The sequence below is a fragment of the Arachis ipaensis genome, chromosome B7 (genome assembly GCF_059453495.1).
Source record: "Arachis ipaensis isolate K30076 ecotype BB chromosome B7, ASM5945349v1, whole genome shotgun sequence".
NCBI classification, from domain to species: domain Eukaryota; kingdom Viridiplantae; phylum Streptophyta; class Magnoliopsida; order Fabales; family Fabaceae; genus Arachis; species Arachis ipaensis.
The window spans coordinates 9,133,891-9,194,838 of record NC_142442.1 but is presented as its reverse complement, the minus strand read 5'-3'; the positions used below and the strand labels follow the sequence as shown (position 1 = coordinate 9,194,838).

At 33.3% G+C, this 60,948-nt stretch overlaps 2 protein-coding genes and 1 pseudogene across 5 annotated transcripts; 1 reads left to right on the top strand and 2 right to left on the bottom strand.

Annotated features, from left to right (window-relative positions):
* Positions 1-1,982: 1,982 nt before the first annotated feature.
* Positions 1,983-6,747, top strand: LOC148550296 (uncharacterized). 4 transcript variants are annotated; one of them, XM_088494123.1, is made up of 9 exons: positions 2,008-2,907; positions 3,214-3,395; positions 3,485-3,594; positions 3,772-3,839; positions 3,932-3,968; positions 4,721-4,810; positions 4,903-4,980; positions 6,187-6,392; positions 6,462-6,747. In XM_088494123.1, exons 5-9 carry the CDS (start codon positions 3,962-3,964, stop codon positions 6,483-6,485), a joined length of 405 nt encoding a protein of 134 aa, XP_088350249.1. In that variant the 5' UTR covers positions 2,008-2,907; positions 3,214-3,395; positions 3,485-3,594; positions 3,772-3,839; positions 3,932-3,961; the 3' UTR covers positions 6,486-6,747. The 4 variants fall into 4 exon arrangements, with proteins under 4 accessions (XP_088350250.1, XP_088350249.1, XP_088350251.1 ...); XM_088494124.1 differs by having other exon boundaries at positions 1,983-2,907; positions 3,489-3,594; positions 3,772-3,968; XM_088494125.1 differs by having other exon boundaries at positions 2,029-2,907; positions 3,767-3,968.
* Positions 6,748-28,862: 22,115 nt separating this feature from the next.
* Positions 28,863-30,375, bottom strand: LOC107609548 (abscisic acid receptor PYL4). Its single transcript, XM_016311549.3, has one exon. It carries the CDS (start codon positions 30,137-30,139, stop codon positions 29,465-29,467), a length of 675 nt encoding a protein of 224 aa, XP_016167035.1. The 5' UTR covers positions 30,140-30,375; the 3' UTR covers positions 28,863-29,464.
* Positions 30,376-36,604: 6,229 nt separating this feature from the next.
* Positions 36,605-40,576, bottom strand: LOC148550295 (uncharacterized; annotated as a pseudogene).
* Between the last annotated feature and the right edge of the window lie 20,372 nt (positions 40,577-60,948).

The window sequence follows — 60,948 nt, the reverse complement described above, 5'->3', positions numbered from 1 at the left end:
TCTAGAAGAAGTCTTCGTTGCTATCACTTTCCTCCTCATGGTGTCTGTCTGCTTGGATGATGGTGAGGGAGAGGATGTGGAGGTGGAATGAATATATATGTAGGTGTGGGTTTGAGGAGTGGTAGGTTTTTGGGAGAGAATGACTCGTTCACTTTTCCTTGGGGCAGTTTTCTTTTTCATGATAATGAAAATGGAGAAGTGGGAGGGGGAAGATGAAGAGAGAACCGAATTGAGTGGAGAGAAGAGGGAGGTTAGGGACGCATTAAATGTTGAGTGGATAGAGAATTGGAGGGAGTTAATACTCATTAATGGGCGGTTATTAACCAAGGTGAGTTTCCTTTTATTTGAAATGAAAACTGAAAAGTGGTTTTCTAGAATCAAGGGATGAGAAGAGGAAAAAGATTTGATTTGACAATAATCTCTTCCAACAAGATTTGATGAGACAACAAAAGGAATTGTGATTTACACAAAGAGGAACTAACAAAACGGTCAGAGTGGGGTCAAAGAAGTTTGGTGGGGCCTAAAAGAATTAATGTCTGCGCAGTCTCCCCCTTGATCATAGCCCTTTCAACACATCCTGATTTTTATCTCCTGCTTTCCTACGAGACAAAACTGAACAGAATCAAAAATTTCACAAGTTATCAATAGAGCTTAAATCTATCATTCCAAAACTTTTTCTCAAAGTGCAGAATCTGTCTTCACAGAGGGATTTTGTAAAAATGTCAGCGAGTTGGTCTTCAGATTTTACAAATTGAATATCAATAGTATCCTTTTGTACATGTTCTCTAATAAAATGATATTTGATTTCAATGTACTTGGTTCTTGAGTGCAGAACATGATTTTTTGAAATGTTTATAGCACTCATATTATCACAAAATAAGGGTATACTATTGATCTTTAATTTGTAATCTTCCAACTGCATTTTTAACCAAATTAGTTGTGAACAATATGCAGATGCAGAAATATATTCAGCTTCAGCTGTGGATAGAGCCACTGTGGCTTATTTTTTGCTTGACCACATGTTGAGTGAGCTTCCAAGGAAGCAACACATGCCAGATGTACTCCTTCTATCCACCCTATCTCCCGCATAATCTGCATCACAAAACTCTACTGCACAAAAATCATCAGATTTTGGATACCACAAGCCATAATCACTAGTTCCCTTAATGTATCTAATGATGCGCTTAACAGCTGAAAGATGGGTTTCTTTTGGGTGAGATTGAAATCTTGAGCATACACTCACACTTTGAACAATATTCGGTCTAGAGGAGGTAAGGTACATGAGAGATCCTATATATCAAACCTCTATACCGTGTTTCATCAACATCTTTCCCATTATCATCCTTTTCAAGTTTAGTGTTTGGATGCATTGGTGTTCCCATTGGTTTAGAATTTTCTAGGCCAAATTTCTTTATTAGTTCTTGTGCATACTTTCCTTGGTGAATAAAGGTACCACTAGGAGTTTGTTTAATTTGGAGGCCAAAAAAGAAGGTTAGCTCTCCCATTAAACTCATCTCAAACTCACTAGTCATGAGTTTTCCAAACTCTTCACACAAGAACTCATTGGCCGATCTAAACACAATGTCATCCACATAAACTTGAACTAGGAGAATATCATCATTAGAACACTACAAGAAAAAAGGCCTATAGCCACGCTTTTATGAGGGTGACGATAGATTAGAGATTTGGCCACTTTTTTTTTGCCACGCTTCAAAAGCGTGGTGAAAAGGATCAACGGCCACGCTTTTGTAAGGGTGGCAATTGATTAGAGAAACGGCCACATTTTTTTCTGCCACGCTTCAAAAGCGTGGCCATAGAGAGAAACAAAGACGTTTTAAAAGCGTGGCGGCAGGGTTTCATTACGGCCACGCTTACAAAACGTGGCCATATCCTGGTACTCTTTTGGCACGCTTTAAAAGCGTGGCCAAAAGGTTTTTTATTTAAAAAAAAACTAATAACCCCAAACCCAATAACCCTGAATCCTACTAACCCTGAAACTTCAAAAGCTTCGAGACTCTCTCAGTCTCCGTCACTCACAACCCTAACCCTAATAACCCCTCACGCTCCACCTTCAACATCCCTATCTCAATCTTCAGCTCCCGCAAACCTTAATCCCAATCCGACTCTGCTCTCCGCGCCACCGCCCCCGCCGCCGTTGCAGTAGCATCATCCCACCTTCTCCTACATGCCGCCTCAGGTCTCCACTGGACCTCCCTTCGCGCCTCTCGCCGCCCCCTCCTTCCGGCCGCTGTCTCCTCAAGCACCGCACTTCTCCCCGCTGCCAAATCCATCCGGAGGCGCCGCTCCGCCCAGTCTTGCCTACCAGAATCCGTCGATTCCACCTCCTGATGTTAGCTCTGCGGCTGCAATAGCTCCCAGCGTCGCCTCTGCTGCCGGTGGCGTTGCGGTTCCGGTATCTGTGCCGCACATGTAGCCAATGATGTCGTATCAAGCTCCCCCGACGTCTTCTCCTCCCTCGCTGCCCTCCGCTCCGGCCAGTATCGCACCAGATTCGGCGCCATCCTCTCCGCCGGTACCTTCGTCTCCGCCCTCGTTGTCGGATTCGTCGCCATCTACGCCGCTCCGTTCTCCCTCGACCCCGCACCATTTGTCAGAGACGTGCTCTTCTACTTGGCGGCAGCGATGTTCCTCTTCTACGTGTATCTTAGCGCGGAGATCTTTTTGTGGCAGGCGATTGGATTCGTAAAGTTTTATGCATTCTTAGTTGGTCTCGTGTTCTATATGGACTTGGGAGTAGTTGATGGCAGAGGCAAGAGTGGGAATTCTTCCCCAGATCTTGAGGAGCAGAAGGAATTAGTTGCGGTGCACGTTGACTCCGACGCCAAGGTTTCGGGATCTATGAACGATAAGAAGCGCAGTTCTGGATTTCCGAGAGCTTATGGATTGGTATGTTTCAATTTCAATTAAACTGATAATTTTTCTGATTTAGAGTTTGATATAAAAGGATTTGGTTTTTTATGGCAATTGGATCTGGTAACTTGGCTTTCTTGGTTTGTTACTTTGTTGGCTAGAACCTGAATGAAAGAAATAGTAGTAGGAATAAGGAACCTGATCTATGTTCTTACCAACTTATTTGAATTTAGGCGTTGGATTCGTTTGATTCTTTTTTGCAGTGTACATGGTACTGTGCACATTTTCTGATTAAACTCATTGCATTGATGTAACCATGATCATTTTTATTGTATAATTAAGAACAAACTAGCGAATCGCCTTGCGAAACTGAGTCGCAACGCGGCGTGATGAAGAGTTCAGATAAACCTCCGAAGGGGTCGAATTCAGGAACCCTAGCTGCTGAATCACCTGTTGTGAACAATCTTCTCCTTCCCTATCTAGGGTTTTTGAAACCAATGGCTTCCTCTCCTCATTTTGATGATGTAAGACACTCCTTCTTTTTGAATTTTATTTTTTCTTTCCCCTTTCTATCTATGAATCTCGGCCCTCACTACAATTTTGTCAAACGAAGCAAGACTTCGATTTTGAAGGTGGATTTTCCGGAACGTGTTCTGGTGAGAAGAGGCCCTCTCCCAATTATGACGCGAATATTACGATAATGACCCTTTCGCACCCAAGAAGGTAATCAAATATAATCCACTATAGTTTAGTTTATTTTATGTGATTCTGCGTTACATGTTCTCTAATTAGAATGTTCTATGTGGAAAATGGAATACGTTCATCAATTGTACATGACTCGTTTAAGGTTGGATATTTGTTTTCTAAAATTGTACTCTATTCTATTTGTTATTAGTTCAGGCAAAATCAAAGGCTGAAGAAGCTGCTTCTGGTGTAACCACTGGAATGATATTGTCTCTTCGTGAGAGGTATAACAAAATCTTAGCTGTACTGCGTTCAGGTTGCTGTGAGGATATAATTTGAGCCTAAACTTCTTTCTGTGGCTCTTTCTTTCTGGCAGTCTTCAAAACTGTAAGAATACCCTTGCCACATGCCAAGTACGTCTTACTTTTATGAATTCAATTACTCAAAGTTGATATTCTCTTCTTGATCGAAGTGGACTGTAGTTTATAATAATGTTGGATTCATTAATGCTTCAGGAAAATGTAGCATAGATATGGGTACATAGTATGGTCATTTTGCACAAGGTAGGGTATGTATGTGTGTGTATATTATATAAAATGTAAAACAGTAAACAATAAAGTAATTGAAGCATATTATATGCAATTTTTATGATGTTGTAACTTCAAGTTTTTATCAAAATATTAGGAAAGAAAGCAACATCTTAAGAGGAATAAGACTTGAAGAAATGAAGTAGTGTTTTATTTCATTTAAAAGTAAACCAAATAGTGTACTTGTCAAATTTTATGATTTGTAAGTACTAACTTAGATTTAGCCCTTTGGGTACATATGCTTGTTGTGATGTTTGACCAAATATTATCAATTATTCGTGTGTACCTAGCAGACTAGCAGAAAGCCCTGGCCATAATGTTTGATTTGTAAATTCTCATAGCAGACTAGCAGAGAGCCCTGGTCATAATCTGTTCAAATTTTATTCTTTTACTATTTTTTTTAATTGTCATATCTTAGATTGAATTCTACCTTTTCCTTTTCTTAGAAACTTGATTAGATAATTCCATATTTAATTTATTTTTCATTATTCTTGTTTAATTTGATTACTAACTTACTATTATTATTATTATTATTACTATTATTATTATTATTCTTGTTTAATTGGCCACAACTTAAGCATATCAAGCATATTTCTGTCACTGCTACCTCTCAAGCTTACGAGTAATGATATTAACGAAGCCAAACTGGTTCATCTCAGCCCCCATATGTAAGCAAGCCATCAACTCATTCACACTTCAAGCTATTGCTTTCACTAGGCAAATCTTTTAGTAGTATTATTTCTTTCATTGTGACTTTTAGGTTATTTGAACAAAGAACAAGATGGAGACTTGGCATTACAGATGAAGATCAATGTATGTTACTCTTGGATTTTCCAATGTGAGTTGATTAAAATTTATAAAAACTGAATGTGACTATAATTTATACTTTTTCAATTTGCTGAAGTTATTTTCTATTAAGCTTTTCGTTTGTGCTTGATATATGTTGGATGAAACTTTGTTTTTATAATCAAGAACCAAGCTGTATAAATCATAGTTGTAGCCTACAATTCAAATAAAGCATCTAGATGAATGTAAGAATATAAAAATAAAATTGAAAACAAATCATTTCCAAAATACATAGAAAAATAAAAGAAAAGATTACTTGAGAAAATTACAATTTAAAATTAGTTGTATTCATCATATATAGCAAATGTATAAATTCATTCAGATGTCATTTTTAGAATTAAAAAATATCTCATTAATGGAAAAAGGAAAAAAGAAAATTCAAATGCATCTCATTACTTGAACATAGAACTGCTTCAAGAAATTTTATAACTTTCATTCAAACATGTCAATATTAGCAGCAAACTAAATCTCACTTGATTTTTTCTTACCTAATACTCTGCATTTTCCATGTAAAAAATAGAACTTAATCATAAACTGCATTTTTCATATAAAAAAGAACTAGTGAGAACAACGTCCTTACTACTACCAGCTGACCTTATATAATATGTGCATGGTGCAATTTGCCATTAATATGAAAAGTTTGCCCCATTGATCTGTGTCAATAAGAACTACCAGCCATTAAGAAAGAAGCCTGTGGAATGTAACAGCCGACGCAGTAAGTGGCGCTGATCGGTTTCTGTCCAACCGCATTTACCCTTTTCCCACCAGTAAAATAAATTACTACCACTATAACCGATTTATTACAACTCCACCACACTCTTCTAGTAGTGGGTGTGTCTTCTGTGAACGTCACAAAACCATAGCTTCCAACCTTTCCCCATGGTCATGCTCTCTATTCTCTATAATATTTACTACTCTTTTTGCTTATTTTATTTTTTACATTTTTTACATGTGTGTTATAAAAGAAAGAAAGAAGAAAATAAATCTTCCAAAGATTGTGAGGGACATTATTCTATTTTGTTTCCTTTCATATACTCCTGAGATTTTGCCTATTTGTATGTGAAATGAATCTTCCCTTATTGTTGTATTTTGGGTTGGTGAAATGAGAATGTCCCGTTAGCTTTCTTCATTAGCTCAGCTGTTGTTTCTGCTGGTTGGATTCTGATTCTGATACTTTTTCTTTGGGGTGACAAAACAGGTTTGTCTCAACTGAAGAAACTTTTTCTCCTCAACATAAGAAAGAAAGAAGAAGCAGCAAGAATGTATGAGGATTGCCAAGTAATGTCTACAATGGGAGGCAACGTAGTTATAAACTCATCCGAAACACTTTTCTCTTCTCCGATCCAAAACAACAGCTTCACCTTCATGCCTACCATGCATTTTCATCACTCTTTTCCCACCATGGTACACAAAACAAGCCTTTCTCTTCACCTTAATTATTGCTTCTTGTTTAATCAGTTTGTGTGGTTTTAGAAGGAAGAAGACGGAATCTTGTGAGGGAAGGAAGAGATCATGGAGAGCGGTTCAGGGAGTGAACAAGTTGAACAATTATGTATGATCTAACGGAATGAAGTTTAAGAGGGCTAGAAGAAGGAGGAACAGCAAAGGACTTAGGATTTAAGTTGTATTGTTTTTATATTTTTCTTTAGTTTTTAGTTTTGGAATTTGAACTCGAGATTTATTTTGTATTTGAGTATTAGTTTTTTAATGTATAAAACAATTATAGCAAAAATTATATATGTCACTAATTATTATTTAATTTGTCTTATAATAAAAATTGTATACTATATTTATAAGTTTGGTAATAAAAAAGAACTGAAAAATATATATTTTGTATCGATGAAGGTAAAAATTAGAAAAAGGATTTTTTTTTTTTAAATTTTATAAGGCTATTGCCACGCTTCAAAAGCGTGGCCATATCTTGCTATCGCCACCCTTCAAAAGCGTGGCCATATCTCTCTCTATCGCCACGCTTCAAAAGCGTGGCCAAATCTCTCTCTATCGCCACGCTTCAAAAGCGTGGCCATATCTTTCATATGGCCACGCTTTTAAAGCATGACCATATCTCCCACATACGGCCACGCTTTAACGGGTGGCCATTTATAAAAAGCGTGGCAAAAGAAAAAGTGTAGCGATAGGTCACCAAAAGCATGGCGATAGAGCAACCGCCACGCTTGTAGAGGCCACCCTTTCAAAAGCGTGGCGGTAGCTCAAAAAGCGTGGCGAAAAGCTATCGCCACGCTTTTTTCAGCTTTTTGCCACGCTTTAAAAGCGTGGCAATAGAGCTGTTTTCTTGTAATGGATGCTTTAATAAATAAAGTAGTGTCGGTGGTTCCCCTTTGAAATTGATTTTCCAACAAGAAGGCACTAAGTCTTTCATACCAAGTTCTTGGAGCTTGTCTAAGGCCATAAAGAGCCTTAGAGAGTTTAAAAACATGGTTTGAAAATTCTTTATCTTCAAAACCGGGGGGTTGTTCCACAAACACTTCTCTATCAATAAAGCCATTAAGAAAAACACATTTTACATCCATTTGAAATATTTTAAAATCCTTATGGGCAGCATAGGCAAAAAGCAACCTAATTGCTTCCATTCTAGCTACCGGAGCAAAAGACTCATCAAAATTTATACCCTCTTCTTGATCGTAACCTTGGGCCACTAATCTAGCCTTGTTACGAACAACTTTTCCATCCTCACCTAATTTATTTTTGAAAACCCACTTAGTACCCGTAACCTTCTTACCATCCGGATAGGGTACTAGTGTCCAAACCTCATTCTTGTCGAATTGAGCAAGTTCTTCTTCCATGGCTTTGACCCATGATGGATCTTCAAGAGCTTGCTTTACATTGTTGGGCTTCATTTGTGACAAGAGGGCAAAATTGCTTGGTTCGGTTTGCCTTTTGGATGAGGATCTTGTTGTTATACCTTGTGAGGGATCACTAATGATAAAGTCATGAGGATAACCCCTCATGGATTTCCATTCTCTAGGCTTTCGGAGTGGTGTTGAGCTTTGATGAGCTTCTGTGGTTTGTTCTGTTCCAGTTTCTCTTGCTGGCTCAGGAGACAAAATGGAAATATCTCCTCCATTCTGATGAGACAAAACTAGACTGACAGATTCTTCATTTTGAGCAGACTTGGGATTTTCTTCACTGGTTTCCTTGTTGACAATATCTTCACAATATGTATCATCTTCAATCACAGCACTGGGAATTGAATTAGAATCACAAAAAGAGACATGTATGAATTCCTCTATGGTCCTATGTTCCTTGAGGTAAATTCTATAGGCCTTGCTAGTGGTGGAGTATCCAACAAACATCCCTTCATAGGATTTTTGATCAAATTTACCAAGGTTTTCTTTATTATTGAGTACAAAGCATTTGCATCCAAAAACATGGAAATACTTAATATTTGGAGGAGTTCCTTTCCATAGCTCATACGGAGTTTTCTTCAACCTTTTTCTAATAATGGTCCTATTCAAAATATAACAAGATGTATTTACAGCTTCTGCCCATAGAAATTTTGGAATCTCATTCTCACATAACATGGCCCTAGTCATCTCTTGAAGGCTTCTATTCCTTTTCTCAACCACCCCATTTTGTTGAGGGGTTCTAGGAGATGAAAAGTTATGAGCAATTCCAAAATCATCACAGAATTTTTTGAAGTCTTGGTTTTCAAATTCTTTTCCGTGATCACTTCTCAAATGGGCAACTTTTAAATCCTTTTCATTTTGAATTCTTTTGCAAAAGGTTGAGAAAGCATGAAAAGCATCATTTTTATGAGCAAGAAAAAAGTACCCAACCAAATCTAGAGTAGTCATCTACCACCACTAGACCATAGTGTTTACCTCATAAACTTTGAGTTCTTGTTGGACCAAAAAGATCAATGTGTAACATCTCTAATGGCCTTTTGGTTGAGATTCCATCTTTTGGTTTAAAAGAAGATTTTACTTGTTTGCCTAATTGGCAAGCATCACAAGCAAGATCCTTATCAAATTTGATATTTGGAATTTCTCTAACCAAATTTTTCTTGACTAGCTTAGAAATTTGGTACATGCTAGCATGACCCAACTTTCTATGCCATAGCCATTTTTTAGATTCAAGAGAAGTGAAACATGTTACATTTTGTTCTTTCAAGTCTTCAAGAGTCAATCCATACACATTATTGCACCTTTTAGCCTCAAACAAAATATCCCCAGTTTTTCACACACAACTAAGCACATAAACTTTCTAAAAATAACTTCATATCCTAAATCACACAACTGGCTTACACTAAGTAAATTATGTTTCAAACCATTTACAAGAAGAACATCATTTATACAAGATGAAAAGCTTTTACCAACTTTTCCAATAGCCACTATCTTTCCTTTACCATCATCATCGAAAGTGACAAATCCTCAATCATACTCATCAATCTTTATGAAGAAGGTTGTCTTTCCGGTCATATGCCTAGAGCATCCGCTGTCCATGTACCACATGTTGTCCTTTCTTTTGGATGCTAGGCATACCTACAAAACAAGCTCAAGTGACCTTAGGTATCCAAATCTTCTTGGATCCTTTCATGTTAAACCATCTCTTGTGTCCTAATCCATTATAATAAAAAACAACTTTGTAAACTTTATCACCAATCATCCTCTCACCAAAAAAGCATTGAATGGGAAAGTGTCTATTTCGGTTACATAGTCTACAAAACCTTGGAGTTGCTATTTTGTTAAAGCGTGTTGGGTTTTGAAACCTTGTGTCATTAGAAGATGAGGCAATATTTTCAAAATAAGGTTTCTCAACAGGTTTATAGAAGCCCAAACCAGCTCTATCATAAAGAGATTTTTGACTAGTCAAGATTTGATTCAGATTTTCAGAACTTTGAGTGAACTTGGCTAAGTCTTCTTTTAGCCTTTTGACCTCTTTAAGCAACTCTTCATTTTCCTTAAAACAATTTACATATGCAACAACAGAATGATCACTTTCATAGCTCCTAAGTTGGGCTTTCAACTGCTTGTTTTCTTCAACAAGATCAACATCAGTTTTGGCTTCCCTTAGTTTTTCTTTGAGAAAACCATTTTCTGCTTTAAGAATGGTGATTTGTTGTTCAAGATCTTGATTATCCAGCAAGAAGTATCTAATTTTTTCAGAAAGGTAGTCTATCATAAGATGAAGAGATTCAGTGTCAGGGTTGTGAATAACTACCTGTTCAACGTGGTCTGCCATAAGACATTGTTGAGACTTGGTTTTGGATTCTTCATCATCTTTAGAATCATTTTCCAAGTCCTCCCAAGAAGCCATCAGCCCTTTCTTCTTTCTCTTCTTTGGCTTCTCTTCTTTCTTCAACTTAGGGCAATCTGACTTGAAGTGCCCAGTTTCTTTGCAGTTGTAACATGTCACCTTGCTGACATCTTTCCTTTGTTTCCTAGAGCTGCTTCCCTTGCTTCTCTCCTTGAGTTTCACCATTTTCCTGAATTTTTTTGCAAACAACACACATTCATTTTCAGAGGAATTATCACTGGATTCATCATCCAGGGGGTTAGTAACAGATGTAAAAGCAATTCCTTTCTTTTTTGAATCTTTTTTCAAATAAGTGTTTTCAAAAGCAAGTAGGTTTCCTCTCAAGTCATCATATGTCATGGAATCTAGACCACTACTCTCATATATGATTAAAGCTTTTGTTTCCCAATCTTTAGTAAGACATCTTAGAACTCTCCTCATTAGCACAGAATCAGGATACGTAATTCCCATAGCATCTAAGTCAACAATGATGATGTTGAATCTTTCAAACATTTCATCTATTGGTTCTCCTTCCTTCATTGAGAACATTTCATATTCTCTGTTCAACATATCTATCCTTGTCTTCTTTACTATGGTGGTTCCTTCATGAGTGATTTGAAGTTTGTCCCAGATTTTCTTTACCGTTGTGCATCGTGATACCCATCGGTACTCCTCAAAGCTGATAGCACAGTTGAGCAAGTTGATAGCTTTGGCATTGAGCTCCACCTTCTTTCTGTCTTCTTCGGTCCAGCTGGCTTCTGGTTTGAGTGAGATCACTCCTTCAGCACTTGTAGTGGTTGGAAACTGAGGACCCTCCAAGATAATTTTTCAGAGTCTGTAATCCACTACTTGCACAAAGATCTTTATTCTCTCCTTCCAATAGGTGTAGTTTTTCCCATTGAAAAGAGGAGGTCTGTTGCTTGACTGTCCTTCTGTCAGATTGTAGGACACCAGAGTTGAGCCACTGTTTTCTGCCATCTGGATCTTTTCTCCAAGCTGCAAAGCTTGATCTCTTTGAGACCAAGCTCTTATACCAATTGATGGTTTTCAGTGGCTAAGATAAGGGGGGTTGAATCTTAGCCCCCTTTTCACTTAATAATACTTGCTGGTCTTTGAAACAACTTCTGGAGACTTTTTTGATTTTGTCTCGTACCCAGCCACGAGATATTTTCTTTTTGTCTCGTCACTCGGCACGAGATATTTTTCAGTTTTATCTCCTGAGCAGCAGAAACAGAAATGGAGTAGAAGAGAGAGAAAATTACACCAAGATATATCATGGTTCAGCTACAAAGTGCAAGGCAGCCTACATCCAGTCTCTATCACAACAATGATGGAATTTCACTATAATCATTCTTGATTACAAACACCAATTCTCCCTAGGAATAACCTTTCCTATCCGGGACAAGTCCAGAATCTGAACCCCAATCCTTAATTTGACTTGGTCACAGCCAAGCTTTCAACTGCAAAGTGCTAACCCAACTTGCAAGGGGATTCTCACAGAATCATGAAACACAACACAGATGTATAAAGGACCTCTAAGGATATATATGGCTTTTTCTTTTTAATTTTGCACTCTCTGCCTTTTTCCATTCTATGGCTTTTTCTTACAAACCTCACTATTTGCCTTTTTTCATGAGATTCAAGACAGACAAAATTAAACAGAAAAATTACAAAATAAAGAACATTGAAGGAGAAGAACTTCTGTTAGCTTAGGTAGCTATGAGAACTCTGTGCTTTGCACTCTCACTCCTTGCCTCAAGCCTTGGCTGTTCTCCCTTATTTATACGGGGAAGCCTCCACGGTTGAAACCAAACAAACCAAGCTAAACTTCTTCTTCTTCATGCAAAACCGGTTCGGCCAGTGAGAGAGAAGAGATAACCAAATGCAAAATCCAACATGCAATTACCTCTAGTCCTTCCTTGGTTATCAATCTTCATCAATCCGAGCCCTCCATCTTGCCTTGCTCTCCAAGACGGATTCCTAGTCCTTGATGAGTTATGACGATGACAGCTTCATCTGCTCTAACTTCTGCCTCCTCCATCACGTAGCCACTGTAGCTACCTCCTGTGGTGGTTGAGCAAACTCAGAGACAAGCCATCTTTCCAAGGATCTTTCTCTACTGACCAAAATCTTCTTCATCTATTTTTGGTATGGAGAAGCTGAGATCTCTTCACCAAATCTTACCATAAGTGATGAAAACCTCAACTACAACATACTTTTTGTTTTCTTTTTCTTGCCATCATTGCGATGGTCTTGTAGCTTACTTCTCCTTCTTTTCGGTGGCTAGGATTAGCTTCCATTCTTTCTCTATGAGGTGACCGAAAGAGAAGAAGAGAGAGTAGAGAGAGAAGAAAGAGAAAAAAGGCAAAGCTATGAGTGTTATCACAAATAAATTAATTAGGTGCAACTCTCCATGCTTTGTGTAGTAGCGTGTAAGCTACACTTAATTTCCATCAAATCACTTTGACATTTTCTCTTTCATGTTTCCAAGGTAATTAACTCAAGTAAAGAAAATTTTAAAATCCATCACATGACAGAAATGGAATCCGTTGGAAGCATGAAGCAAAAACATTTGCTTTCTCTCTCAATTGGTTTCGGACCAAGCAAGCAAAATAATTTGGGCTCATAGTGATAATTGAATTCTGGCCCAAATATCATAACAATCAATTCAGCCATAATGATCAAGGGAATTTTGTATCAATGCTGAATGTTAATTTTAATTTTGGGCTTGCTTAAATCAATCTGACCCAATGATCAAAAATTGCTTCAGCCACATCATTTAACAATTTTTATAACCAAGGCTGATTTACTTCCAACATCTTGGGCTTGCTAATTTTTCGGCCCAATAACAAAATTTACACCAACAAAATTATTAATTAAACAAGTATGAATTAAGATCAAATTAATAATTTTGTAAATAATTATATTAATAATGTTTAGTCATCACTGATATTAATTTAGAGTTTTCTAAATTCATCACGACTTAATCCTTTTTTTGAGTTAATCGAACTCAATTTATTTAGCTCAAAATTTTAATAGACTTAATTTTAGAAATAAAAATCCGTTAGTTTAATCGAATAAAACGAATTGACTCGAGTGGTTTATTCCATTTTAACAGTCTAGGCAAATATAAGAAAATAGAAAAAAGATGTTTGGGCTGAATTCAAAAAATGAGATTGTGGACAAAATTCGAAAGTATTTTAGACATAGTTTTGTTTTGGGTATAATTTTAGACACAGTTAACACTTAGTGGGGCGGCATGTCAGCCATGTTGAGCCTACTTTTAGGGATAAATATCATTTTTATAAATAGCTTATGCTGCTGAATCTATTGTAAAAATAATGGACCTCAAGCCCAGTTATGGAATGGGCAGTTGGGGGTGGATACATTCATATATGCACTTGTTTCTTATAAATGCTAAAATATATAGTGTGCGAGTGTGTATGACAAAAAAAAAATGCTAAAATATATAGATGATTTCATAGGAATCTATTTCCAGCTGAAGTTTTAGTTGAGTGGCAAAATATAATGTCTTTTAATATATTGGATTCTGATGTTTAGGATTGAGAATTGTCAATCCATTTGAAAAAAAAAAAAAGGGTAAAGTACGTTTTTATCTTTAATAATAGTGATTTTTTAAAAAATATATATATAACGTATAATTTAATTCAATTTAATTTCTAATATTTTTTATTTGTGTCAAAATTATCTCTAAATGTCAATTTTATGTAAAATGTTAGCACAAAATTAAAAATATTAACGACAAAAAATATACTTTATCCCAAAAAAAAACACATATCACCTATTAATGCTTCTATGCAATGAAAATAACGATCATGACTTTATGAAAATTATTGGAGGAAAATCATGTGATTTTGGCCTTATTGGCTTTTTTTCGAAATAACTATCACTTTAAATAAAGCAATACATTGAAAAATCTAATGTAGAATTTGGTATGTTAGTTGTAACCTTTTTTTTTCCGGTATTGTGTTAGTTGTAAGTTGTTACCTTTTGTGGGTGTATAACTGTATATAGAACACTTAGTGTTTGTTTTGAGGTATTGAGACAGAGATTAGGAGATTGAGACTTAATATCATGTTTGTTGGTTTAGAAATTGGTACTAAAATTTTTGTCTCTGTCTTTAAAATTTTAATATTTCAGTATCTCCAAAAAATGAGGATACATGGGACTAAAATTTTTAGAGATGGAGACTGAAACTTTAATAACATTTTATATCTAAAATACCTTCATTTCAATTAATTAATTCCAATTTTATCCTTTGTACAAATTAAATTAGAATTTCATTTTTCTTTCAATTTCTGTCTCCCACTTTACACCAAATAAAATACTGAAATTTATTTCAATTTCTATCTCTTAATCTCTGTCTTTCAGTCTCAGTATTTCCGTCTCTTTCTCTTCACCAAACGCTATCTTATGTCTTATAAGATGTCTTAAAATCTTAGAATTACTATGTTAATGGTTTAAGTTAAAAATTATTATTCCTTCCAACACGTGCATTAAATATTGATATGTATCATTAACAAGGAATTTAATTGATTCGTTAAAGATTGATGTAGACAACGGATTGAAAATGAAACACGGACCAATTAATTAGTTTAACTGTTTAGAGTTATATTTATAGTTGGTGAATTATATGGTAAAAATGTAAGTTTAAGGATCTTTCTTTTTAAGGGATGAAAGAGAGACTAAAAAAATTAAAATCTATAATTTAAATAACAATAAAAATATAAAATAATAAAAAATAACTATAAAAAAATATATTCTTTCTATACAATTTTAATTTGTATAATAGAATGTCCCTATATAGTTTATGCATCCAATTCAAAATACTATCATGAGTTTAACCCTAAAGAGTGATTGCTGGAGATTCGCAATTCTCCTCAATTTAGTTTACTTGGCTGAGGAAAATCTTTTATTTTTTTAAAAACATTTATTTTAATTTTCCCCATTTAATGGGAGTGGGAGATGGTTTCCACTTACATGCTCATGTGAATCATTTTATAATCATAGTGCCTCCAGAGTGCTGAGTCTTCACTCAGCTTGAAAAGTTGAAAATAAGAATTTCTAATAAAATAAGTAAATAATAATCTCTTATAAACATAAAACTATATGTAATACTCATTAATAACTTAATATATATTTTTTTTAAATAAAAGCACTCAACACATCAAGAGTGGAGCAGCAGTTTAGTAGCAAAACAATTCAAAGTACACACTAATATTAAACAACTCAAAAAATAAAAGACCCTTAGTCATCTTCGATATTGCCATCAACAACCAAAAAGTTTACCACCATGAAAACTCATCCTCAGCAGATCTCACTTTTGCATACATAATTTTTAAACCTTTAAAAGATGATTTGTACAAATTAAATATACCTCGACTCGGCACACTAGCCAAGTTTATCCACACTCCCCTCTTACCACCTGTGACCTGAAACAAAGGCTGAAAAGTCTCTTCATCAGGAGCATTCGTTTACTTTATTGGAGTGAATGGTTGTGTTTGTGAGATAATAAAATTAATATTTTTTCTCTTTCTTTGTCGTCTCGGGATGTAATACAGTTTTCAAAGAGAAGAAACGAAGGATGAGTAGAAAAGATTAGTAGCATTGTGCCTTGATACTTATTTTTTTTCTTTTACTTGTGTGGTTTAGTCAATTGTTGTGCTGTTGTTTGAAAGTAAATGGGTAGAAAGAAAAGGGATATAAAAAGTGGGAAGACGAAGAGGGAAAAAAAGAAAACAGTGGAAGGGAAGGAAAAAGATGAAAAAGAAAGGATGATAGATGAAGAATTTATTCCAAATAAAAATGATCCCTATTCATGGGTTGACGCTGTTATTAAGAGTTATGTTTCGTGGTTTTGTGATGAACATAGCATGTCATGATTGGGTATTGCTGGGTTGGTTAGAGAAGGTAGTAGTGTGAAGTTGGAGTTTGTTCCCTGTAGTTCGTTAGATAGGGTTTGCCATAGAAAAAAAGGATATGAGTTTTTTTATATGTATTCGTGTGTGTTTGTGGAGTTGGGAATGAAGTTTCTGGTTATTAAATTTGAGTTTGGTATTTTGAATCAAATGAGGTGTGCCTTCACAATTACATCCAAAGCAGCATTTGTTAGAGTTTTTCAGGTTCTGATGGAGTATTTGGAGTTGGAACCTTCATTAAAGGCATTTTTTTTTGCCTTGTTTCAGGCCACAGGTGGTAAGAGGAGAGTGTGGATAAACTTGGCTAGTGTGCTGAGTCGAGGTATATTTAATTTATACAAATCATCTTTTAAAGGTTTAAAAGTTATGTATGCAAAGGTGAGATCTGCTGAGGATGAGTTTTCATGTATTTGGATGAGTATTTGTTGGAAAGGTTCCCATTGTATTAGTGTCCTCGGTCTCGACAAATATTAGGTATGGAGATGATGGAGTACAAGCATGAAATGGCGGGGGAAGTTTTTAGTGAACAATATATCGTCATCTAGACTGTTGTCTGTGTCCGAGTTGCTCAAGTGGGAAGCAAATAGGAATGGCGTTGCTGAGTATATAGGTAATGAAAGTTTTTGTATTGAATAGCTGTGTAAGTGTAATTTATTATGGTTGTTACTTTGTGGTGTGCATGTGAAATGGCTCCGAAGGTCACAACAAGCAGTTTGTGCACCTTCTTCAAAGCGAAACATGTGAAAAAATAGGGATCGACCAATAATGTGAAGGCGGAAGGTGGGGCCAAGGTAAATTAGCCATCTCCACAGAAAAGGGTGAAGAAAAAGAAAATAGAGGCTGGGATTGAAAAAGGTAGTGTGGTGGATTTGACTGGTTCAAAAGTGACTGAGAGGCATGTTGACCTGGCTGAAGTGGAGAAGTTTACCAAAAATAAAAAAAATACATGGCTATTAGGGGAATGACGATCTTACTTTGCTTTGGAGTGAGCATCTCCCTTTCTTGCTTATGTCTGATGACTGTCAGTGTCCGACAGATGTGAAGTTGATTGAGAGTGTTGGAGGTGCTAGGGTGGCGCAATATTTACAGGTAATTTGAAAGGCTGTTTTGATCTATTTTTGTTGATGCAAATTGGTTGCGTGTTTTATAGCGTCTTGTGTGCATAACTCGAACTCAAGAGATAGCTCATGTCAAATATTCTTATGAGAAGAATATGTATGAAAAGCTATCTCAAAAAATACTGAGAATAAAAAATAGTTGCAAGAAACGCTTGAGCAATTGAAGTTGAAAAAAGAAGAGAGGAAAGGGTTGAGCGAAAAACTGGCTCATGTTGAAGAGAAAGAAAATAAGTTGGATAAGGATAAAGCTAATTTGGAAGCCAGGATTGTGGAGCTGGGTATAGAGAAAAAGAACGTGGAGAGTAATAGGGATCATCATGGGCTGGAGATGTTCACAAGTGGGTTTGAAAGAGCGTTTTAGCAAGCTAAACTCTTTGCTCCTGGTGTTGATTTTTCTGGTATGGACCCATGTAAGATTGTGGCTAATGGGGATTTGGTTGATGATGAATCTGAGTAGGAAGAAGAAGATGAGAATGTCAATGCACCTTTAAATGAACTTGTGTTATATTTTGAAAAAGTTTGTAACTAATTAGATAGTAGTAGGTGTTAATGAACTGATGAGCAGGATACATCTCGGTTAAACTTGGCATTTTGGATTAGACAATACTTATGTTTTGATGGTATTTTAGTGTTAACAGAGTTTAATATTTGAATTTGCAATAGGTATTACGTTGCTTTTGATGTGTATGCATGTAGTTTGTTTGGTTGATGTTGAAAATATTTTGCAACACCATGTTTCATTTGATATAATTTAAATATCATAGTTGTATGTTTGTATAAATTGGTATGGAGTTGGGTTGATTTTGAGAAAAAAATAAGGATAGTACGTGTGAAAATGGCAAGTACTGTGTTTGATTGTGCTGTAATGTATGAAAAAGTAATAACGTATAGTTCGGTTAAGCCAAGGACAGTAAGTAGTGTAAACAATGAGGTATAGGATAGTATGTCATTGGTTGAGGATCTTACAGAGTTGGCAAGTGCGGAGGGTGTACCTCGTTAAAACTTCTCTAGCAAAATCCCACTTAGAGATAAAATCTGGCAGTAGAAAAAAGAGTACAGCTCCTTGTCCCAATGTACAGACTTAACAATAATAAAGTTTTAGAGACGAGATATTCCAAGTACTTGAAAGGTCATTGCCTGCTAAGGAAGCTTGCTCCTCGTTCTAGGACTTTCGATACTCAGAAAGGGCCTTCCCAACTGACACTTAGTTTTCCATGTCTCAGTGGTTTGTGTGCTTCTTTTGTTTTCCTTAGGACAATGTCTCCTTCATGTAATAACCTCAGTTTGATTCTTTTATTATAATTTCGAGCTATAACAAGTTGAGTTACGTGTTGTTGGATTAATGCTTTGTCATGGTTTTCTTCTACTAAGTCGAGTTCAGTTACTCTTAGCTCGGTGTTTACGTCGTCGGTGATACTTTATGTTCGGCTAGATTGATGTGATACTTCAACTGATATCATGGCATCACAACTATATACTAGTCTGAAAAGAGTCTCTTTAGTTGATGATTGTTCTAATGTGTTATAGTTCCACAGAATTTCTGGAATGAGCTCGGCCTATTATCCTTTAGAATCGTCCAATTTTTTCCTAAATACCTGCAATATGACTTTATTAGCAGCCTCAGCTAGACCATTAGTTTGAGGGTGTTCTACAGATGCAAATTGATGAGTGATTCTAAAATTTTGTAAAATATTTGTGAATTTTTGGTCCATAAATTGTCTGTTATTATCAGTTATAATGGAATGAGGTATGCCAAATCTACATATGATGTTTTTTCAAACAAAAGATATCATTTTTTTAGAATTGATTTTTGTCAAAGGTATAGCTTCTATCCATTTTGTGAAGTAATTTATAGCAACAATTAAGAATTTAACCCGACCTGGTGCTTGTGGAAAAGGGCTGAGGATATCTAGCTCCCACTTACTGAAGGGCCAGCTTACCTCTAATGCATATAATTGCTCGGCTGGATTGTGAATGATGGGTGCGTGACGTTGGCAATGGTCGCAATATTTGACTTTATTCATGCAATCTTGTTGTAGTGTAGGCCAATAGTATCCTACTCTTAGTATTTTGGATGCCAAGCTTCTTCCTCCTATGTGCGTGCCACATAAGCCTTTGTGGACTTTGTCCATGGCAAGGTTGGCATCTTTTTTGTAGGCATTTTAATAGAGGTATTGTGAAACCTCGTTTGTATAACTCAGCTCCCACAATGGTAAAGAAGTTGGATCTCCTTTTGAATTGTCTTTTGTTTTGGATATTCTCATGTATTATTCCTATTTTGTAAATATTGTATAAATGGTATTTTCCAGTATTCTTCCTGTGAAATACTCAAAACATTTGTTAATGTAACATTGGGTTCATCTAGTGTTAGTTGTGATAAACGCGTTTGATGGGCTAGATGTCTGGTGATTGCAAGTTTTGATAAAATATCAGCTCGGCAATTTTGTTTCTGAGGTATATGAGTGATTTCAAATTTCAAGAAACAAGAGATAAGATTGTTAATAATAGAATTGTATTTTTCTAGTAGTATGTATTTTACCTAAAAGTTACCTGTTACTTGTTGCACGACTAGTAGGGAGTCGCACTTGACATGGAGGTGTGTTATTCCAGGGGTATGAGCTAATTTCAGGCTAGCTATGAGTGCTTTATATTCTGCTTGGTTATTACTAGCATGAAAATTGAATTGCAGATATTGTTCTATAGCCATTCCTTTGCTATTTTCGAGTAATATGCCAGCTCCAAAACCTTGCATGTTTGAAGCTTTGTCCACATATTCGTTACATGAAGAAATCTCATCGGGTGTGAGTTTTGCTATGAAGTCGGCTATTGCCTGTGACTTAATTTCTCCCCGTGCTTGGTATTGGATGTCATATTCTGAGAATTCTATAGACCATTTAATTAACCTTCCAGCAAGTTCAGGGAGTATTAACATTTGTCTAAGAGGGTATTCTGTCCGTACTATGATAGTATGCCTTTGAAAATAGTGCCTCAAACGTCTTGTTGTCATAACAAGAGACAATGCTAGTTTCTCTAGCTTTGAGTATCTCAATTCAGCATTCTGAAGAGATTTGCTGGCGAAGTATACTGGTTATTGCTGCTTACCTATTTCTATTACCAAAATAGAGCCAATAGCATGATTAGTGGCTGATAAATATAAGTAGAGTGGTATACCATATTCTGGTTTCTGAAGTATTGGTGATGAGGATAATATGGCTTTTAGATCGGTGAATGCCTGCTCGCATTCTTCCGACCAGATGAATTACTTTTGCTTTCTTAATCTTTTGAAAAAATTGTGTGAATGGTATGCAATCTGAGGTAAGAAACGCGACAGTGCTGCTAACGGCCGGTGAGTTGTTGGACTTCTTTGATGGATTTAGGGCTCCTCATTTCCAGTATAGCTTAGTATTTTTCTAGATTTGCTTCTATTCCTCGACAAGTTAACATGAAACCTAAAATTTTTTTGCCGTGTACTCCGAAAGCACATTTTTCTAGGTTCAGATTCATGTTGTATAGTTTCAATTGTTGGAATATCTCTTCGAGATCATTTGTGTGATTGCTTCTGGATGTGGTTTTTGCTACCATATCGTCTACATATACCTCTTTATTTCGTCCGATTTGGTTAGCAAAAATTCTATCCATTAGCCTTTGGTAAGTTGCACCTGCATTTTTCATTCTAAATGGCATAACTTTATAACAAAGTTACCATGGTCAGTAATAAAGGTTGTCTTATCCTAATCAGCTGAATACATAAGTATTTTGGTTATAGCCGAAATAAGCATCCATAAAACTTAAACATTGAAAACCAGATGAACTATCAACTAATTTTTCAATACAAGGTAGAGGATATGCGTCCTTTGGCATGTCTTGTTGAGATCAGTGTAGTCTATGCATATCCTCTACTTACCGTTATGCTTTTTGACCATGACTATGTTTGCTAATCAGGTTGTGAATTGGAGTTGCTTTATAAATCCAGCGTTTAGTAGTTTCTAGGTTTCTTCTAAGGATGCTTTCCTTTTATCTGTACTGAGGTGGCGTTTCTTCTGGACTATAGGTCGGATTGTGGGGTTGATTGCAAGTCTGTGGCAGATGACATTTCAATGCCTAGCATGTCTGTTAGGGTCCAGCAAATAGGTCGATATTTTGTTGTAGTGGTGTGATAAGTTGTTCCTTCTCCTATTCTTGTAAAGCATCTCTGATGTAGGTATGCTTGTCTTCATTGGTTGCCAATTTTATTTTTGTTAAGGTGTCTGTAGGCATAGGTTGGTCTTGCTGATTTGTCTGAGGGTCTAGGTCTGCTAAAGCAGGTAGACTCTCTAAGTTATAGACTACTTGGACGTACTGTTGGTTAGCTTGTCTTAAGGGATTCGGCTTGAGGCTTGCATTATAGCATTGTCTGGCTTCTCTCTTATCAATGTGAATGGTGATAAATTTATTATTTTGCGATGAAAACTTGACACACAGGTGTATAGTAGAAACAATAGCACAAAAAGTATTTAAAGAAAGTCTGTCTAGAATGATGTTATATGGGCTTTTACAGTCCACAAACAAGTATTGAATGTATAGGGTCTTACAATCAAGATAATGGCTTAGTGTTGTTTGTAACCATATATAACCTCGGATTGGAACGCGCTCACCTGAAAAACCTATCAATTTCCCTGTAGATGGTTGTAAAGCTTTGTCACTTAGCTTCAATTTTGGTATGTGGAATAAAATAGTACATCGACGCTGCTCCTAAGTCCATAAGGACTTTTTTCACCAAGGGCTTGCCAACTTGAAGTGATATAACTACAGGGTCGTCATGGTTTTTATCTATTGCTGTGTAATCTAAGGAACTGAATGAAACATCTAGGACATTCATGTTGGTGGTATAGAGCGGCTTAGAGCCGGTGGCTAACATCATGGTCTTTTAGGACCTCTTTCTAGCTGAGTTGCTGCATCCTCCACCTACGAAACCACCAGAAATATAGTTAATAACTCTGTGAGATTGGTTAGGGTTTTAGTCTACCTTCTTTCATTTGTCTTTGTAATTGTCATTTGATTTGGAGTGTTGGCCGAGGTATTCTGTGTTACGTCGGTCCTTGGCTGTCAATGTATTTGTTAAGCAGGCCTTGGCGAGCCAACTTCTCAAGGAGGTCTTTTGCTATAACGTAATCATCTATAGTGTGTCCATATTTTTTATGAAAAGTGCAATACTTGGATCTGTCCACATATTGCTGGTCCTGATATGTCCCTACCTTATTTGGTGGTTTGATTAATTTAGAGTGCAAGAAGTCTTTAATGATGTATTCTCTTTTAATGTTGAAAGGGGTGTATATGTCGAATTTTGGTGTAAGCTTGAATAGTTTTTGGTCCGTCCTATTGCTCTGGTATTTGTTTTGTTTGTCTTCTTTTTTGCTAGGGTTAGGCTTTTCCGCCTTTCGAATTTGTTGGAGCTCTTCTATTTCGATCTGGCTTATGGCCTTTTCTTAGAACTCGGCTAATGTCTTTGGTTTTGTTACGACTATAGTCTCTTGGAACTTTTCAAGGAAGAATCCGCTCTTTAATGCATGTAGATGGACCTCTGGGTTGAGGTTAGCTATCTCCATGGTTGCCTTGGCAAACCTCATCATGTAGTCTTTAATACTTTCATGCTTTCCTTGATTTATGGTGCTGAGGTAGTCTGAGCCATGCACATAGATCTTTGATGCAGCAAAATTGTTGACGAAGAGATTGGCTAGCTTGTCAAAACTTGATATAGAACCTGCAGGCAAATTAGAAAATCAAATCAAGGCAGTGTCATCTAAAAAGGTAAGAAATGTACGACAGAGTATTGGATCGGATGCACCGTTCATGAACATCATTGTGTAAAATGTGGTGACATGTATGTTGGGATCGCCAATTCCTTCATAAGGTTTCAGTGTCATTGGTAAGGTGAAGTTTTTAGGCATTTGAAAGTTCATAATGTCTTTTGAAAATGAGTTAGTCCTCTTCACTGTTGACTTTGTGAAGGTTATTAATATAGGCTTTGCTTCTGACGAGTGATCGTCTTGATCATCTTTGTTCTTAATGTTCTTGTGCTCCCCTCCCTTACTTTAGTTGTTTTGCTTCTGACGTAACAAGTAGACCATTCTTCAGTTTTCCACTCGTAGGGATTCGTTGATGGTCAATAGCTCAGCTTGAGTGGGGGGAGGAAGGGGGTTTCTTGGATCATCCGCCATAGGTTGTGACCTGCAAAAAAGTGGCAACAATAGGGTAGGAGAGATGAAAGTGGGGTTAGTTTAAATCTTCGACTCCACGGTGGGCGCCAAATGTTCCTGCGTAGATAACCGGCTTCAACATATAGGCAAGGATGGCAATGGGTCCTCATAGGGGCAGGGACATACCCCCGGCCCCCGCCATCCATAATCCATCTCCGTCCCCGCCCTATCCCTGCAAAGGGTAATGGGGACCTTGTATCCGCCAGGGATTGGAGTCTCTGCGGATTTTTAAAAAATATTCAAAAACATTTAAAAAACAAAAAAATTAAAAAATAAAAGATAATTAACATTTAACATAGTCCAAACCCTAAACTCAGCATTATAATCCAATGTCTCAATTTTTCAGTAAGAATTTAAACCCCAAACCCTAAATCCAATTTCACACCAACAAAATCTATCTCTAAATCCAAATTTATCAATTAACAGAATTCAAACCCTAAACCTAAATCCAATTTCACATTAATATAATTCAAACCGTAGCAATTTCATCAATTAAAAATCAAAACATATATTAAAATCAGTGAGCAACGGTAGAGCAGAGGCGGACCAGGTGGTGAAGCTTTGAGCAGGAAGCAGTGAGCGACGCAGTGGTAGTAAAATAGTAAAACTGTTTAGCATAGTGCCTTATACAATTATATAAACCTACATCAACCATCAAAAAGCACAAAATCTTTCTATAAACCACCTAAACCTTCATAAAAAATAGAAGCAAATTAAAAAAATTAGAACTGTATTTGTTTAGAGAAAATAAATCAATTCTAAAAAGAAGAAAAATAAAATAAAAAATTTATTTTGAGGAAATAAAGAAATACCTTTACCAAAGACAGAGGTGGCGATGCGACGAAGATGACTGCCTTGCCAAAGACGAAGACGGCGACGCTTCTGGCTCTCTCTCGAAGAAGACGGCGACACGAGGCCGACGACAACGACGCTTCAAGTAACGATTCTGCCTCTGGCAACGACGGTTCTCTTCAGGGTAGGTCGTTGTCAGGCGCGCGACGTCGATTCTACCTTTTGATGGACATTAAGTGTGAGAGGTAGAAGCTGTAAGAGGAGATGAGGGTGGCGGTCTGGCAGACTGCGGTAAGAGCAGAAGAGGGTGGCAGAGAGAATGAGAGTGAGAAGGAAAGGCAGAGAGTCTGAGAGAAGGAATGACGGCCGAGAAGAACTGAAGAAGGGTTAGGAGAGATAGGGTTTGTCAATAACGTATATATATATATAGGAATATTTTTGACATTTCCTATATACGGGTATTATACGAGTCTCCATAGGGGGGACTTCGTTCCCTGCCCCCACCCCCTTTATTTCGCAGGTCCCCGTCCTCGTCCTCCACGGGTGAAAAAAGCTCCCCAAATATATCCCCCTCCCCCCAACGGGTAAATCCCCGTGGGTATCCGCCCCGTCGGGAAAAATTGCCATGCTTGGATATAACTCGTCCTACTCAATGTTCGAACTTGATTCTCCTTTAACTGGATGAGATATATGCCGGCTCCTTTAAGAACAGCAGTGGTGGGCACCTACAAAGGCACTCCAACGCTCAAGTTAGGAAGAGTATAAGACGAGATATATGTTATTCAGAGTGAATAGCGTACCTTCCTCGTCTCGTGTATTTATATGGTTGTTTGTGCTGTAGACGGTTATTGATATTCTCGGAGATATTGAGGATATTGGCCTACTTTTATGGTAACTGTTCCTGAGTGATATTTGACTTCACAGGATAAGTCCGTTATGAGAGCACAATCACGTGTTTATTTATATTTGTTCAGATTTCATGTGGTTTATTATGCACCTTTATTGTAGTTCCGATTTATAGGTGGGTTTAGTTTGGGTTTATAGGTAACTAATCATATTTAAATCTAAAAATATATCACATTTTCAAGTAATAGAACATTTTAGTTTCGATTTTTATATGTTACTGATCCGTTCATTATAGCTCGTACCCGTTAATCCTATAAATCGACAACATGCTAAATAAAATAAAGCAAAGATCCTTATTTTAGAATGGAAAGAAGAAAAGAGGTAATTATATGTAACTTTCGCAATACACTGAATCAAAGGAGGATTAGGTCAAACAAGTTAATCGCACGATGTACTATAGAACAAGACGAAACTTAATTCACTCTACAAGAATAGAACAAAAAAAAAAAAAGGCACATTATTCACTTTGAATAATAATATACTTTGTCTCACACTTTTTTAATTTGAGCACCAAAATATTTTTTACAGATATTCTTCGTCGCTATTTTTCTTAAAGTCAACGTATACCCGTCTTACCGAAACGAACACGAGTTTAACCTTAAAATGGACAAGCTATACCTCTTTTTAAGATTTACCACACAGAAACAATTACAATAATTAAGTGGTGTTATTATTTGCATTAGCACTAAACGTTATAATTTTTTAGAAAGGAGAAAAAGCTTAAACCATATATAGTTTGAAAACGTGTTTTTGTGGGAAAAATGAGTCACGGGACACTTGCTATCTAATTGCTTGTACAGGAGAATAAGAGAAACAAAAGGAAACACATATAAGGTAAACAAACATTAATAATTAATGAAAGGAGAAGGCCCTTTCTGACCAACTTACAACCCAACTTGCCAATCCGTATCAATCTCTTCGGATCCCATTTGTATTATGATATAAAAAAATAATAATAGCTATTGTTAAAATAGAGGGAGGGAGATAGAATATTATTAGAGTATTAGTGAGGAGACAGAGAATGGCAACTTGACCATATTTTTTATTGAACAAGTTGAGTTCAGCATAGGCAAGTTGCACTAAGGAGGTTGATTCGTCCACCATACAAAAACGAGTACTATAATAATAACGTCGTTATCAAAATGTATGCATACACAACCACCCTAGTCATTGTCATACAGATAAATTCTATATATATTGTTTCCTTTATTTGATGTTCTTTTCCTTTCATTACTCAACATTTATGTACAACAATGATATTCGCCTTCAATTTTTTACCTTATTAATTGGATGGTTCAGTCACAAACTCACAATGTCACATGTATCGAATCACACGATATTAAATAACAAAAATACCTTATTCTATTCGTATTTGTAACATTTTCCCTTTTTCTTTTTAAACAAAAACTAATAATTGATCTAATAATAATATATAATGAAATATATGAGTTTTTTAATTTATGGAGTTACTGAAAACAATTATCTGATCATTAAATTAGATTCATATGTTTAAATAATAAATTTTAAAACTAATTACTTTTATCAGTATATTAATATACAATTAATTTTTTATTTATGTAAAACTTATTTTTTCTACTAACCGTTAAATTATTAAATATATATGTAAAACTTTTGTAATTATAGTGAAATATAATTGATTAAAAATTTCAGATAGCAAATCCTAATCGTAAAACTTATTTTTTTTACTAGCGGAATTGTAATGGCATATATGCTTTTTCTTATGATCAGGATCCGAAATATACACATACATGTTTAGAGGGAGAAATCGAGAAATTGATAAAAACAAGCAGATGAAGATTTTAATAATTTAATTAAATTGTTATTTAATTATTTAATATTTTTAATTAATAACTTAGCACAAAAATAATTGTCCGTGAATTTCTCTCCATCCGGAAAAAATTAAGGAAGGCACCGTCATGGTCATGCACCGACTGAGTGTGTATGGATAACATAAGAAAATGAAGGAATTCATGGATGGAGTGATGAAGAAAGAAAGTAAACTTGCAAGTCACGTAATTAATACACTTTCTTGCCGTTTATATTACTGCTGCATATTGTTGGCTGCCCTCTGCGTCTCTCATTATATGCATTAATGCATGCATATATCTTCGCTACTCTCTTCACATGACTACTCTCTTCAGTTTTTTTTCTTTCTTTTTTCTCCAAAAATATTTATTGTCAAATATAATGGCTAACATAAATTTGAACACCCAATCAAAGTTTGATTTATAAAAGAAGTATAGAAAGCTAATGAAATATATATACAATGTGTACAATAATTTGTATTGTGTTTGATTCAGTAGGATATCAGATGTTTATTATTCTTTATATCCGGATAGTTATTCTAAATAGTATAAATATATTCTATTTGATAAATTAATAGTATTTTATCGTAAATATTCATTTTTAATTCATTTTAATTCATATTAAATCAAATAAACAGTCCATTGTACATATACTTTATTGGCTCTTTAACACTTTATTAGCTCTCTAACAGAAATCAACAGCCAAATCTTTAAAAACAACTAAAGGCACATATTGTGAAACACATTAATTTGATAATATTTTTCGTTATTATTTAGTTAGTATAAATATTAAATTATTTTTAATAAATAAATTTTATTAATTTATATATATAAATTTCAAAAAATATAAATATAAACAGTATTAATTTATATAGATAAAATTCTAATAAATATAAATAAAATTCTAATAAATATAAGTATAAATTATATATTTTTTTATACAAAACATCTATAAATATAAATATAAATTATTATTGATTAAATACTGATAAAAAATAATAATATTTATTAATTATGTAATATTTTATGATTATTATTATTATATATAAAAAAAGATCCTACAACACCAAAATCCAAAAATCATGCTATCCAATAAAATCTTCTCATAGATCGAAAGGAGGAAGTAAACCTTCTAAAATAAACTTCGCATATTACCCGATCCTATCCTACTCCTACCAATAAAATTCTCCCATTGATTAAAAGGAGCGATATTATCATATTTCATATAACACTCGACAAAAAAAGAAAGACTATTTAATGACTTTAGCAACCAATTACCACTGTTAAAAAAAATCACTGAAAATATTAACACTGGTAACTACTACACTAATATAAGTAATATTACTAGAGCTTGGTATCAAAATATTAAACTTCCTAATTTCTTTTTATATGAAATGATTAAATGAAATTGCGAGACTTAAGTTTTTTAAAAAAAAATTCCACTTTCCTATAAATCAAATGTGAATTTCTACTATTAATTGACGATAATGCTAACCTAACAAAAACTTCTTAATTTCGTATTATACAAGTACCTAAATAATAATGATAAAATCCACAAGTGATTACCAACTAAAAAAAATTGACTCCGCATTTTGATTTTCAATTTGAGGTCAAATATGTGGAGGCTGCTAAGGTTATGATTTTTAAAATTTTCCAAAATTGAGGGCCAGGTGCAGAATAAAGATTTTGAATAATTTGGAAGATTAGATTTTCCCATCAATTGATGCATTTATCATGGCCAACCATTTCAACTAACCATCTCACTAACTGAAACTGATATTGATAAGTGCAGTAACAGAAATTAGTCTCATAAAAGAACAGTGAAAATTAAAGAAATACTAAAAAGGAACAAGCTCCCAATCGATATAGAATTATCAAATAATCCACTACAAATTAAGAGGAATTTAATTTACAGAAACAAAAACTAGTACCAGTATACCACAATTGAACTATCCTCTATCATTTCAACCACCATCGATTTGGTGAAAAAAGCAGCATCAGCAGCAACAGCAGCAGCACCTCTTGATCAGAATCAACAGTAGAACGGAAAAAATCTGAGGCATATATATGAACATTTCTCATCTCATATATATATATATATATATAGAATAATCACATTCAACCATTTTCCTTTCTGACCAACGGTCCTCCAAAACCTACTGATTTAACCAATTCCCAACACCAGGCACATGCATCATCAATGATACAATCGCAGTAACAAAGACCCGAATCCGAACCAGAATCCGAATCCGAAAAACGCGAGGTTTTAGTTTTGGAGAAGAAAAGAGTAACACTTATTCCTTCCCTCCTTCTGCTCTTCCTCTCCGAAATTCCAACTCAGCATATCAAAATAAAATAAAAGAAGAAAAGAAAATGAATGACGGTTACTTTTTTTTTTTTCCTTCATTTGTGAGGGGTTGTTTTGGCCATGTTCTCAGCGATCTGAGCGAGGGACTGCAAGTTGCACCGTACGATCGTATCAACGAACACGCAAGTCTCTTCTTTAGTGTTACCGATCGGTACATCAACGACGTACGATTCAATCACAACCGTTCCGCCGTTACCGTCACCGTGAAGCGTTGTAACGGAGCGGTAGTTCCTCAAACGGTGGTCTCCGCCTACGACGCTGAAGCTGATGACGTGGCGCTCGTCATCCAAGATCTCTAACCGTTCCGTGCTTGACTGAGCTGGCAAGCCGGAAACCACGCGCACCTCGCGCAACGCGCCGACTCCGATTCCGTCGTCTCCGCCGTTTCCCGAGGCGACGACGTGGCAGCTCTTGACGAAGTTCTTGTATCCCTGCGGGTTGTCGAAGCGGCGCACGACGGACCACACGGTGGATACCGGAGCGTCAATGGACTGGATCACGGAGGAGCAGCACTGGTGCGGTCCAACTCCGTGCGCGTGGTGCCGTGCTAGAGCCTCCGGGAGAAGGCACGGCGGCGATGGAGACGCTGTTGCCGTTGCCGTGAAGGCATGCTCCTTGGGGAAGTTGACGCCGGTGGCGATGGCTGTTGCTGTGGCAGTTGCTGCGTCGGTGGAAGGATCGAAGCGGTGGAGTTGAAGAGGAGAAGGCATTCTTGAAATAACAAATAATATATTATTATTATTTCTAATAATAATAATATTAAAATATTGTAAGGTATGTTGTTCTCTCTCTTTTTCTCTCCTCTCCCCACCAAACCTAAGAGATACTAGTTTTGCTTTTGGGTAAGGGTCTTATATATATCTCTTCTAACTTCAATTTTTGATTGATTATGTTGTTGAATAAGCAATTGCAAATATATAAATGTGAGGGTTTTGAACTTTTGATATATTTGTGTCAGAGGGGAAATTAAAATTAAAAAATGAGACGGCTATAATACAGTCTAGCCAGTAGCTTGCCCTTTCTTTTGCTTTGGGTTTGGTGGTTAATATTTAATAATTTAATAGTTAATATAATATTTTCCGTAATCCAACTTGGATTAGCTTAATTGATTTGGTGTTTAATTTTATGAAATATGATTGGTATTGAATTGAATTGAACTGAACGAGGGACATGAAAGGAAATATGGCGGTGCTTGCAAGTGGATCCTCAACTTGCAAGTAGCAGCTATCTTTAGACTTGGTTTTATCAATGTTCCCTTTTCTTTATTTATTTATTTACATCAAACTGCAACTTTGCCACTCCATCAATTATTATTTTATTGTTAACTTGCAAGAAAATAATAATAGTTTATTTATCTCTTTTCTTAAGTTGTTTGCTGATTATTATTAATTCATGTGAGAAGAAAGCCTATCTTCTCTCTCTGCATGCCGCTATAATCTATATATCTCCTTACTTTTTCTTCTCGTTGATTTTTTCTTGATCCATTCATTTTTTTTTTCTTTTGTTTTTAACTAAAACATGCATGCATTCCTAGGGCGTCTTTGGAAATAGATAATATATTTGTGAATTTGGAAGAAAACTCTAGAAAGTCCCTGCACAAATTGAACAAGTTGCTTGCGATAATATTGTTCAATTAGTGGTACACAGATTTTTCCAAAGGCAAAAAAAATAATTGGATGCTTTTGTCCGGTTAAATTTTGAATAGAAAGAAATGAGCAAGTTGGCACGATGACGACATGCGTAATATTAAGCATGTAACATATATTTTATAGTACAGTCTTTTCTTTCACTTTGGATTTGATAGCTAATAAATTAATAAAAAATATCATATAAATACCAAAAATCAATTATCCTAAAAAGATTTTTTTTATCATAGTATATAAGTCATTATTCATTAGATTATTGTGAAGTACCTATTGTTATTTATTTCGATCATGGAAAGAATTTATCACGATAATAAATATTTCTGCTTGGTTTGGTATATATAGTAGTTAGAAATGTCAAATGGACAAGTAGTTTATATTATAGAAGACATTGCTCACATGGTACATTTTGATAACAACCTACAACTAATAAAGTAGTTGAATTATCTGAAAATTAACTTGAACGAATATATACAGTATACTACTATTATCAATAAAAACCAACTTTCAAAGATGCCGATTGTATGTAAACGGGAAAAGCACAAAACACGACTCAAATAAAACTTCAAAAAGAAATAATCATGAATAATGTAAGTTATTACAATTATTTTGTCACAAGGGATTACATATATATTTTTGTTAAATATTTTTATTAATCAAAATATTTTTTGTTCACTCATCTTCATCAATAACAAAAATATTTCTAAAACTTTTTTACAAGTTCATAAATAAAATGTATTTTTAAGATATCTGTATACTTTTAGCTAAGAGATAATTTTTGCAACATGCAATTATCTTCTTTAAAGTTTGAACTTGTATACTAATACATTTTCGTGAATTGATCGTGCCAAGCTAATTAATTGATAAATACCACTATATTCAACAAATTAAATAACAAAGATTACGCTGATATATCAAAAACATAAAGCTTGCCATATGTATTTACATTTACTTAAGAGGGAAGAACATATACATACACATATATAAAATGCGTCAACATATATATTCAAAGAAACTTAGCTTAACAAGGATATATATAATCTCATAATAATTTTATATATCAACTTGGGCATACTTTTTTACCCTGTCAACTTTAATCATCTAAGGCTGTTGGTTTTATCGTTTAATTTACTCTTAAAACACTTCCAATGATTCCATATCTTCGAACTTTCTTTTGTGTCCTTATCCCTTCTTTGTTGCCCTATTCTCACCAACTTCTCCCAACTTGTGTTCTTTTCCCTCTTTTTCTTTTTTTCCAAATTAATAATTAACTTACCTACAATAGTACCTCCTACTTTAGTTTAATCTGTCTTTCCGGAAAATGGAAATAAAATAACATAAATAAATAAACTAAGTAAACATCTACCGGATTTAATTATTAGAGATTTCAATATTAATATATTATTAAGTAACCAATATTAACGACTATGCAAATTAAAGTATTTATGTTTTAACTATGTGCTTCGGCTTTAGATCTGGAAAAAAGAAAAAACTTGTTCATATATTTAAACCCTCCTTTAAAATGTCTACATGCTCTGCTCGATGAATAAGAGTTTTGATCATGAAATCTAGTGAAGTGGTCGGTTTGCCAAAAAATTATGACAACATTTTAGAGTATTATTGTTAATATTTCAAAAATACTGTTCAAATAATAATTAGAAAAGTAATTAGTTTTACAAAAATATACTGTACACTTAAAAAAAATATCAGATTAGTTATTATATATATTAATTACATATAGATTTAACTTTTAATATATATTTTGTATAAATAATTAATTTAATAACTTTTTTTTGTCTACAATAATATAGCTATTACTTTTGAATTATTATAATTGGAGCTATTAATTTATAATACAATTCCATTAGGTACTAACAGGAATTTAATCAATAATAAGTCAATAAATATTTTTAAATTATATTTTATATTAATTAATTATCATTAATTAATAATTATTTAAAATTTATTTTTTTTAAATACAAAATTAATTATTATTAATTACAGTGATTTAAAATTGAGTAGTTAAGAATTATTAATTTATATTTTTTTTATAATAATAAAAAAACTCTATTTAAAAAATTATGTAATTAACTTAGCTTTGACGATATGCCTTGCTGTCTTTTGACCAATCACAATCGATATTTTGTAACTTGTTGCCGTTTTATGGGGTCCACTGTTCCTAGTTCCACTCAATTCAACTTTATTTAAAATAAAATACATGGCCAATAATATACATTTAAAAAAAAATCATATAAGATATTTTGATATTTAATAAATTTTTATTTTATAAAAATGTTTGAGAATTATTTTTCTTAAATAGATTAGGCTTTGAATTACTTTTAAAAAGGATTAATTTATTTTAACGTATATTTTTTAAGAATTAATTATTTAATATAATAAAATTTATTAAAAATTTATTTATTTAATATACATTTTAAAATTTAATTTAAAGTGACAATAAAATTAATTTTTTAACAAAAATAATTTTAAAACTTTTCAGAAAATAAAAATTTATTAGAAATTAAATGTTCGATCTTAAATTTGTTAATAATTACTTTGAGTATTTACTAAAAAAAATTATTTCCTTCAGTTAGGGGAATTTTTAACCTTTTAAAATAGGTGGAAACTCATGTGAAGTCGACTTCACGTGAAGTTGATACCTGAGAGTCGTTAGATGATTTGACTGATTTGACTAAATTTTCATCCAATGACTCTCGTGTATCAACTTCACGTAAAGTCGACTTCACCTGAATTTTCACCTTTAAAATAATATAGTACAAATTGATCATCGAACTTTTCTAAAGAAATGCAAATTGATCCACAACATATGGATTAAAATAACGCATTGAATAAAAGGTAGTGCAGATTGATCTTCTTTAATTATCGTAATAAAAATTTGTTCTTTCAGATAAAATTTTGGGTCACCCATTTTTAGTATTTTTTATTATTATATTATTTGTTCAACATAAATATTAAAATATTTTTAATAATTAAATTTTATTAATTTGTTTGTATAAATTTTAAAAAATATAGATACAAATTATATTAATTTATGTATATAAAATTTTGATAAATATATCTACAAATTATTTATTTTTTATATACAAAATATATATATTATTGCTAGTTAAGTATTAATTAAAAATAATAATATTTATTAACTGTGTAGCATTACTATTTTTTAATTTAACTTGACAATAATTACTACCCTAATTATTTTTCCATCTAACAAAGTTCTCAATAATTAGTTAGTGTAAATGTTGTGTAAAATTGTTTTTATTTTGTCAACCGACACTTATAAATTGTAGCGAGAACATTAGATGTAGATAATACGGATACTCTATCCATCTCAGTGCAAAAAGAGTCTTACCGAATATATATATGTGTTTAATTACTCTATATTTTTTTATAATTTTATCGAATTTTTAATTAAATTTTATTTTTATTTTTTTAATTAAATTTCTATATATTAATTTTTTTTAATTTAGTCCATATCGACATTAAATATCAAAAAAATATTAGTGATTTATGTAATTATTTATATATATTTAGAGACTCAATTGAAAAGAAAAAAATAGAAACTTAACTAAAAATTTGGTAAAACTATAAATATTCAATGAAAAATATTTCTATAATCTCTATTCAATAATTCTACAACATGAAAAATATTCTTATAATCTCTTTTATTTGTCACTATCATTCTTTTACTTATTTATATACAAATTGTACCAAAAATATCTTTTTTTTAACTTCCAAAATACCTTATCTTAAGAACATATAAAAAGAAAAAATAAACAAAATAAAACAGAATAGTAATAATAAGTATATATAAAATTAAGTTTCCATCATTTTGTGTAAATTTATGGAATATAGTTTATGTCTTTATCATATCATAGTACACTATAGATATCAACATATTTTATCATATCTAAAATACATTATCAAAAAATTACAAAAATTTATTGCATATAAAAGTAAATATATGCAACTATTTATGATCATATTAACATAATGAATTCATCAAACAGTCATAACTTGTCATTCATAAATGATCAAACATATTTCAAATAAGAGTAAATACCCTTTCCGACCCCTATCCTTTTCAAAATTTGACTACATGCCCCCTAACCTTTATAAAATATCAGATCGGCCCCTATCCATATACTCCGTGATACCAATAAGTCATTCCGTTGGTTTCTCCGTTTATAGTCGTCGAAAAACGCTAAGGTGTAACGTGCAGCCCGTGACATGGCCTTGGCACATCATATGTGGAATGGCATGTGTTCATTTGGACCATTAAATCCCTGTACAGTCAGCAAAGCGACATCGTTTTAGCCTGAAGTCCTTTTGCGTGTTATTGTGAAATCTCATTCTCCCTCTTTTTTGAACTCTAACACTAGGGGCTCAAACATGAGCGATCCAGAGCAATCTTCAACCTCTCACACACGCCGTGTTTGGAGGAAGACTATGGTGGGTTCGAGTAGCAATGCAAGTGTGGGGAAGAAGGCCAAGTTCCAGCACCCTAAATGCAAGTGTGGAACGTATGCAATCATGCAAGAATCTGGGACATTGAAGAACCCAGACAGAATCTTCCTCGGTTGTTCCTACTATCGCGTAAGTGTGCCTCCATCTTCCATTTATGTAATCAACTTCTTCTGTGGTTTAACAAGTTGTATTCACTATAATGGCAATTACAGACGGAGCAACGTCACTGCAACTATTTTGTTTGGCTGGACGAACTGATTTCTAAACGTTTTGGGCATGAAGATGACAATGATGTTGAAGGAAGAATGATGATGCTGGAGAATAGATTGGAGCAACTGGAATATAAGATTGAGCATGAATATGAAAGAAAATAAAAAAATATAATAATCACTATGGTGTATTTGTTATGCTGGCAATGTTAATTCTGTTAACAGCAATTGTGTTTGTAGTGTTTTACGGTATACTGTGTTGCTGTAAGTGATGCATGGACAAGGTTAAGAGATGGGTTAATTTGTTCTGTAATTACAGGTTCTATATGAATTGAATGTGAATTTTTTGTGTAAGAATGTTAAGGCTTAAACCATGATAAGTCTGCACAATGTTGTATAAGCTAAAAGCATAATATTTATATATTCATACTGCTAAGCACAAAGACTATTACATATTCAGCCAAAAACATCAGCACATGTCTGAATTCACAAAACAAAAAATATGTTCCAGTAGTCTTAAGTCTATTACATATTATAACTTGACAACCAAAAAACTTGATACTAAAATATTCATAACTATAACTACGACTATGTCATTTCTGAAGTCTTAGTGGCCTAAATCCATATGTTTGCTTGAATCTGTGGGGTGCATTTAGGCCTGGTGTGGGGATAAACGTGAAGGGAGTTGTGGCAGTCCCTGAGCAAGTTGCTCCATTAGTTGGAAGTTGCTGCTGAGTTGGTGGTTGTGTAGTTGGGGCTGTTGCCTGCTGTAGAGGGGCTGAAGTATTGGGGCTATGGCCTGCTGCATAGGTTGCTGAGCTGTTGGGACTATGGCCTGCTATTGAAGGTGGTGAAGTGTAGATGCTGGTGGCCTAGTTATTGCTTGCTTGGGTCTGAAGTTTGGCCCGTGGTTGAGTGTAGTTGGGGTAGTAGGGATTGAGTGTTGAGTGTTAAAGTTCACACCCTAAATCACATGAAAACAACAGAATTCAAGATCTATGCTCTTGGGCTAAAATATGTTATAGTTGTTTGTAGGGGTGTTCATGGTTCAGTTTTTTCATAAACTGAACTGAAACTGCACTAAACCATTTTAAACCAGTTTACAATACAGTGCACCAGTTTAAACCAGTTCATAAAAATAAAACCAGTTTTAATAGAAAAAACCAGTTTAAACTGGTTTATAGGTTAAAACTAGTTTTAACTTTTAACATATATAAAATTAGTTTTTACATTTTCTCTCTTTCCCTCTCTTTCTCTCTCTCTCCTTCTCTCCCTCTCTCTCCCCCTCTCCCCCTCTCCCTCTCTCTCTCTCTCTTTCCATTCTCCCCTCTCTCTCTCTTCTTCTCTCCCTCTCTCTCCCTCTCTCTATCTCCCTTCTCTCCCTCTCTCTCCTTCCCCTCTTTATCTCTCTTATTCTCTCCCTCTCTCCCCTTCCTTTCTCTCTCTCCCTCATCTCTCTCTTTTCTTTTTCTCTCTCTCTCCCCTTCTCCTCTTTCTCCCCTCCCCTCTCTTTGTCTTTCTCTCTCCCCCTCCTCTCTCTCTCTCTCTCTCCCCCTTTTCTCCTTCTCTATCCCTTTCTCTCATTCTCTCTCCCCCTATTCCTATTCCTCTCTCTCTCCCTCTTCTCCTTTTCTCTCCCCCTCCTCTCTCTCTTTCTCTCCCACCTCTCTCTCTCTCTTAACATATATAAAATTAGATTTTATATTCTCTTTCTTACCCCCTCTCTCTCCCTCTTTTTCTCTCTCTCCCTTTTTCTCTTTTCTTTACCTCTTCCTCTCTTTCTCCTCTTTTCTCCATCCTTTCTCTCTCTCTCTCTTATTCTCTCCCTTTCTCTCTCTCCTTCCCCTCTCATTCTTCCTCTTCTCTCTCTCTCCCTCTTTCTCCCCTTCCCCTCTCTTTGTCTCTCTCTCTCTCTCTCTTTCTTTTCTCTTTCTCTCCCTCTCTCTTCTTATCTTCCTCTCTCTCTCCCCTACCCCTCTTTCTCCCCCTCCCTTTTCTTTCTCTCTCCCTTTTCTCCCTCTATCCCTTTCTCTCACTCTCTCCCCTATCCCTCTTCCTCTCTATCTCCCTTTCTCTCTCTCCTTCCCTCTTCCCCTCCTCTCTCTCTCTCTCCCTCTCTCTTTCTCTCCGTCTTTCTCACTTTCTCTCCCTCTCTCTCTTCCTTTCTCTTTTTTTTGTGCTCTTTCTCCCCCTCCCTTCTCTCTCTTTCTCTCTCTCTCCTCCTCCTCATCTCTCTCTTTTTTTTCTATCTCTCCTTCTTCCCTCTTTTTTCCTCTTTTTTCTCTCTCTCTCTCTCATTCTCTCTTGTTTTGGAGAAAAGAGGGGGAGAGAGAGAGAAGAGGGATATAGAGTGAGAAAAGGTTGAGAGAGAAAGAAAAAAGAGAGAAAGAAAGGGAAGAAAGAGGAGAAAGAGAGAGAGGAGGGAGAAAAAAGAGAGAGAAAGAAGGGAAGGAAGAGAGAGAGAAATAGGAGAGAGAAAGAGAAAAAAAGGGAAAAAAGAAAGAGAGAAAGAGGAAGAGAGAAGGGAGGGAGAGAGAGAGGAGGGAGAGGAGAGAGAGAAACAAAAGGGGAGAGAGAGAGAGAGAGAGAGAAGGGGGAAGGGAGGGGGAGCAAGGGAGAGGGAAGAAAAAGGAAAGAGAGGGAGAGAAAATGGAGAGAGAGAGAGGAGGGGAAGAAAGAGGAGAAGGAGAGAGAGAGAGAGAGAGAGAGAGAAAGAAAAAGGGAGAGCGAGGAAAAGGAGGGGGAGAGAGAGGAAGAGAGAAGGGAGGATAGAGAGAGGAAGGAAGGGGGAGAGAAAGGGAGAGGAGGGAAAGGAGAGAGAGAGAGAGAGAGAGAGAGAGAGAGAGAAGGGGGAAGGGAGGGGGAGTGAGGGAAAGGGGAGAAAAAGGAAAGAGAGGGAGAGAGGGAGAGGAAATGGAGAGAGAGAGAGAGAGAGAGAAAGAAAAGGGGAGAGCGAGAAAAAGGAGGGAGAGAGAGAGAGAGAGAAAGAGAGAAGGGAAGAGAGAGAGAGAGAGAGAGAGAGAGAGAGAGAGGAAGGAAGGGGGAGGGAGAGGAGGGAAAGGAGAGAGAGAGGGAGAGGGAGACAAAGAGAGATGGGAGGGGGAGAGAAAGGAGGGAGAGGAGAGAGAGAAAGAAAGGGGAAGAGAGAGGGAAAGGAGGGAGAAAGAGGAGGAAAGAGAGAGATGGAAAGGAGAGAGGAAAAGGAGAGAGAGAGAGAGAGAGAGAGAGAGAGAGAGAAGGAAGAAAGGGAAAAGAGAGAGAGAAAGGAGAGAGGAGGAGAGAGAAGGGAAGGGGAGAAAGAGAGTGAAGGGAGAGAGAGAGAGAGAGAGAGTATGTAAAAACTAATTTTAGAGTTTAAATGAAACCAGTTTTAATTTGGTTTAAAACTAAAATGAACCATAAAAACTGATTTTTAATAAACTGGTTTTTATAAAAACTATGGTTTCAGTTCAGTTTTTTATTTAAAAAAACTGGTTTATTTAAAACAGTTTCAGTTCAGTTTCAATTCAATTCAGTGAAACCAGTTTTTTTGCACACCCTTAGTTGTTGGACATGAATCTGTAAAATAAAATTACCTCTGCTGGTGGTGGGGCAAACTGTGAAGATTGGATCTCAACTCTTGCCTCTTCTTGGACTGAAATAGGGGTGGATCTCTTTAGAACCTTTTTCTTTTGCTTTTTTGCTTTAGCCTGTGAAAGACACAAGAGAAGCAAAGTTGTTCAGCCATAACAAAAAAAAAAACCTAAGTAACTATAGGATGTAAGACAGTGGACTACCACTGGATCAAGTGGTGTGGTAATAACATTCTGGGGGATATTTGGTTGAACTTCTTCCTCGGCCTGTGCAAATGAAAAATAACATCTCAGCTACTTTCATGCATATGGTGGTATAATTATACTGCTTAATTAATGGAAATAACAAAAACTACAATGTAAAAAAAACATGTAGAACTCCTTTAACCTGTGCCAAGGCCATGTCATGAGCTGCACGTTACACCTCAACATTTTCCGACGACTATGTACGGAGAAACCAACGGAAGGGCTTATTGGTATCACGGAGTATATGGATAGAGGCTGATCTGATATTTTATAAATGTTAGGGGGCATGCAATCAAATTTTAAAAAGAACAAGGGACGGAAATGGTATTTACTCTTCAAATAATTACACTTAAAACAAAAACTGTTATTAAAATCTCAAAGTACCAACTTATTCATAGAAACATCATCATTTGAAACCTTATCTCTACTCTCTAACTACAAAAAGAAGAGCACCTTTTCTTGAAGTAGCAGCAGAACCAGTATCATAATCCACAACCTCAAAATCATAAAAACCAATCCACAAAATTGCATGAACCAAAACAAGAGGCATACTACAAGCCAAAGGCACTGCAAGATGAATCCCAACGTTGGTTAAAACCGGCTGCATCGCCATCACAACCACAATTACAGCCAACACAAACCATTATTTATGACCTTATGAAGCAAAAAAGAATTTGGCCATGTTCTTAGAATCAAAAGATAAAGAGATGTCACGTATGTCATGATAACAAGAAGAGTTAGTGACACTTTTCTGGCAGGTATGAGAGTTATGAATAGTATGATCCACATAAAATGGGTGTAGTATAAGCCATAAGTTCCAAAGTTTTTTATGATTCGAACTGCCGCAAATTCTAATATTAAAGAAATGCTAAAATGGCAGAAAATCTTGAAGTGATTTTTATTTTTGGAACTTTTGGTTCGTAGTTTTCAGGCTTTGATGAAAAGTTTGAGAAAGAGGTTGCTACTCTTTGTGTAGTTCCATAATTTGTCATTTGTGTGATACAAAAATAAAAAAATTGATCTAAGCTTAGTATGTTACAGAAAAGATAGGATATATGAAATTCAGTGAGAGTGGCTTGTGAATATATATAAAATTTGGATCAATATATATATACACCAAGTAAGCGAAAGGGAAGTATGATCAGGTCTAAGAGTAAAAGCATGTCGAAGACTTTGAATCTGAAGACTTGGACAAATATTGCAAACCAGCATCATCACAGCAACAATAATCAACAATAAACAAAATTCATAATCAACAAAACTAATTCATATATCAATTCACCAATTAACCAAATCGCTGTACATATATATCCATATTGTAAACCCTAAACAATTATATAAAAAAATTTCCAAAATCAATTCAAGTAATAGGTATTCAACGAGTGTCATATTTCAACAAAACTGACATATGCAAAAACTGAAAAAAATAAATTTTAATGTCACCTGTTTTGGCAGATCAAGTACAGGAAGCAAGGCGAAGTGCGGCGAGGAAAGGCGCAGCGCGGTAGGGTGCGGCGAGGCGAGGCGCGGCGCGATGAGGTGAGGTGACGCGAGGCATGGCGAGGGCTGCGAGGGACAAACAGTGCATAACGGCGCAGAACAGAGCAGCGTAGAGAGACGGAGGCGATGGACGAAAGGAAGACCACCAAGCGTCCACCACGGTCGACGACAAATATGGATGAAGACGATGGACCGACAGAGAAAAAACGCACTGCACACGATCTTCAGAGAGCAAGTTAGGCTGGCTAGGATTTTTTTTTTTTTATTTTTGGGACGAAATGCTAAGGGTGCTTTAGGTATTTTGAAAGAATAGAGATATGTTCAATTAGTTATTTTAACCCAATCATGAGAATATTTGTTTTTTAAACAGAACATTCTGTTATCTTAAACATTATTCTCATGGTAGGGACTTAATTGAAAAAAAAAGTTAACGTATAAGGATCTATTTGAAAAAAAAAGTATAAAAACCTAATTGAAAATTCGATAAAATTATTAAGACCTGTAGAATAATTAAAATATATATATTCTTGTGTTTTCTTGTTGAATTTATATTTGGATGTGATTATAGCTATATAAATTCTAAAATTCAATTTTATTTGCTAAAATCTAATGGTTATAGGGGTAGACAGGACAATAAGGTAAGTACTCCTGAGACTGATGAGCTAGGATACATTTATAAAGATGGGACAACTTTAATATTGATTAAAGTATAAATTTTTTTTTAAGTATACTGATATCTTGTTATTTCATTAAATTCTAATTATTGATCTTAATTATATATAATATATATTTTTTATAATTAAAATTAACAGTTAAAAATTACTAAAATATCAATATATTAATATACTTAAATTTTTTTTAAATATAATAAGTTAGAGTTAGAGAAAGTAAAAATTTGTCTGTATCCATTTCATTGATACCCAAAAAGATAATATTCAATTCTAAAAAATCTTAAAAAATAAAAATAAACCTTAGTTTCTAAATTTATACGGATGCATAATAAGATACCTTATTCTTTTCTCCCAAGAGATCTGCTAAATTTCCAGACTTGAGCAAAATTTTCATGAATATTAAACTTTTCTCCAAACGTGGTCTTCTCCTACATGAGGGTCAACACTACAAAAGCCAAAACTATTCCCCCTTTCTCTTTTCTCAATTATCATGTTCTATATTAGTGAAAAAAATTAGGTGAAGGGAATTAAAATTACCGTGAAATCTAATAAACGATCATGGTTATTTAGTTTAATTAAATTGACAATCATGAAACTTTGTTGGGACAAATCCCTTTCGTAAACTTCATAGTTCAGACCGGGGAAAGGTAGTATAAAATATCCAAAAATTATCCATAGCTAAACTTATTTACTGCTATGTTATCATTATATGATTAGATATGGTAATTAATAACTAACTGTAGGCACCTTAATGATTACAATTTAGATTGTGCTGTTTAGCGGCTATTGGCCATATTAGATAGTCAAAATTCTATTTTTCTCACGTGTTCAACATGTGACAATCACCATTTTACCTATTTTAATTCATAACATGAAGATACGTAACAATAATAAATAAAGCAACAGTGTTTTTTTTTTTTTTTATCAAAAGATAGGGAGACTCGAATTCGCAACCTTTTAGTATGGAAAAATTATGCCATTTGAACTATAATTTACTGACAAATAAAAGAACAGTTTAAATATTAATATTTTTAGTATATATATATAAAAAAGAATTAGGTTAGTATTAATTTAAATATAAAATAAAAAAAATATTGATCATTTAACATTTTTCTTCTACATATAGTTAATTTTTTTTCATTCACCGTTAAAAATAATAATTATTTATTTTTACTTATTTATTTGGTAACTAAATAAACAATACAGAAACTAACTTTTAATTAGTTGATATTAGTCAATTTTAATATTTAAATTTATAATTTAAAAGGTAAATAACATAAATAAACTAAATGACTTTTAATATTATATCAATGTTTTAAAATAAAATAGCTTACATGTATGTCCTAATTTGATTTATTATTTTTAAGTTAATTGTTATTCATTTTAAAACATAAATATCAATAAAAAATATCCTCCATTTGAATTTAAATAAAATATCAAAAAATCAAAACGAATAAGAATAGAAATCCAACTTTTATATTTTAGTTCGAATTTAAGAAAATCTACCTTTTATAAATTTAAAACGGAATAATAAATAATTTCTAAAAATTCATTAAAAATTATCTTTTGACTCATTACCATCTAAAGAATTATTATCGAAACTTTTGATGTTAAAAAAGTTAATATAAAATATAACCCTCCAATATGGTATAGGAATTAAAATTTAAATTTTTTCAAAATCAGAAAAAATAGATAGTTATACTTTATATAAAATGACCAATTATATTTATATAATTAAAACTTTAAATATAGTTGGTCATTTTATATAAGATATAACTATCTGTTACTTCTGACTTTGAAAAAATTCAAATTTTAACCCTTATTTTATTTTGGAGGGCTATATTTTATATTAACTTGAGAAAATGACAAATCGATCCCTGACTTTTTGGTCTACAGACATTTAAGTCCCTAAAAATTTAAAAAGGCATTTAAGTCCCTGACCTCTTCAAAATCTGGACATATCGATTCCTAAGTTTAATTTGTCTAATTTTAAAAACTCTCTCACGTGTGCATCCGTATCAACCAGGTCAGTACAGGAGGAGTTACGTTTAATTTTTCTGTTGAATCTAACAGACCCAAGTGAACATGAGGAATCAATAAATTCAGATTTTGAAAAGGTCAATGACTTAAATGAACATGAGGGATCGATAAGTCCATATTTTAAAAATGTTAAGGATTTAAATGGATTTTCAAATTCTCGAGAATCTAAATGTCTACAGATCAAAAGGTTAAGGACCTATTTGTCTTTTTTTATTAACTTTTTTAATATCAAAAGTCTCAATAATAATTTTTTATATTAAAATAAATTTGAACAGGAATGTAATTAAAAAATTTAATTAACAGATAGATTATCATATTTAAATGACAGATTTAGATAGATAATTATTTTTCATTCTTCCCACATGTACGCTCAAATATCACAGTTTAGGTTTGTAAATGGATTCATGTCTCATATATCTGAATTCCTATGCAACTTCTTTAAAATCCTCAAAATGTATGGGAGTTATTATCCTTTTAATCCCAAGTTAATTTTAAAAATAATTTCTGTACGAATATTAATTACTTTAACTAGCTAGCTAACAATAGTAAACAAGACGATCTTCAAAGGTCGTGATTTGTTCTCTCGTTTTTTTTTCTGTTTTTCTTTTTTTTCCACTCTGTTGAATATTCCAATTATTATTCTTGTCGTAAGGCACACCACACCATTTGTAAAGGTTGTACGCTTTTAGTGGAACCTTTTCCAAAAGTACAAGTGGGGTTATTATGTTATGCTTAGCCCCACAAGAAAAACAACTAGTAAAAGAAACTAAACCATGGACGAAAGGCCCATAGAATTTGATGAGCATCTAGAAATTATTTTACGGAAAAATGTGACACACCTCACAACAAATAATCAACAATAATATACGTATATACATACACATACATGTGATCGACTATGTTACACGTACATATTAAAATTAGTTATTAAAATTAATTATCAGTATAAAATATATATTAAAATATAAATATATATTAAAAATAAATTAAATTATATATTTATTTATATACAAATATATTAATAATTAATTCTAATAGTTATTAATTTTAGTATACGAATAACGGTTTTAATATGTACTATTATTTGGCTTGAGTGTAAGAGTTATTATTAGGTCTTTTGATAATAAAATAATTAAAAATATAATTATTTATATTTATTTTTTTATTAATTTAAATTTTAAAAAAAATAATTTTATGATATAATATTAAAATTTTATATCTAAAAAATATAGAATTTGATTTTTGATGAACCCAAAATTAGAAAAAAGATAGTCTAAGATAAGTAAAAGAAAAAAAATTATATAAAAATCAAATAAATTTAAAAGAAACTATTAAAAACGAGTACTAAAAATATAATTATTTATGTTATCTCTTTCTATTAACTTAAATTTTGAGAGAAATAATTTTATGATAAAAATAAAAGAATTTACTCTTCAATCAATTTATGTTACATTTGTCAAAATGATTTTGTTATAAATACTTATCATTTTAAATGTATACTAAAATCAGTTAATAATATAAAATATATGTTAGAATATAAATATATATTGAAAATAAATTGAACAACGTATATATTTATATACGAATATATTAATAACTAATTTTTATTAAAAATAAATAATTTAATAATATATATAATTATATACAGATATATATTAGTATCTAATTTTAATAACTGATTTTAATTTATAAATAATATTTTTATTGTAATAATTTTAATTTGTACCAATACTACATGATAATTTTTTAGTCTAAAATGACGGTTATGAACTTTTGTAACATTGGATCGCAACGATATTTCATTATTTTCATACACTTTTAAGTAATATTATAGATAATAAATAAAGATATATGATTAATAACATTTGTGTTTATAAGAGAGTGTAAATTATTTTCTTAATTTAATTGATACAATTAATTTTTTTTATAATTAATTATCTTTTCTCATTTAATTATACTAAAAGTTAATTCTAAATTTAATACGAATCAAATTCCAAAAATTCCTCTCTCATTATTACTATATGCATTTATAATTTTATAATTTTTTCTCCCAAATAAAAATCTCAAATTCTTATATTTTTAATTTTTAAAAAATCTCAAATCACCTTAACACATTTAAAAAAAAAAATAAAAACATCTTAAATTTGATCGGTTTCTATTTATTGAAAATTATAAACATCTAAAATTGTTGGTTTATGACCTGCAAAATAAAATAATAAATAATAATAAATTAGCATCAATTTATTGATTATAGATATCATGTATATAAAATATAAATATTATATGTATAAAAATATGAATATTAAATTAGAGAATTTAACAACTTCTGTTATAAAACTCATATTTTACATATAGATTATTATAAAATAAAAAATAGAAAATAAAAGATAAACAAAAATTAAGAAATAAAATTTTAAAAATAATTATTAACTCGTCATATTAAAATTAATAAATAAGAATACGTATAAATAGTAAATAAAAAATATTTAAATTATGACTCTTTGGTATACATATAAGATAATTTGAAATATATAACAAGACACATAGTTTAAAATTTAGTAATATTAATTATAAAAATTTATTAATTATGGATCGGATACTATATGTATGAAATTATGGATGTTATTAATATAAAATTTTGGATGTTATTAATATAAAATTTTGGATGTTATGTGTACCTTACTTAACTATGAATGTTATGTGTATGAATTTATGGATGTTATGAGTAAATTTGTTAATTGAATAAATTAATTTAAGTATTTGATATTCTTTTTTAAATCTAATTATAATAAAATTTAAAAATATATGTAAATCAAAATAAATAATTTCACTGTGAAAAATATGAAACAAATTTATAAATTATCAATGATTTAAAAAATTATACGTTAATTTAAATGTATAATATCTTTTAAAAAAAATTAAAACATGAATCATAATTTATGAGTGCATATATGAAATAATTTGAAATATATAAAAAAATATAGTTTAAAAATATATTAATTGTAAAAATTATTTGTATAAATATATAGATGTTACATAATAAATAAAAAATGTACTTTTGTTATTATAATATAAATTAAAAACTATAAATATAAATTATGTATATTCATTTAATAAGAATATAAATTGACAAGGTATATATTTATAATATACTATTTAATATATATAATTAATGTTTTTATATACAATAAATATTACAATAAAAATAATAGACGCATGAAAAAATACTAATTAAATTTAGTTTATTTAATTAAATAAAATTAAAAATAAAAAATTTTGGTTCCTAAATTTGATTACCAAACTTTTTCTAATTTTTGCCTTGCATGTTTTATGCCCCCAAAGAAAAGAAAAGAAAAGAAAACGCTATCCAGATGCATGCTGAAGAAGCCAGAGATGCTCAGCAGTTGTCTCTTAAATATTTTATTTTCATATTGAATGGTGATAAATGACTAAGTTACTGTTCAACCAATAAAAGTACATTAGAAAAATAATCTCATTCTCTTACTTTTTCCTTTTTTTTTTGAATAATCTGCATCCTCTTCTTCCTTTTCTCTTTGTTGCCAATTTTTTGTTCTGTTTTACATTTTTTATTTTTTGTTACATAAAAGAAAAAAAAAAGCAGAAATCACAAATTTTTTTATATTTTTTTTAATTTTTATTTTTTAAGAAATTATTAATTTTTTATTTTTTTTTCTTGCTTCTCATCTTGTTCTTCTTTTTGAAAAGAAGAAATAAAAAAAAAATAAGATTAGAAGAGAACAAATAAAAACAAAATTAAAGAATAACGTACAAGAAGAGGAGAAACAGAAAATATTACAGATTTTTTGTATTTTTATTTTTTCAAAAATTTTATATTTTTCTAAAAATCAATTTGTTTATTATAAAAAAATTGCATTTGATTCTAAAATTTTTGTATTTATGTGTTTTTTTTAAGTTCTTAATTAAAAAAACACTTATTCACCTAATTTTTTTTATATTTATCTTCCGTTGATAAAAGAATAATGAATAAATTATCATTTGATGAAAAATATAAGTGCTAATAAATATATCTATCAAATAAAAAAACTAACATTATACTAATAAAAGATAGATTTTCTGTGACAAAAGTATCCAAACTTTAATTTTTTATTAATTTTTTAATAAAATTTTTAAATTACCCCACCTTTTATCTCCAACTTCAACTCTTATCGTTGGCTACTGAAACTGACTTCTCTGGGAACGTTGACGATGCAAACGTTCTTCTTCATCTTAGGTGCGCTTCTTTCCGCCTCTGACACTATCCACCACCTCCACCCACTACAAGAAAAAGGCGTATTTGTAATAAAAAAAGGGTCAATTGCAGTAAGTCCCGTTACAAAAAATTTTTGTAACGAAAAATGGAACTGTTACAATTCAATACCATATTTTGTAACAATTTTTTCTGATACAAAAAACCAGAAGCCGTTACAAAACTGGTAACAAATTTTGATCTTGAAGGTATTTTTCGTGACAGTAAATTTTTTTCCTATCAAAAAAATTTGTTACAAAATGTAACATGATTTGGTAACATTTTTTTTCTTCAGTTACGAAAGCGAATAAGTTATTTTGTAACTATTTTATTTTTATTACAAATTACGTGCATAATTTAGTAAATTAGTTTTTAAATTAACTAATATAATAACGCTTTTAATAAGCTAGTTTACATCTATTTAATATGCAAAAACATACATAAGTCAAACAAGATCCTTCTAGCTAAAATTGTCTTGAAACAAAATAACATTAGCTAGTGAGTATATGGATTAGTTCAACCAAAACATAAAAGTTCTAACATAAAAGTTCAACCAAAACATAAAAGTTCTAACATAGATTAGTGTCTCTATGCATCAAAACATTCTTGAGCCCTCAAGGTTGCATATGGTCACCCTTTCAGCACTCCTGTAAATAAGAAAAACCGAAACCAAAAAGTTAGAAACAAGATATAACACTATCTATAATTTTTCCACTAAGTTTTATCCAAACTATTTATAAAAAATTCGGCAGAACCTCCCCTAAAAATTGGATATTTCCACCGTTCACGGTTCCAACAAACACAACCAATATGCAACTTATGTCTCAGCCATACCCAACCAAATTTATCAAAGCAATCAATAGGACATTTGTCATTTTTCAACCATGACACAAGTAAAATATGATAAAGAGATCCATATACAAATTAAAGTATACTAATATAAAATGGGAATCATCTACAAAAATATATTAAAAATATAAGCAACTTTAGGAGTACCTTTAGGGTCTAGTTTGTTTCATTGTCAAAGCGCGCTATGAGAGAGTTGACAACAGCTTGTTGAGCTTCCAATTGAGCTTTCATTTGAGCTAATTCTTCCTCTTGCCGTGTTCGTTGCTCTTCAATAAGTTTTTCTTTGAGCACATCTATTTCCTTTGTTAGCTCCTCACGGTCTTGCATTGCCTCTTGAAGTTGTGCTTGAATCCTTAACTTAGACTTTGAAGCCTTTATGCCATAACTTGCACCACTTTTGTCACCTCTCACAATTAGAAAAGCTTCATTTGGAGTGAGAGGATTTTCCAAATCATAGGAGTCATCAAGCATAGTGCTAATGTCATCCTACACAATCCAATTTGTAATTTGAAAATGGAGATAATATTTAACTTCCATGCAACAAAAAGAGGAAAAGCTTAAGAATGTTACATCAATTTGTTTAGCTTTTTCATTCACCCATTCTCCATTACTCTTTTGATGAGTAATTTGCCATAATTCTTGAATGTCAGGCTCGACACCGGTTCTAGGATGGCGCTGCAAATTTTTTGGAAGTGTAAAATATAGCATGTAGTTAAGTGCAAACATGACAGCAAAAAATAGAAGACCAAATTAAAACTTTAAGACTATTTACCCGATCACGTCTAACAACTTGAAATGTCCTTCGACCAACAATATGGGGTACAACATGATGCTTTCTATTATCTTTGTTTCTTAAACTTTTTTCCTATAGAAGACCAAACTCACAAAAGACAAAAGGAGGTCAGCTATAATAATTTGCATTGACCTAAAATAGCAAAACAACATAAAAAAAACCTCAATGGTTGTCACAATGAAAATTTTAAACCTGAAAAGAAGGACTTCCAAAGTAGGACACCAAAGTCTCCCATGTCTCCGGTAGAACATTGTTTGGTGGATTTTGAAGGCGCTCCTCATCAGTTTGATACAACTCATAGTGCTCACGCAATCTTGAGCGCCAACTTCGATAACATATGTTAGCCTTAGCTAAAATCATGTTGCGCATTACTTGCGTATCAGCTATATCAAACTTTTCCTACAAATGATTTGTCAAAGTTAGTTAGCAGAAATAACTTCTATAATAAACTGAATAACAGAAAATATAAATATCTATTACCAAAACGATGTCGCATATTTTTTGCTTGACATCATCTCCAACTTGGCTCCATTTCTCTACATCCAAAGAAGCATTTTGTCTTGTAACGATACCCACTTCAGATGCAAACAGATCAGCATGGATGCCATTAGGAGCTAAGTTCTCCAAAGAGATTGGCAATTCCAATTTCCCATTTGTCTTTGTTTTGATAACCCTATTTGTTGCAATCCCACGCGAAGGTCTCCTTTTACCAATACGCCTATCAACAGGGGCAGTGGGTGGTGCTGAAGTAGTGTCTGCCGGGGCTGGGACAGATGCTGCTGGGGCTGGGGCAGGGGCTGCATGGGCTGCCAGGGCTGGGGCAGGGTCTGCTGGGGCTGCAGGGGCTGGGACAGATGCTGCAGGGGCTGCAGGAGCTGGGATAGGTGCTGCAGGGGCTGCCGGGGCTGGGACAGGGGCTGCAGGGGCTGCAGGGGCTGGGATAGGTGCTGCAGGGGCCGTGGCAGGTGCTCGTGGTGTATAACCAGATGCAGCAGTCCTTGTCAATCTCCGTGTAGCCATTATGTTACGCAATCTACAATAAAGTTAACAGAGATAAAATTAAAAAAATAAAATAAAAAATAGCAACATCGTTTAATATACAATTACACAAAGGAAAGCACATCAATAAAAGTTGGTACTTGATTCAAAATATATTATAGTTTTTAAAAAAGTTAAACAAGTGGAATAAAGATTGAAGAACTTAGCAAATGTAAATATGATGTAATTCATAAAGTTTAACTACTTTAAAGGCATTCACCATTCCTATACAAAAAGTGGATAAAGTATATTCACAATCCTATACAAAAAATGGATAATTTAGCAATTGCAAATATCTTGTATTCCCTAAAATAAAAATACTAAGAAGTCAATCACTATCATTTGAATCTTCTCCTTCTCCTTCTCCTTCTCCTTCTCCTTCTTCCATACACTTAGGCACGTCCACACTTGATCCCTCTATGTCACCTCTACCTAATTCCATCAACAAATTGATATCACCCGAAGATGGTACTTGATTAAAGCTTCCCATTTCAGCTTGTTGGTAAGCCTCTTCTGGCATGATATCTTGCTCAGGCACATCATATGTATTGCGAGGCTTAACTCGGACCACAGTACACCAATTAGGCCTTTTAATTGCCTTTACATAGTATACTTGCTTAGCTTGACATGCTAAAATGAAAGAAGGATGTAAAGAGTGAAAACAAAAAGCGGGGCATGACATAACATAGCATCACAGCGGCTATCACTTTCAAAATCACCAAAAAAGTGCAAACAATAGAATCAAAATAATAAAACCCAGAAACAAAAAATAGAACAAACATATCAACTCTCCAAATAACCTAAAAATCAAATAATCAACCATGTTACACACCAATACTTTCAACCACAACAACATCAGCATAATCAACTAACAATATTTTCAACTACAATAACAGCAGAATCAAGGTTCAATATTTCAGCTAAGATTATCAACTAACAGCATATTTAACAATACTCAAATAAACTGAAGTTACCTTTAGCAGAAACGTAATAGGACCAGACTCGACCAGCAGGAGAAGAAGGACAACCGAATCAGACCAGCAGAGACAAAAGACAACGCCGGATGAGCAGAGCAGCATAAACTATCCTAGATTAATGCAATGTAAAATACACAAAATTATTAACAGAATTTAAACAATATCTCTATGTTACTAAGGATCAAATAGTTACCTACTTTACTCAATTCACAAACACAAAAGTATAAAAAAATATTGGAACAGAATAAAAAGAAAGCATAAGCTAATAACACTAATATAGTCAAACAGATATAAAAACTAATATTTTTAGTCACAACATCAGCAGAATCAAGGTTCAATACTACTTTTAACTGGACTTACCTTCAGCAGAGGAGACGAGCAGAGCAGACCGCCAGCAGACCAACGAAACACGGCTGAATTAGAAGAAATTGAAGACTGCAACACAACACCAGAAGAAGACCCTTTTTTAAAAATTCATCATTTCACTATCAAGCTAGAAGACAAACTTTTTAGTGCTAATAGAGGTTTCTTCTGCTTTATTATGTAACTCAGGTTTTCCAACTTTAGTATACAACCCTCAAGAAAGGAAAAAGATCAAACAGAACAACATATTAAATCATTTATTTTTACATAATTAGCATCAATTTTTCTCTTCTAAACCTACAATAAAACAGCAAGAATTACGTCCACAAAATTAATTTACAACAACTACATATTAGAAAAAATCATCACCTCTAGACTGAAGAATGGCAGAAGCAGATCCAAGTTCAGTTCTCAGCGACGGGTTGGGGCCGTTCCACCGTCGAAGACGCAGGCCACCGGCGAGGAGATGTGACCGCACGATCAGAGCTTCGGCACGAGCAGAGCTTCGGCAGGAACATCGCACATCCAGCAGAGGACTCACCCACCAAGACGACCACAGATACGGTGGTAGCAGAAACAGAAGAGGCTAGACGCAGAGGCAGAGAAGGCGGAAGGCAGCGGAGCCAAGACGGCCACGCCGACAGAGACGGAGGTGAGGAGTGGCACCCACGAACCAGATTCGACCAGCGACTTGAGGACCACGACACAGCCGGAGACGTCTCCGAGGGGCTACGCCGGTGACTCTTTCTCCCGCAAGCAGCTCCTTTTTCCCTCGCAGATAGGGTTTGTTGACGGCGCCATGGGTTGAGAGTTACTGAGTGTGAGGCTTCGAGTGAGGTGGGGGAATGGGGGAACCTTAGGGTTTTTTTACCATTTTACATTCACTAGCTATTAGCCCTTGGTTTTTTTAACATTGCATTTAGTTTTTTACATTTTCTTGGAATATTTTTAACTCTTTGTTATTTATATTTATAAATTAATAAAAAAAATTTAAATTTTACAAATTAGTTTTAAGTTATCTTAAAATTCTGATTATTATAAATTATATACTAATTTTCTAAAGGAATATAAATTAATATTTACATCATTTAAAAATTAATGAATATGTAAAAAATAATCTATACAATATATTTTAAAAGAATTATATAAAAAAAAATTTATTTCTGAAACAAAATAAAATTATTTTAAAAAAATATAAAGACAATTTTTTTAATTCTTAAAGTTTTTAACATGTTGAAAAAAATGTATAAATTATACACATATTTTGTGACACAAAATAAAACTTGTTACAAACAATATTAAATTTCGTGACAAATTAATTTTTTGTTACAAATTAATTTAAGTTTTTCAGACAAAAAAATATTTTGTTACAAAATATTTGATTTTTTGAAACAAAAAAACTATTTTGTTGCAAAATACTACGAATTTTTGCAACTACTTTATGTTTTGTTACAAAATATTACAATATTTTGTAACAAAACACCGGCGCGTTACAAAAACTACCATCATTTATAACAAAATAAAATGTATTGTTACAAAATATCTGGATGTTTTGTAAAAACTTGTAATGTTGTTACAAAACATACTTTTTTTGTAACAATCAGCAACTATTAATACAAAAAAAGGATTTTTTGTAACAATTTTTAATTTGATACAAAATTTTTGTTACAAATGTTCCATTTTCTTGTAGTGACCCATCCGTCCTCCGCTCTTTTTAGAGGTGTATATGGGATCGGGTAAAGTTGGGTTCATCTTAATCCGGATCCAACCCTAAATAATGATCGAGTCAATTTTTGAGATTCTTACTCGATTTTTGATCCGATAAAATCACACTAATTTTAAATCACACTAAAATGGGTCTAGACCAAATGAAATTTAGGTCTTGATAAATTTTATATTAAAAAATTATTATACGTTTATTTAATTTATAAAAAAGAAAAAACTTATTTGTTACCAAAAAATTTATTGAAAAGTATGCTTAACTTTTTTATATTTTTTTTTTGGTTTTGTTACAAAAATAACATTTTTTTAGTAAAAGATTAAGAGAAGAAAATAAATTAAAAATAAAAAATAAAAAATTAGTTAGTTATGTTAAAAAATTAGTATTTCATTTTTTTATTATTATTACAATGATTTTTTTTTATCTTGCTAAATTATTAAACTTTCAAAGTCCAGACTAACAAAATGTTTGAACCTGTTTTAACTAAAAAATTCTATGACAAAAACAGACAAATATCAGAAAATGTTGTGATAAGATCACATTAGATGCCCATTAATATGGGCAGTTGAATTCCATTTCCAATAAGAATTAAGTTGAAAAAGCAAACCTCGTTGGCTTATAAATAGAGAAGCCATCTGAGGGATATAAGTAGGGCTGGAAGTGAGCCGAGCTGAGCCGAGCTAGACCAAGCTCAAGCTTGGCTCACCAAAATTGAGCTTGGCTCATGACTCGACTCATTAACAATCGAGCCTATTTCTTAAGCTCAAGCTCGGCTCACTAAAAGCTCACGAGCTGGCTCAAACTCACGAGCTGGCTCAAATAATAGAAACATAAATACATAATCTATAATTTTATATCAATAAATTATAACTTATATATTTTTAAAAATATTTGAAAAGAACAATTATTGTTTATCTATCAATAAATATAAATTTTTTATTTATGTCTTACATCAAAATTATGTGTAATAAATAAATATAAAATTTTAAATAATTAAGATCATTAATATATATAATTATATATTACTATTTCATAAGTATATATATAATATTAAAAGTATAGACTAAATGCATATAGGATATGTGTATTAATAATTATATATATAATCGAGCCAGCTCACGAGCTATTGAGCTGAGCTTATCCAAGCTCAAGCTCGGTTCATTTAATTTATGAGCTCAATTTCAGGCTTAAGCTTGGCTCACCAGCTCACGAGTTTAGCTTATCGAGCTATTAACGAGCCGAGCTCGAGCTGGCTCATAAGCTGGCTTGACTCACTTCCAGCCCTAGATATAAGACACAAGCAAGTAATAATAAAATCAATTCTCTCTTTATGTTGCAATCAAATACTCTTCTCTTTATATTTCTACTACAATTCTTTCTCTTCTTTTATTTTATTAGTATTCTAAATTCTCTTTTCTATTACTCTTTACATATAATATTAATAGCAATATTAATCATCTTTATTATATTGAGATAGTAACAATAAACATATGCAATTCTCTCTCTCTTTATTTTTAATACTCCTTTCTATCTTTGTATATATATACACATTACAACATATAATATTATTATATATATATAAATTATTATTGAGCTAATTATTTTAATACTAGAGTCTTCTATTTATACATTTATATATATATATATATATCTTTTATTTCACAACACGTTATCAGCACGAGACTCTGATCAAATTTTTAGGAAGACTCAGGTAACAAATTTTCATTATGTCGAAACTCTCTCATCTTGAATTCAATGCTCTTGATATATCTGGAAACAATTATTTATCATGGATACTAGATGTTGAAATCCATCTTGATTCAATGGATCTTGGAGATACCATTAAGGCTGAAAATAATGCATCCTAGAAGGATAAAGCTAAAGCCATGATTTTTCTTTGTCGTCATCTTGACGAAGGATTGAAAAATGAATATCTTACATTAAAAGATCCTGCAGATCTTTGGAAAGACCTTGAAGAAAGGTATAATCATCAGAAAACGGTGATACTTCCTCAAGCCCGATATGAATGGTCGCATTTGCGTTTACAAGATTTTAAATCTATAAATGAATATAATTCTGCAATGTTTCGAATCACCTCAAGAATGAAATTGTGTGGGAAAAAAATAACTGATCATGATATGTTGGAGAAAACTTTCTCAACCTTCCATGCCTCGAATGTGCTCCTGCAGCAGCAGTATCGAGAGAAAGGGTTTAAAAAATATTCTGAGTTAATTTCTTGCCTTCTTGTTGCCGAACGCAACAATGAGTTGTTATTGAAAAATCATGAAGCGCGCCCAGCTGGCGCCGCCCCATTTCCTGAAGTAAATGCGGCAAATCATTACCCCAGAAGAGGTAAATGGCAAGCTTTTAATAACAAGAAAAATTATGGAAGGAAAAAGAATTATGTTCAAAAGAGAGGATCTCACCAGAAGTGGGATAGAGAAAGAAATATCGGGCAGAGTAAATCAACAGAGGATAAGTGTTTCCGTTGTGGTGGAAAGGGCCATTGGTCTCGTACCTGTCGTACCCCAAGGCACCTAGTTGATCTTTACCAGGCATCTTTGAAAAAGGACGATAAGGGAAAAGAGTCGAATTTTGTTTCAAATGATGCAGAAAATTCCACCACTCATTATGATGTATCTGATTTCTTTGAGGACCCTGAAGGAAATATTGGCCATTTGATTAATGATGGAATAGTTTAATATGTGAAATTGTGAAGTATCTATGTAAATAAATAATGTAAAGAATTTATTGTTAAGTTTTATTTTCTATGTATTTAAGTTTCAAATGTGATGTACATAAATAATGAAATATTAATGTTTATGAATTTTGAAATTATTAAATGTGTCAAATTTTAAAATAAAATTTTAGTATATGACATTATTTTATACAGTATTTCTTAGAAAAATAATTCTGATCAAGTATTCAATTTATCTGTGCATACTACTCATTTTATTATTATTTGTGTTTGAAGAGAATGGCAAGGATATGTAATGAAGATGTATGCCTTGCGGATAGTGCAAGTTCGCACACTATTCTCAAAAGTGATATATATTTTACCCATCTTGTGCCAAAAGAGGAATATGTTAATACTATTATTGACTCAGGCAATGTGATAGAAGGCTCCGGAAGAGCTATAATTTTGTTTCCTGGAAGAACAAAATTTATAATAAATAATGCACTATTATCTACCAAGTCTCTGAGGAACTTGTTGAGTTTCAAAGATATTCGCCGAAATGGATATCATGTTGAGACGATGAATGAGGGAAATCATGAGTATTTATGTATCACAACTCATGATTCAAATAAGAAAGTTATATTAGAAAAATTACCCTCACTTTCATCTGGGTTGTATTATACCAAGATTAGTGCAATTGAATCACATGCCACTGTAAACCAGAAGTTTATTAGCCCAAATGAATTCATAACTTGGCACGATCGATTGGGTCATCCGGGAACAACCATGATGAGAAGAATTATTGAAAACTCTCATGGACATTCACTAAAGAACCAAAAGATTCTTAAAACTAGTGAATTTTGTTGTGCTGCATGTTCTCAAGGAAAGTTAATTTTAAGGCCATCACCAGTAAAGATTGGATTTGAGTCTCCTGAATTCCTGAAAAGGATTCAAGGTGATATATGTGGACCTATTCATCCACCATGTGGATCTTTTAGATATTTTATGGTCCTAATAGACGCATCTTCGAGATGGTCACATGTGTGCTTATTATCTTCTCGCAATCTGGCGTTTGCGAGATTATTGGCTCAAATTATTCGATTAAAAGCACAATTTCCAGAAAATCCAATCAAAGCAATTTGTCTTGATAATGCTGGTGAATTTACTTCCCAAGCTTTTGATGCTTATTGTATGGCTAATGGAATAAGTGTTGAACATCCAGTAGCTTATGTTCACACGCAAAATGGGTTAGCAGAATCACTTATTAAGCGCCTCCAATTAATTACTAGACCCTTGCTTATGAGAACAAATCTCCCAACCTCGGTTTGGGGGCATGCTATTTTACATGCCGCAGCACTTATTCGTTTGAGGCCAACGAGTTATCATCAATTCTTTCCTATGCAATTAGCTTTTGGCCAGCAGCCAAATGTTTCCCATTTAAGAATATTTGGGTGTGCGATATATGTTCCCATTGCACCACCTAATCACACCAAAATGGGACCCCAAAGAAAATTGGGAATATATGTTGGATATGATTCTCCCTCTATAGTGAGGTATCTTGAGATACAAATTGGAGATGTATTTAAAGCCCAGTTTTCGGATTGTCATTTTGATGAATCAAAATTTTCAATATTAGGGGGAGAGAATAAGCTTCCTGAAAAGGAGCTTAACTGGAATGCATCATCATTGATGCATTTAGATCCTCGATCAGGGCAATGTGAACTGGAAGTTCAAAAGATTATACATTTGCAAAGAATAGCGAATGATTTGCCTGATGCATTTTCCGATACAAAGAGGATAACTAAATCTTATATACCAGCGGAAAATGCCCCAATTCGAATTGATGTCCCAGTAGGACAAGTAGCCACTGAAGCAAATTCACGCCAGAAGCGTGGCAGGCCTGTCGATTCCAAAGATAAAAATCCTCGAAAGAGAAAAGAGGTAAATAATATTCCTGTTGAAAAAGACATAGTAGAGACACCTACAGTTGTCCAAAATTCTGATATAACGCCAGAAGACGTTCAGGTACCTGAAAATTGTGAAAATGATGAGATCTCGATAAATCATGTCTTTACAGGAGAGAAATGGGACCGAAATAAGACAATTGTCAGTGAAATATTTGCATATAATGTGGCATTAGATATCATGCATGAAAGTAAGGATCTTGAGCCAAGATCAGTTGAAGAATGTCGACAAAGAAATGATTGGCCAAAATGGGAAGCAGTCATGAAGGCTGAATTAGACTCACTTGCAAAACGTGAAGTCTTTGGACCTGTAGTCCGTACACCTGCAGATGTAAAACCTGTTGGATACAAATGGGTATTTGTGAGAAAACGAAATGAGAAAAATGAAGTTGTGCGCTATAAAACCCGACTTGTGGCACAAGGCTTTTCACAAAGGCCCGGTATAGATTATGAAGAAACGTATTCCCCTGTAGTGGATGCGATAACATTGCGTTATTTGGTCAGTTTATCTGCATATCATAAACTGCATATGCATTTAATGGATGTAGTAACAGCCTACTTATACGGCTCATTAGATCGGAATATCTATATGAAAGTTCCTGAAGGACTAAAGATATCTAAACCATCTAATGAATATTCGCAAGGGTTATACTCAGTCAAATTGCAAAGATCTTTATATGGTCTAAAGCAATCTGGACGAATGTGGTATAATCGTCTTACTGAGTATCTGGCCAAAAACGGATTCAAGAATGATGATATCTGCCCGTGTGTTTTCATAAAGAAATCTGCATCTGGATTCATTATAATTGCTGTGTACATTGATGATTTAAATATCATTGGCCTGAAGAGATTCCAACAATTATAAAAACTCTAAAAGAAGAGTTTGAGATGAAAGATCTTGGAAAGACTAAATTTTGTCTCGGCCTGCAGATCGAGCATATAAAAAGTGGGATCTTTATTCATCAAACAACATACACAGAAAAGATCTTGAAAAGATTTTATATGGATAAGTCACATCCATTAAGTACCCCAATGATCATAAGATCTTTGGATGTGAAAAATGATTAATTCCGTCCTAAAGAAGAAAATGAAGATATCCTTGGTCCTGAAGTACCATATCTTAGTGCCATTGGAGCACTAATGTATCTTGCTAACAATACGCGACCTGACATATCATTCGCGGTGAATTTACTAGCAAGGTATAGTTCCTCTCCAACCAGAAGACATTGGAGTGGAATCAAACAAATTTTTCGATATCTTCATGGAACGGTTGATATGGGATTGTTTTATCCCTATGGATCCAAGTCACAACTAGTTGGCTATGCAGATGCCGGATACCTGTCTGATCCACATAAAGGGAGATCTCAAACAGGATACCTGTTCACATATGGTGGTACAGCTATATCATGGAGATCCACGAAACAGACGATAGCAGCAACGTCCTCTAATCATGCTGAAATACTAGCGATTCATGAAACTAGTCGCGAGTGTTTTTGGCTGAGGAGTCTGATTCAATATATTCTGTCATCATGTGGACTGATTGATCATAAGATAGCTCCAACTGTCCTGTTTGATAGAACAAAGCATATTTCTCCAAAATTCTTCTTCACTCATGACCTTCAAAATCAATGGACAATTGATGTCCAACAGATCCGTTCAAGTGACAATCTGGCAGATTTATTCACAAAGTCACTCCCAAAATCCTCCTTTGAAAGACTGGTACATGAGATTGGGATGCGCCGACTTCGAGACATTAAATAATGTCAGCAAGAGGGGGAGACTGTACTCTTTTTTCCTTGGTTGAGTTTTTTTCCCATTGGGTTTTTCTTGACAATGTTTTTAATGAGGTAGTCCCCATCACAAAGGATATTGTACTCTTTTTCCTTCACTAAGGTTTTTCCCACAGGATTTTCCTTTAGTAAGGTTTTAACAAGGCAATAATCTTAAATGGGCATCTAAGGGGGAGTGTTGTGATAAGATCACATTAGATGCCCATTAATATGGGCGGTTGAATTCCATTTCCAATAAGAATTAAGTTGAAAAAGCAAACCTCGTTGGCTTATAAATAGAGAAGCCATCTGAGGGATATAAGACACAAGCAAGTAATAATAAAATCAATTCTCTCTTTATGTTGCAATCAAATACTCTTCTCTTTATATTTCTACTACAATTCTTTCTCTTCTTTTATTTTATTAGTATTCTAAATTCTCTTTTCTATTACTCTTTACATATAATATTAATAGCAATATTAATCATCTTTATTATATTGAGATAGTAACAATAAACATATGCAATTCTCTCTCTCTTTATTTTTAATACTTCTTTCTATCTTTGTATATATATACACATTACAATATTTAATATTATTATATATATAAATTATTATTGAGCTAATTATTTTAATACTAGAATCTTTTATTTATATATATATATATATATATATATATATATCTTTTATTTCACAACAGAAAACAATTTTATGATGAAAAAGTTTTTGTATCGAGA

Excerpts from the sequence above, each read along its gene's own strand:
- LOC148550296 (XM_088494124.1), top strand. Across the intron at positions 4,811-4,902 it reads GTTCATCTCAGCCCCCATAT|GTTATTTGAACAAAGAACAA; the intron begins GTAAGCAAGCCA and ends TGTGACTTTTAG. Across the intron at positions 6,393-6,461 it reads ATCACTCTTTTCCCACCATG|AAGGAAGAAGACGGAATCTT; the intron begins GTACACAAAACA and ends GTGTGGTTTTAG.
- LOC107609548 (XM_016311549.3), bottom strand. The coding sequence starts at position 30,139 with ATGCCTTCTCCTCTTCAACTCCACCGCTTCGATCCTTCCACCGACGCA.